Source organism: Vipera berus, assembly GCF_964194415.1.
Source record: "Vipera berus genome assembly, chromosome: 3".
NCBI lineage: Eukaryota > Metazoa > Chordata > Lepidosauria > Squamata > Viperidae > Vipera > Vipera berus.
In genome coordinates this window covers 186813176-186867629 of record NC_138204.1, presented here as the reverse complement: position 1 = coordinate 186867629, position 54454 = coordinate 186813176, and the positions used below count along the sequence as shown (strand labels likewise).

Below are 54454 nucleotides of genomic sequence, written 5' to 3'. Positions count from 1 at the left end.
TACAATTTCCAAGCTTCAGGTAACCAAAGTTTCCCTTATCTCGACTTCTTCCTTTTTCCATTTTCATAAAAAAATCTAATATTCTAAATACACATCTTATCTATTTGAGTATAGTCTTGTTCTGTTTTCTAAAAGTTATCTATTTTCCACCATATTAAACCATCTAATTAATAATACAGTATCCCCTTTAATAAGTCAAAACCATTTTATTTATTTGTTTGTTTGTTTGTTTGTTTGTTTTTGGGACTTATATGCCGCCCTATCTCCCGAAGGACTCAGGGCGGCTAACAACAATAAAACACAATAATACAAATGTTAAAAAAGATTAAACTAACAAGCCCCAATGATAAAATATTAAAAATATTCTACTTAAAAATCCCTATCGTCAGTCCAGGTCAGCCTGATAGAAGAGAAATGTTTTAAGGCCACGACGAAAGGACCAGAGATCCGGGGCCATCCGGAGCTCAAGGGGAAGTTGATTCCACAGGACCGGCACTCCCACAGAGAAGGCCCTCCCCCTGGGGGTCGCCAGCTGACATTGTCTAGCCGACAGCACCCTGAGGAGGCCCTCCCTGTGTGAACGCACCGGGCGATGGGAGGTCGTTCCTGGCAGCAGACGGTCCTGCAAATATCCCGGGCCTAAGCCATGTACCAAGAGCCTTGGTGGAGCAGTGGGCTAATGCCTCCTTAAGTAACACCAGCTGCCTGCAATTAGTGCAGGTTCGAGTCCCACCAGGCTCAAGGTTGACTCAGCCTTCCATCCTTCCGAGGTAGGTCAAATGAGGACCCAGATTGTTGGGGGCAATAAGCTGACTTTGTAATAATGCCGCTGGGGGGGGCAAAAGCCCTAATAAGCAGGCATATACATAGAATGAAGGCTACTGCTAAGCTTGTAAGCCGCCCTGAGTCTTTGGAGAAGGGCGGGATATAAATGGAATTAAAATAAAATAAATAAATAAATAAATGTAGGGCTTTATAGGTAAGAACCAGCATGTTAAATCTCACCCGGAGGACAACCGGTAACCAATGTAGCTCATGCAGGAGAAGTGTAATATGGGAGTATTGGGATGCTCCCATCACAACCCGCGCAGCCGCATTCTGCACCAGCTGGAGCCTCCGGGTGGTCTTCAAGGGCAGCCCCATGTAGAGAGCATTGCAGTAATCTATACGGGAGGTAACGAGTGCATAAGTGACCATACGTAGAGCATCTTGGTCCAGATAGGGGCGCAACTGGTGCATCAGGCGAACCTGGGCAAATGCCCCCCTGGCCACAACTCCTATATGATCTTCAAAACTGAGTCATATATCCAGGAGGATGCCTAAGTTGCGCGCCCTATCAACGGGAGGTAACACCTCTCCTCCCATAACCAAAGACGGAACCTCTTGGACTAAACGAGATGCTGGTACGTAGAGCCACTCAGTCTTGGCTGGGTTGAGCTGGAGCCTGTTCTTCCCCATCCAGATTCGTACCCCTTTCTGGCAGTGGGACATCACGTCGAGAGCATCACTGGGTCGGTTCGGGGTGGAGATAAAAAGCTGGGTATCATCAGCATATTGATGATACCTCACCCCGAAACCACGGATGATCTCACCCAGTGGCTTCATATAGATGTTGAACAGGAGGGGAGAGAGGACCGACCCCTGGGGCACCCCACAATTAAGGGGCCTCGGGGTTGACCTCTGCCCTCCTGCCAACACCGTCTGCAAACGGCCCGAGAGGTAGGAGGAGAACCACCATGAAACAGTGCCTCCCACTCCCAACCCCCCAAGACATCGCAGCAAGATACCATGGTCGATGGTATCAAAAGCCGCTGAGAGATCTAATAGGACCAGGACAGAGGAATAACCCCTATCCCAGGCCCGCCAGAGATCATCCACCAGCGCGACCAATGCCGTCTCCGTGCTGTACCCGGGCCTGAAACCCGATTGGTACGGATCCAGATACTCAGTTTCCTCCAGGACCAAAGGGAGCTGCCGTGCCACCATGCTCTCAACAACCTTCGCAAGAAAGCGAAGGTTGGAGACAGGACGAAAGTTATTTAAAATAGCTGGATCCAAGGCAGGTTTCTTGAGGAGGGGCCTCACCACCGCCTCCTTCAAGGTGGCAGGGAAGCACCCCTCACTCAAGGAAGCATTAATAACTGCCAGGAGCCAGCCTCGTGTCACCTCCCGAGCTACATAAACCAGCCAGGAGGGGCACGGGTCCAACAAACATGTGGCGGCACTTAAACTCCCCATGATCCTGTCCACTTCATCCAGAGTCACAGGATCAAGCTCCTCCCAAATATTATCGGCCAAACCCATCACTTCCCCCTCGTCAGATACTGCCCAGTCAGAGTCCAGACCAGCCCGAATCATTTTGTCCAATGAGTACAATAGGGATGTCCTTACAGAAAGAATGCAAAGTGCTTTGTCTGTTCAGGCACTTCAGGCCATTGTGAAATGTTCAATATATAAGTAGAGTAATTGGTACAATTGTTCTCCCATGCCTCCAAAGATGTTTCCTTTGCAAGCACAGAATTCAGTGCTACCTGTGCCAAGTCTTGTTTGTGTGCTTTTAGTGAGCTACTATTCTGTGACATAATTGGCAAACCAAAGATGATGCAGTAGATGGATTAAGGATTTTTCATAATAGTAATAGTAATTTTTATTATCTTTGAATGTAAGCTGAAAGGTATGGTCAGGGGTTAAAGCAGACATCCTTATTCTGAGACCTTCCAGATGTGTTGATGACAATACCAATACATCTTCATACTACATCTTCTATACCACAATTTGCATCATTCCCAGCACAGAGAGACTAGCTTATAAAAAGAATTGGGGAAATGGGGGTTAAAATCTCAGCCATGAAACTCTCTGTGACTTTGAGCCAGTAATTCTAAACTAGCTCAGAAAAAAGCTTCTGAGATAAATAGGCCTGAAGTAAGAAGAATGGTTTGCGTGCACTTCTGATCTCCTTGGAGGAGAGGATGGATGTCATTTTTAAAAGTCCAACCTTTTCTCTGTGTGTAGTTTACAAAGTAATGTCACCCGCTTGGCAAATTGCTTGTGCTTTTATGTGCTTATGTATTTTAACAAAGAATACAGAGAAGTTCAGAAAATGGTCCCTTTATTCATCTGAACAGGTTCTATGAACTGAAAACAAGTTTTTATTTTTACTTCTTTTTTTGTGCTGCTGAAATTGAACAGCTGCATTAAAGGCCACAAGGTAGGTGGAGTGGAGATTTATCGCTACAGCAGTTTTTATACAGCCGATCCAAATAGATTTCACAAAGCAATGACCCTACCGAAACAGTAAATACTATTTACATATCCTCAAAGATTTCCAGGGCTATGGATTTCCTCATAGGAGAAGCATAGCATGTAATGGCAGGTATTTTAGTAGATTTTGTCAAACAAGTTTCAGGATATTATTGAATCCACAGCTCCATCTAGAGACTGCAAAATAGCTTGAGTGTTGTTCTGGCCTGCATTTTAAAAGATTGTTTGAATAAATAATAAATAACAGAGAATAGCTGATTCAGTTTCATTGGAATTCTAGGAATGCTACCAAGGGCTTCTTCCTTTACTCAAAGCAAGATAAAACATCCCATTATGAAATGCTAAGTAAACATCTAAAAATGATTAGTAGAAAATAATACTTTGAAAATATAAGTAAGCCAAGTGATGATTATATTAAGAACAGCTCACAGTGATACTATTTGATTATTTATGTAAGAATAAACAAGTTTCCACTTCTGACAGATGACTTCATTTGATTTGTAAAGTAAATTTTAATGGGGGATTGATTCTTCAACATCTACATAAATGACCTAGATGAGAGGATTGAAGAGCACTCATCAAATTTGCAGATGACACAAAGCTGGGAGGAATAGCTAACGCTTTGGAAGATACTTTCAAAATTCAGAAAAATATTGACAGACCTGACCATTGGGCCCTATCCAACAAGATGCAGTTCAGTAGTGTGAAGATCCTTCACATAGGCAAGAAAAACCAGATGCACAAGCACAGGATAGGCAGTACTTGGCTCAACAGTAGTGTCTGTGAGAGGGCTTTAGGTGGCCGGGTGGACCACCACTTAAGTATGAGTCAGCAGTTCTGCAGCTGTCAAAAAAACCAATGTAATCCTAGGCTGCATCAAGAGAAAGAGAGTATCAAGATTACAAAAAAGTGATAGTACCACTCTATACTGCACTAGTGAGGCCACAATAGGAATATTGTGTCCAGTTCTGATCATGATATAAAAAAGAACCCAAGACCTTGGAAAGATTGCAGAGAAAAACAACAAAGATGATAAGGGGTCTGGAGACTAAGGAGGAATTTCCTAACAGAATGATTAATCAGTAGAACAACTTGTCTCCTGGAGTTGTGGCTACTCCCAACACTGGAGGTTTTTAAGAGATTGGACAACCAATCTCTTGGTTGTCCAAATGGTATAGGGTTTCTTGCCTGAGTTGGGGGGTGGACTAGAAATTGTCCAAGGTCCCTTCCAACTCTGTTTTTCTATTATAAGGGCTCCCTTGGACAAGGGGTTGGATTAAATCACCTCCAAGATCCCTTCCAGTTCTATGTTTCTATTATACAATAAGGTCTAAAATTAGATCCAAGTTTATTCATACTTAAATCAGGCCCATTGATTACAGTGGCATAAGCAAATTCTCAGTTTAACAGAGCAATTTAGCATATTTTGGGTATAATGGACAAATTGTATACATAAACTGTCCATAAACTGCATACAAAAAATAATTTCCAAAAGCAAGAGAAGAGTAAGCTTAGGATTGCTGCTGCTACTTCTTAAAGCAGGGGTGTCAAACTCAATTTCATTGAGGGCCGCATCAGCATTGTGGTTGCCCTCAGGGGGCCAGGTGGGTGTGCCCTGGGTGGGTGTGGCTAGAGTGCATATGGCCTACTGGGTGGGCATGGCCAACTCTGCATCGTTCGCATCAAGGATACTTATGGGGGCCTGGGCAGGAGTGGGACAGATCTGAGGGTGTCTGGCAGAAGGAGGATCTCTGGGCCAGGGCCAAGGCAGTGGGGGCTGTTCCCTCACTGTTTCCAGGATGGCTTTGCGGGCCGCATGAAACCACTTCGCGGGCCGGATCCGGCCCCCGGGCCTTGTGTTTGACATGTCTGTCTTAAAGGATGGGTATGAATGTTTATATATTTTGTAAAATGGGGTTGGGCTGAGAAAGCGGCTTTCATGCCTAAAGTGGGTTTAGAATTTGCAGTCTCTCAAGTTTCTAGCATTAACCACTAGACCAGTTTCTGGTTCTAATGACTGCTGGCTTGGGGTGATGACATTTGTAGTCTGGGTCATTTGAAGAGCAACATATTGAGAAAGATTGTAATTGACAATTACTACCATTATTTCTTAACAGAAGTGCAATCACATCCTCTAGAAAAGGGAAGAATTTTCACACACATCTCTGCTCTTTGTGAACCTTTTTATTGTATTTATTTAAAAGGAGAGAGAAAAAAATATCGAGTAGCCAGTTTAAGATAATGTGTTTCACAACACATATTGATGAAAATATTTCCATTGTCATAATACTAGCAGATTTGAGAACTATGTATTAATCCAATTAATTTTTTAAAATACAGAATCTGTATTTGACAAAGGCTTGTTTCAAAAGTTTCATCTGAATCCACGTGAAGGAACAGATTCAGGGAGGACCTCAGCAAGGAGGAGCTACTGTTTCAAAAAGAGGCCGTCTTGTACCAAAGTAGTTCAGATAGCTTTGGCTGAGATAATCCTGAACATTTTGGTCCACAAACTGAGGATTCTCCTAGTTTCAAAACCTCCTATGAAAACAGAATGTGTTTTGTGGTAAGATGAATGTTTGGCTAAGTCCAACTGGTTCATTAGTAGTGAATTTTCTTGGACTATCGAATCCCGAGTGCCGCATAACAGAGTGAGCGCCTGTTACTCGTCCCAGCTTCTGCCAACCTAGCAGTTCGAAAGCACGTAAAAATGCAAGTAGAAAAATAGGGACCACTCTGGTGGGAAGGTAACAGTGTTCCGTGCGCCTTTGGCGTCTAGTCATGCCGGCCACATGACCATGGAGACGTCCTCGGACAAGCACTGGCTCTTCGGCTTTGAAACGGAGATGAGCACCGGCCCCTAGAGTCGGAAACGACTAGCACACATGTGCGGGGGAACCTTTACCTTTACCTTTACCTATGAGTCATAGCAATAATGACTCATGCCGTCATCAGCTCCTACGGTAGTTAAAATACCTATAATTCAATCTACATGGAATTATTCTTGAAGATCACTTGTAAACTACAGTTGGCATAGGATGAAACAAAAAGCTAAGGAAAATAGGACAAGAAAATCCTGCTGATGATGTTACCTAGTCTGGTAATGAAACATTCAGAAAATAAATTGAAATAAGCTTGGAGAACAAACCACAGCTAAAACAGAATGACATTTCCTATCTGCTGAATGGTAGGTAATATAGCAGAGACACCCTTATGCTGTGGGAGCTGCACTGGTTACCTGTTGGCTTCTGGGGAAAATTCAAGGTGCTGTTATCACATATTGCAAAAAGCCCTGTATGATTGTTCTCATTATCTTCAGGATCATCCATCTTAGGTAGATTCTGTTTCCCTAACACTTGAAGCCTACGAAGCATGCTGTAATTTCCACACTCTGGATAGTTAAGGATGGAGAAGTCGAGTAGATGACCTTCTCAATCACAGAGCCTTAAATGGGGACAGCTTGCCTTATGAAGTCAGAGTAGGACCTTCTTATCATTCAAAATATTATTTAAACATTATTTTCTACAGGATCTTTAGAGGGGAAAGTCCAACATAAAATCGACAGCAGGGATTGATTGATATCAGTGTTGCTGATTTTGTTTTTGTGTTGATTTAGTTGGTGTATTGGTTATAATTATAACTACAAGCCATCTAAAGTAGGTTGATTTAAAATGTTTAAATGAACAACTTACATAAACATTAAAGGCTTTTTCTCTTACAATTATGAAATCACTATTGATTTCAATTTTTATGTGTATATCCATTATATTAGTAACAGTATTTATAAGACACTTCTCTTTTTATAAAACCAGATTGTGCCAGATGGATAATCAAGAATCATATTATCTGAAAACTGCATGCCAGAGTCACAGTCAGTATTTTGGCATCAGTATTAAGAAAGCTGTATAGTCAGCAGATTCTTTAGAAGCTATCAAAATCACAGCTATTTAAGGCTCACTAACTGAGGCTAGGAAAAATGTTTTTCAAGAAAAGTATTATAAAACTCCAGTTGTACTGGAAATTTCAATGTCATGTATGTATGTGACGGTCAATATGATAAGTCATCAGGCTTAGAATTTTTCCTGCTTTTATAGATTTGATGTTATCACTAATTATTGGTTAAATTGAAATTAAATATTTTATCCCATCATCTTTGATAATAGAAATATTGGTTTAACTGCATTTATCAAGGGACCAGTAGTTTATAGTGTCTTTCCCCTCACTACCAGTATATGTATTAAATGCACAGAAGGAATTAAATTTTTGCCCTACACTCCAAAAACCTTTATGTAATGTGTGTATATTATCACCTTTGCATACAGAAAAAAATATTCTTTCTCGAAAAAAATTTTTTTGAATTCTAATCTAAAAACTTGCAAAATTTTCCATTTCAAGAATTAAATTTAGGTGGGATAATATCGTGATCTAATAGAACCATATGATCTCCTCTACTAAAGTAAAAAGATGTTAGAACTCCTGTGTGATATATCTGGATAATCCTTAGACCTTAAGTACAGTACATCTACCAAATTATTTAATGACCAATGTTATTTCTTGTTTTATGATTAGACAGTAAATCAGAGACCCTATACACCTAGCAGATGTTGAATTTCCACAAAGATACACAATAATACAGGTCCTGCATATATATTTCCTTTGTGGAATATGTTTCTTGTAAAAAAGCAATGTCAGATTTTAAATTGCACAATTTAATACTTATTAAATATTTAAATCTTTTATATTCCAGGAAAGTAATAGTAATGTCATCTTAAATTAAAATTCAAAAGGGAGAGGGGTTAGGAAAACAACCTGCATATGAAGAGTCTAATTTCAGGGATAAAAAAATGGCTGAGGTACATAATAATTTTGGAACTTGTCTACTACTATTTTGAGAAATTTTAAAAAAATTCTTCATATGATTTGTTTCCCAGATTAAAAAAAAGATAGTTGAAAGAAGATACATAAGCACCATATAAATTATTGTATTTATTTAAATATTTAAAGAGAACAGTACTATCCAAATCAAAAAAATGAAGAAATAGAGCGACTAAGGTTCATTTAAAAACCACAATCATAACATATTAATTTTTTTCTGCTTGATAAGATACTGCAATATCTTGTCTGCCATCAATAAAATATACATGAATCCAGCACACAATTACTTGAATTTAATTCATTTGATTTACTAAATTATGATCTCCTATTTTTAAAGAGGCTGATAAACTCAATTATCACTTGCTGGTAACTCAGCTAAAAAATTCATTCTATTTTTTCCCCTTTTATAAAATCAAATTAATCTTACATAAAAATCAGTAAAGGTTTGGTGCTACCAAGTTTGAGTAAACTAAATCATGCTCAATATTTTAGACTGCACAATGCATCATAGTTTCCCTGGATGCACTAGATCGCATGCCTTTATCGCCTTTTATACTCAGTGATTAAGGGGGTCTTGATATAACATGAATATTCTAGATTTGTTTTAAGTGCATGTAGGATAAGACAGAAGTGGTGGACTCTAAGTGTTCTAATGACTTATGCAGGCAGGGAAAACATTTTTTTTATAAAACCAACCATGGTATAACATTGTTCAGAATCGCTAATTCCCAATCCATTAAATGTGGAATAGGAGAATCAATTACTCCAGCTCTTAGATGAGCAGTGGACTCTCATCCCTGAGACTTATCAGGATTATAAACAACCTGAAAGCCAAACAATCCAAAACTTTTTTCTGAACTGCCCCAGGACCAACCAATTTCAGGGCATACCAATCATCTAAACACAGGTGGTAATGGATCTATGACACCCTTCCTTTTCTGATGATCTCTCCCAGAACAACAAAACTGGAAGGATCTTAAAAGGTTATCTATTCACTACAAGATCTGCTAGATCTTCGCCCACCTCTGCTGAAGAACTTCTCTGGAAAAAGAACTCATCACTTCATATGACAGCTTGTTCTACAGTCTCTGTGACTGTACATGACAGCTCATATAGTCAGAATGGTCCTCCTGTCATCTACCTTGAACCCATTCTTCTACTTTTAATCCACTTATTTTGGTCCTGTCCTCTGCATAGAGAATGCATCCTCTCTCTCTTTCAACAGAGGTCCACTTTCATCATTATCTCAGTTTTTAAGGTACAAAATCATCATTTCTGCTTTCTACTCTGAACAAGCCATTGGCATTGTAAAAGAACCACAGAAAACAAAGAACTCAGTGCAAAATTGCTACAAGATTTCTCTAGTCAACCTAAATACCATGGGTTTTAATAATTTCATTTGGAAAAATATTTGTAAACGAGATTCCAAAACCAAGCCAATTTTAATTCTCTTTCAAACCATTGCAACATTCACTATTGCAGCAATAGGTTTTGCAACTTATACATGTTCTGGGCATTAAAAAAGTATCAGCTAAGAAGAATAACATTAATTAAAATTCAGTGTTGCTTGTTATCTGGTTTCTTTAGCATAAAAATGGTATGTCTGGAGATACAACTGAAGGAGAAAGACTATACTTGAGAATGCTGGCTTTTTTAAAAAAAAACAAAAGAATATATACAAGACTATATAAAATATGTACACATATTCTACCAGTGACCAATTTGGGTCAAAATTCCATACAGCTACACTCTGTATAAAATATAAGCACTATTCCATCAAGTCCTTCCATGATATTCCCGTAGTATTCCCTTGAACCCAGTGAGAAATTGCTGTTAAGATGCCCATGCTGCCAGTTGCTGCATATCTTCATCATCTTCCACCCTCTTCTTTGAAGATGCTATAACAAAAGATAATAATTTTTCAGCATACTAGAACAACAAAGATATAGTTTTGTGGTCTCTGGAAAGAATATTTGGATTAGAGGCATTGTGGCTAAAAATTAAGACATATTTTACAAGACACATCTTGTAAAAGGATGACTTCAGTAAAACTATTCAATAAGAATTCTTGCATAGCTTTACATCACATCAGAAGATTTGAATCCAGATGACCAAATCCAAGTTCAGCTTTGGCTACTGCCAAATTATTACTCTGTGTACAATGTATTTTTTCAAAATTATTCCAATTACTATTAGTGGTTCTCACTTCCAGTAATTGGAACTGAGAAGGCCATCACTAAGCAAGGAAGGAACATCATGTGATTGCACCGACTTATGATAGCAATTCTGGTTGCCATTTTTAGGCAAATCCCAGGCAGTAGCAGCATTCTGTAGTCAAGTGATCACCAAACTTTCTGCCAGCTTCCTCACTGACTTTGCTTGCTGAAAGCTGTGAATGAAGTTTGCAAATGATCATTACATGACACAGGATGCTGTGATGTCATAATTGTGAGCTGGTTGTCAAGTATCCAAATTGGCACCACTTGACCATGGGGACACTGCAACAACCAAAACTATGAAGACCAGTCATAAGTACTCCTCATTCACATCAAGAACTTATATCACTCTTAGATGTTAAGACAGCTACTATTATATTCAGATATGTTAAATTTCTGTGATTTTTCCTTTTCTCCTTAATATTCTCATATCCTACTTTCATAACAGACTAATTAATATAAGAAACCAATTTACCAGGATGAGAAGGCAATGGGGTAGCTGGGACACTTGGTAAATGAACATTTTTCATCTTATTATTGAGTTCCTCTTCCTCCAGTTCTTCTAATTCTGCCAAAAGTTCATCCTGAAATTTTAAAATTTGGCAGGTTATATTTCAATAAACAATGCCTAAAGTCAACAGAACCTCTAATTACAACAGTCTCACAATTGTAGCCAACCAAGTATAATTGCCTTTATAAACTTTATAAAAGAAACATTATAAGTTTATTTTAGATTTTCAGCATGCCAGGAACCTATACAAATGGATACTTTTAGGACAAACAAATTTTACTGGTGATCTGTAGAACAACAGGCAGAGCTGGTGGGCAGAGTTAAATGTGTCATCAGTTTAGAATCCTTGCATTGCCACAAGATATTCAAGTCCAGCCCACCTTGAATTCCATTGACCCTTATCTAGCACCAGTTTAGTAATGACCATTAATTGACCAGATTCTTGTACGAATAAATCTTCTACGATGCAATTTTACGAATGTACCTGATTTTTTGCACCTGACAAGAGATCAAACAAATATTTTAAGTAGCTAATGATTGATAAGAATAAAATAAAATAACATAAAAATATTAAAATTATATTATGGTACTTGACTAAAAATATACTGCTCAAAAAAATAAAGGGAACACAAGACATCCTACAATTAAATACAGTACATTGTGTTGTTTAAGTGTTCCCTTTATTTTTTTGAGCAATATATATAGTTGAATACAAAAAAAGGCTACAAGTATTTTTTTAAAAAAGAGTTGCTCTACTTTGTGGTCATTCTATTACCCAAAAATGACTCGATGGCTTCAGTTTTTCTGGTTTTGTATAGAGAAGCTATTGCTACATACTCACAGTTGCTTCAGTTTAGCGGTAGAAAATGACTCAATTTAAATGATATTAATGAATTCCACTCCAAATAGCTCAATGTGTACTGAGCGTGCTTACTAAATGTGTTCATAATGAGGGCAAAAACAGAAAAGTGGGGAAAGAGGGATAGAACAAGACCTCTTGAAGTCTGCCAACTGTTATTCATCACAAGACACAAAGAAAAGGAGTCCATCTTGTATTCCACCTTTCATTATCTTCTTCATGGGCTAAAATAAGGAGCTTTTTCTATTTTCTGTCTTGAATCACAACCTATAGATGAGGTCCTCAAAACAGAAGAGCTGGTTTGCAAGTATGGTGAAAATGGGAATAGAGAAAAATACAGTAGCTTGACTGTAATCTTCCCTCCTTGCATGTGACACAGCTTCCCTGAATGCCATATGACAGTGGAGTGTTACTAGAAGAAGGCATGATTGACAAGCTAGAATAAAATTAGGAATGTACCACACATTGCTACTATCTATGTAGATTCCATCTGATATGTCAGAAATTCAATTATTTTGTCAGAAATTGGAATGTGTATTTGTATTGTTTTGACATAGCAATTTGCATTCTCTTATGAATACTTTATTCAGGACAGTCCAGTCTCTATTTTTCAACAAATATTTCTTCAATCATTTGAGAATTCAAGTGCATTTCAGGAAAAATGTTAAAGCACTTGGAAAAGAGCTAGACAACAATTATAGCAAATTTAAAATTAGCAGTAATATTAATGACAGGGCCTTTTTTTGTTCTTAGATGTCAAAACATACCTCATCAAAGTCATCACCAACTCTTCTTGTGAGAGCCTCTGTGATTTCTTGGGCAATATCTTGCTGCTCAGTGATATCTTGCATCATTTCATCAATTTTGTCCAAATCCCTAAGGATAGAAGGAAAGAAGGAATTCTTTAGTAATTTGTATATCATGCTTCAAGACAGGATGGCAGAGTGGATTCCAGTAAAATTATGAGGGTTTCATAAAAATCAATAATCATCAAAAAAGCAACAGCAAAATAGAAATTTAAATTTTGGGGGCGGTATTGAAGGTCTGGGGAAATAGTAAAGATATAATATTGTTATCTACTTTAATGAAGCACTTCAATAAAACAAAGTATATTTAATAAACTCACACTCTTTATAAACCATTATCTTGGCTTATTAGTGTATTTAAAGGACCATCAAAGACAAATTTAGCCTGTGATAAGGTGAAAGTTGCAGGAAAATGCCTTCAGGTATTCAACTTCCAAATTCCATAATGGCTTTAAATCCTATAAGAGCCTTTGAACTGCTTACAAAAAGTAGTGAATAGAATTATTAATTAAGCAAAACAGATATGTACATAAGGAGCAGTCCCAGTGAGTTTTCAAGCAGTTTGCATTTTGGAGATTTGGAAAACTCTAATTGGGAACTTAAACATGGGTGTCCTAGAGATGGATAAGCCAGAACATCATGAACCATTTCTGGCTTTGTGGATTAACGTATGGAAAGTCACTGTACTATTTTTGGCATGGCTGAACTGGTAAGGTTCATAGAAGGACCAAACATTCAGAAGATTTCTGGAAGATTCTATTTTTCCAGAGTGTGTACCTTCCAGATGTACAAACTTCAATGCCCACAATTTTAAGGAATTACCATTGTAGCAGAAGAATTCTGGAATTTGAATTCCATTCAACTTCAGGTATTCAGTTTAGAGAAGGGCAATATAACATGCAGAAATTTCAGTTGCAGAAATATGTACAACTTGTTGTGACCAGGCCACATTAAACTTACCTGCTGCTGGGTAGGTAAATCCCAGAAAAGAATTCAATTTTAGATTAATGTGTAACAGTAAAATCCTAGCAACTTTATCTATATCCGAAGACAAACCTTAGCATCATATACAAGAATGGAACATCTTGATTTTTATGCAAAAAAGAAACCCACCAAATAGGTGTAAATGTAAGAGTTAAGGTGTATTTTCTGTGGGGTTTGACAATATTTTTGACTTACATGTTTTCATGTACTTTTTTCATGGCCTGAGCAGCATAGCCCATATTCTTGAACACTTCTGTATTTGTGTGGGAATTTTCAAGAGCCTCACGCTGGAATTCAATAGTGGAAAGAGTCCCATCAATTTGGCTCAACTGTTTTTCATACCTCTTTTTTCTTTTCAGTGCCTGCAGTGCAGCTGGTGAAGTAAGAACAGGGAAAATATCTGATAAGTCAAAGCAAAAAATACCTATATGGCTGCTTTAGATCTTAACATCAAATCAGAGACAGATTGCCACATTTACTGAGCAAGCAAATTCAGTGAAGCTAAATAAACAGAGAGGTGGGACATCTATCAGGATACCCAACTGGAGGACACCTAGGTTAAGGAAAACTATATTAAATTCCAAACCATCTTCCCAGTTTATACCATAGGAAAATAATTTGATGATTTAAAGCAGCTTAATTGTTCTTCCTTCTGAAGGGTACCGTATATTCACTTTTTTTCCATTTAACAATAAAATTACTGCTATAAATCAGCAATGTCTTTGGCTGTACATGATAAAGGTTAAGAGATGTGGTCTCCACCACATATTTTAGAATAGAGATCCAACAATCTCTTGCCATTGGCTATAGTGGCACAAGGCATCAGGTTACTTTTAAAACAAATAGAGGGTAGGAAGAATCCAAGATCACTTTGGATAGCCATAAATTTATCGCTAAATATAAATATAATTTTATAAACATAAATTTAATAAATAAATAAATTTCCTTATTGGAGCTGAATGCAATGTTCTTAATCAACATAGCAAATTTAGTGACAGGCCGGGGGGGGCGCAAATTAAAAGAAAAGGGTTGTTCTGTGATAATGGCCATTTATCGATACTGAGGCATATAGAGACCGGAAGAAGAAATAACATAGAAGCAGTTTGTAACAAAGACTGAGATATAGAGAAGCAGCTAGCTAAAGGCTGAAAATATCTTGGATGTGTATTAGAAGCACAATTTCTCTATGGAACATCTTCTCTTTGCTACAAGGTGATTTTGATTTTTTTTCTCCATCCTATAAAAGTCATCACTGAACTCTTCCTCCAAAAGAAGCCAAACTCTTGCATCCTTGAACATCTCATTTTGAGGGGAATGTTTGGAATATACTAGTTGGAAAAGTACAACAACGTATGACAAAGACTGGTGTGCAGAAATATTGCTTCCATTCACATTTAAAAACTGGAAAGATGAGTCAGATGTGACTATAGCCATCACTCAAAAAAAAAAGGAAGAAGAATCAAGGGAACTCTCAAGTTTATAGGACCCAAAGTATGAGAATTTGAAGCTTCAAGCATTTTTTTACTTCTATTAGACCAGGTAGACAACTACCACATATCCTAAGGTCATGTCACATTTTTCAAAAGAATTACAGTACTTAACTTGTGACCTCAAAATATTTAAAAATAAAAGTTTTAGTAGACTACTTTAACTTGAACACATCCGTAGTTCTTAGGATAGACATTTCCTGATCTCACATATGAGCTCCCAGCTATCCAATCAAAACTGAATAGTCAAAGTTATGTGACAGTAAGATGGGGAGCCTATAAATTTAATAAATAAATAACTTATCTGCAATAGTGGCAAATATCTGTATAAATAAATACGAAACAAATTCCTAATCATCAAACCGCATGAGATTTTGGTAATTTTGTCACAAAACTGGAAATAAATTATTAGCCATAATTTGGTTGGAAATTGTAATTGGACACAAGTATCATCTTGTGAGAAATACTGCCACTATATCCAATATGGATATATTGCTTTTATGCAATACTGTCCCCAAGGTTTCCAAAGTTTAATACCAGTCAATGAACAAATTAGCACTGTAAAGTCAAAAACTGAACTATTTAATTCAGAGTCACCACAAGTATGATCTGACAGCAGTGGAGACAGACTTTAAGGCAATGATTCTCAACTTCAACAACTTTCGAACGTGTGGACTTCAACTCCCATCTGATAGTTGCTGATATTGAAACACTAGTCTAAGGATTTTGATAATAACACTACTTTCTTTATACTGAAAATGTGCATGTCTTGTTTATTGGACTGGCAAATAAACCAAGTTCTAACCCCTAGATTTGACAGTACTGGAAATAAACTTACATCAGAGAAACTCTGAGACTGGTAAAAGAAGATCCCCACTCCAAACAGTCAGAAAAAGTAGAAAGCCAGATAAGGAGAATCAGAGACTAATCTGAAATAAACATAATGCCACAGGTCATAATTCTACATAATTTTGTTTTAAAACCATGCCATGATTTGTGGAAATCAGAAAATCTTTAATTTATATAAAGATTATAAAATGTATAAGATCATGATTTACATTATAAAATTTTAAGATTCTCTCTCTCTCTCGTGTGTGTGTGTGTGTGTGTGTGTGTGTGTGTGTGTACATACATACATACTTTCTGACATGCATTTTTTTCCTTAAAAATGAGTTTCAAGCAAGCACAGGATTTATTATAGAGATTATAATTATAGACATTTTGGGATTCTTGTCCAGTTAGGAGCTAAAGAAAATGAGATCAATAGTTTTTTCTCACAAATAATTGCATACATTAAAACCTACCATTATAACCATAATCAATGCTTTGATCATGACATAATAGAAGGCAGACGGTCAGGAAAGATACATAAAAATTTAGAAAACAATTCAGAATTTCATTAATTTCTGCAAACATCACAAAACCTCCTAAATCCCCATAATATTTATTTACTGTTATTTGTGAAGGATTATAGGCTGCTTTAACTGCAAATACTCTAAATAATGAACATTTTGAATTTATGGGATTTTTTTTAAAAAAAAACCAAATATAATAAAAGAAAAGCTAATAATCATAATAGCCTTCACCCAGATCACAGTGAAAATATTATTTTCCACAATAAAATCCATAGTGCAGAGTGAGAACCTACCCTATGTCAAATCTCTAGGAAATAGCCCACTAATCAGCCATTCTGGGAGGGCTGCCAAGAAACAACTGGTTTTCCAGAGAGAAAGAACAAAAAGCTCCTTTACATAAACAGACCTGGGGTTCTCTAGTTTCCACTAACATTTGCAAGTTTGAATTGCATTTATTTTGTGCTTTCTTAAAACTTAACTAGATAGAATATTGAACAACAATTGATGAACAGTTTTTAATTCTACTTGTGAAAATAGAAACAAGTGAAAATTAAGCTACCGTATATACTTGAGTATAAGCCGACTCGAGTATAAGCCGAGACCCCCAATTTCACCCCCAAAAACTGGGAAAAGTTGTTGACTCGAGTATAAGCCGATCCGCTGTTCTGCAAGCCTCCGCCGCCGGCAGAGGCTGGATCCACGCTCTGCAAGCCTCTGCCGCCAGCAGAGGCTCGATCCGCCATTTTGCAAGCCTGAATACACAGGAATACCCTGTGTGGCCGCGGCTCTCGGGGAAGCCCTGGCTGTCCGCTTCCTCGCTCCACGCTGCCATTCGGGGCCCGCGCGTTCCCCGGGCAAATCGCGGCGCCCAGCAGGCGAGGAAACACGCCCGCTCTAGTCGCCCCCCCTTCCCTCAGGAGACGCAAAGCAAGTGACCGCCCGGAGCTTACCGAGGACTTGCGCGCGGCCGAGGCTTCGGTGCTTCCAGGATCGCGCGCACCTCTCCCAAGCCACCGCCGTCCGGAGACCTGCCGAAGTTTGGGGAGGTGCGCGCGCACCTCCCCAAACCTCCCCAAACGTCGGCAGGTCTCCGTTCCTCCGCGCAGACCTGCCGACGTTTGGGGAGGTTTGGGCGCCTCCCCAAACCTCCCCAAACGTCGGCAGGTCTCCGTTCCTCCTGCCGACGTTTGGGGAGGTTTGGGCACCTCCCCAAACCTCCCCAGGTCTCCGTTCCTCCTGCCGACGTTTGGGGAGGTTTGGGCGCCTCCCCAAACCTCCCCAGGTCTCCGTTCCTCCTGCCGACGTTTGGGGAGGTTTGGGCACCTCCCCAAACCTCCCCAGGTCTCCGTTCCTCCGCGCAGACCTGCCGATGTTTGGGGAGGTTTGGGCGCCTCCCCAAACCTCCCCAGGTCTCCGTTCCTCCGCGCAGACCTGCCGACGTTTGGGAAGGTTTGGGCGCCTCCCCAAACGTCGGCAGGTCTGCGCGAGGTTTGGGGAGGTGCCCAAACCTTCCCAAACGTCGGCAGGTCTGCGCGGAGGAACGGAGACCTGGGGAGGTTTGGGGAGGCGCCCAAACCTCCCCAAACGTCGGCAGGTCTGCGCGGAGGGACGGAGACCTGGGGAGGTTTGGGGAGGTGCCCAAACCTCCCCAAACGTCGGCAGGTCTGCGCGGAGGAACGGAGACCTGGGGAGGTTTGGGGAGGTGCCCAATCCTCCCCAAACGTCGGCAGGAGGAACGGAGACCTGGGGAGGTTTGGGGAGGCGCCCAAACCTCCCCAAACGTCGGCAGGTCTGCGCGGAGGAACGGAGACCTGGGGAGGTTTGGGGAGGTGCCCAATCCTCCCCAAACGTCGGCAGGAGGAACGGAGACCTGGGGAGGTTTGGGGAGGCGCCCAAACCTCCCCAAACGTCGGCAGGTCTGCGCGGAGGAACGGAGACCTGGGGAGGTTTGGGGAGGTGCCCAAACCTCCCCAAACGTCGGCAGGAGGAACGGAGACCTGCCGACGTTTGGGGAGGCGCCCAAACCTCCCCAAACGTCGGCAGGTCTCCGTTCCTCCGCGCCCTGCCTGCCTGCTTCTTTCCGCTGCGGAAAGAAGCAGGCAGGCAGGGTGCGGAGGAACGGAGACCTGCCGTTTGGGGAGGTTTGGGGAGGTGCGCGCGCACCTCCCCAAACCTCCCCAAACTTCGGCAGGTCTCGGACGGCGGTGGCTTGGGAGAGGTGCGCGCGATCCCGGAAGCACCAAAGCCTCGGCCGCGCACAAGTCCTCGGTAAGTTTTTTTGTTGACTGGAGTATAAGCCGAAGTGGAATTTTTCAGCCCAAAAAGTGGGCTGAAAAATTCGGCTTATACTCAAGTATATACGGTATATCTTGAAAGGAGATTCTGGAATTTTGTAGTTTATAAAATAAAAAGGCCTTGTGTCCTGTTCCTGCCAATCAATGTTTCCATAAGCAAGTACACACAGAACTTCTTTAATCATTTAAACACTAAATATCTAATTGAATTTGAAAAGTGGTAGATGGGCTATAGTCCACATCTATGAAAATATTTATTCCCAATTACAACCATTCAGTGACCATTCAAAGTTATGACGCCACCAAATAAAGTGACATATTATTGGTGTTTGCACATACAACTGTCGCACCATCTCTGTAGTCACATGGTCACAATTCAGATTCTGTGTTGCTAACTAAAGTTGTCCTTTCTCAAAAAGCAGAAAACAAAAGATTCCTGTTAATATTTACCATTTTTGCCCTGAGTGACAAATGATAGAAAGGATGGGGGAGTTTATCAAAGCTAAATCTTGTACCACTATTATTATGATCCAAAACTGAATCTCCCATATCATAAGCAAACAAGAATCAGCAGTTAATAAGACTTCTATGTAGCACCAAAAATCCTATTTAGGCATCTTCATCTTAGATTGCAATTAGACTTTATACATCAAAGATATAAATGAGGAGGGAAGTTATTCCTTTATAATAAGAATTCAGTAAAGTATTTTCTCTGTTCACATGTTTAAAGTCTGCAGATTGACTGAAAAAAATGGCTTTCTCTCAAGACTAGGAGAAAAGTAACATATTTTGCTACATAGCTTTCTGGTCTACTTAGCAATCTCTGTTTGTGAACATGCAGCCAGGCTTATTCTGTGGTAACTTGAAACTCCTCTGCTGTTATTCAACTTCAGTAACAAGTCATGGCAATGTCATCATACACTTGGATGCTAATCATCATCAAGAGGTTTGCAACACATTCACTCACTGCTATCTTGCTATTACCACTGGAGTATTTTCCTGAAGTTTTACCAAAAGAAATTTACTATCCCTCTTTGGAACAAAATTGTTGATAATATTCATGAGAAACACAATAATTATCCTATTAGAGCACATTTTACTGGATTTCAAAAGCATCTAAATTCTACAGATATTCAAATCTTTGGAAGTATGAACAGTTATCAGAATATATTAAGGCTTTGTCCATTTTGTCCACAACTTCTGCCTGTTTGATACAAATGGAAATTTAACTGAATGTGGCGGCAGGATTCTCAGACTGCAGGTTGGCAATGGCAACTGTGGCTGGGCCTGGGGTGGAATGGCTGTGGCATCCTCGGGCATAGGTGTAGCCTAGCCAAAGGGCAAAAATGCAGAGAGATAGGTGTGGTGGTGGGGGATTTGGAAGCAGTCCTTTACTGTGGCTTAGGGCCGGAAGGGACCAGGCCTGGAATGGCTTGATTGAGGTGGGTATTTACTTAACAATCCACAAATCTAACTTAAAATGGCAATAAAGACTGCTGAAATTGCAGTTGTTAAATGATGCAGCCGTGTAATATCTCACTTTATCATCGCACGGCTTAGTGATGGAAATTCTGATCCCAACTGTGGTTGTAATTCAAGGATTACTTGAATTTTGGGTTTTCCCACGTTCTTCTATTTACTGATGCATTAGTTTCAGTAGACAAAAAAGAAAAAAAAATACATAGAATGAAATGAAATGTTGGGGAGAACATAAAGCTTTTGCCCTGGATCTGTCTGAGACTTAAGATCTGTGGTGGGATTCAGCCAGTTTGCACCACTTCGGCAGAACCGGTAGCTAATTTTTTGTTGCCCAGGCCCAGAATGGACTTCTGGAAGTGGTTGTTCACATATATGAATCCCACCACTGCTTAAGACGCTATATTTCATTTTCCACATGTTTATCTCATGCTATACAACTTAAGTTTAAGAATGGTCACATAACACAGAGATACATCTAGGCAATTCCAAATAATTGAATAAGCATTACAATCACATTCACCAAATGCTGTAACAAAGTTACCCCCTGCATTTCTGTAGTTAAAGGGTAAAGGTAAAGGTTCCCCCGCACATGCGTGCTAGTCGTTTCCAACTCTAGGGGCCGGTGCTCATCTCCGTTTCAAAGCCGAAGAGCCAGCGCTTGTCTGAGGACGTCTCTGTGGTCATGTGGCCGGCATGACTAGACACCAAAGGCGCACGGAACGCTGTTACCTTCCCACCGTAGTGGTCCCTATTTTTCTACTTGCATTTTTACGTGCTTTCGAACTGCTAGGTTGGCAGAAGCTGGGACGAGTAACAGGCGCTCACTCTGCTACGCGGCACTCGGGATTCGACCCGCCAAACTGCCGACCTTCTGATCGACAAGCTCAGCGTCCTAACCCACTGAGCCACCGCGTCCCTTTCTGTAGTTACGTGTGTGTATATATAGCAACATATTCAATGCTCTCTGAAATAGTAACTGGGGGAGTATTATACAAATGCTGTGGGACAAAATTTACAGAACCCAAAATACCTTGTTATTTGTGTGGCAACTATGAAATGGAATTATAGGTGGTTAGTTTTTATGCCTCCCAGAATAATGTCACATTGTGTGCTCTTTCTGGCCCCTTTTCATCAGATACCAGTAACTTCCCTATCTACAACTTGCATACAATGCTAGATTTCCTTTATCTACTTCCCAAAAAGAAAAACATAAAAACTGAACAAAAACCTGGGAGATTTAGTATCCTTTACTTGACCAACAAAGTAGATTCTTTTTTTGATTTATGGTTGAAGCAAAACCCAAGTACTGTAGCAATACAGTACTTTTTAATATAATTGTACACATAAATAGACTAACACAAGTAAACATTGCTTTTCTTGAGCGTACATTTGCCCACTCAGTCTTTCCTTTATAACATAATCTACGAGTAATAATAACAATCTTGTCTTCAAATTGCAGCACTCTCTCAAACATTTAACATTTTCATGGGCCTGTAATCAATGTCTGGGTTCAACATTACATTAAATATGTAATGAATCTGGGACCTGTTTAACTCAGATACTGTGATTTTAAAACTATGGTTCATGAATTAATACAAAGTGTAACTTAGCTACTATAAAGCACCATGAGGCAGCATATAGGTTCAGTGCTATAGCTATTGCTACTGTAGCTTATTCAATAAAATAATGAAACAAATGATGGTTAAATGCAATCTATATGAATTCAACTAATGAACCACACTTAATAATAAACCTTTATTGTCAAAGTACAACATGTGTACATTGAGATTAGCTGAGCCTCCCCCCCCCATGCTCTCCCCCCCCCAACACACAGTGACAACAAACCCTCCATCCTACCACACCATGTGAACCAACTACACCACACACCGGCCTCCCAAGTCAATTCTGCATAAGTTCACAAAGATTATGTCCCATTTAAAAGCCTAACAGCCCACGGATAAAAGCTATTTTTCAGCCTGTTGGTACGGCTGGCTATATTCCTATATCTCCTACTGGATGGATAGATGATATTATTATTATTATTATTATTATTATTATTATTATTATTATTATTATTATTATTATTATTATTATTATTATTATTATTATTATTATTATTATTATTGTTGTTGTTGTTGTTGTTGTTGTTTTGTTGTTGTTGTTGTTGTTATTATTATTATTATTATTATTATTATTATTATTATTATTATTATTATTTAATATTATTATTATTATCTTATGGCTAGGAAATCTAGACTTTTTTGTGCATTTTTAGTCACTCCAAAGCCCCAATTTGCCTTTGCCAGCTGGTATGTCATATGCACTTATACATCCATGCTGAGCAATATCATTCCAGACATGTCATCTGCCAGATTGTTTACCAATACTTTCAAGATCTGGTGAAAAGCATTATAAATAACTTGTTCATTTTGAGGACTATGCATATAATGGTCAAGCAGGACACATCCAGTGAAGAGCAAATATAAGCAGAATCATTTATCATCTTCTTAACCAACTTATACAACCAATTCTTTCAACTAATAATTCTCAAGCTTCCATTAGGATTCTTATCAAAACTACAAGAATCTTTGTAAAACTCTTTAATAAAAAAAACTGCAAGAATCTGCTATATCAGAAGTATAGCTGGATATATAACAGAGTTGGAAGGAAACTTGGAGGTCATCCAGTTAAACTCCCTGCTCAAGCAGGAGACCCTACCATTTCTGACAAATGGCTATCCAATCTCTTCTTAAAAACCTCCAGTAATAAAGCACCCAAAATCTCTGGAGACAAGCCATTCCACTGGTTGTTCTCACTGTCAGGAAATTCCTCCTTAGTTCAGGGTTGGTTCTCTCCTTGATTAGTTACATCCATTGCTTCTTTTCCTGCTTTCAGGTGCTCTGATGTTATATTATCCATTATTTAGGACAGGATTTTCCAAAGTGGCCAATATCAATCCACAAAGGTTGATGGGATTATCCATTATTGTTATTATGGTTTGTTGCACGGTCAACCAGATGTTCAAACTGGTTTTGGTATTTTTGTCCACCTACTGAGTCCTTCGCAAAGACCTGGAATAGGAGATGTGGATGTTTGATGTTGTAAAAAGTATTGTCGAACATGCAAGCTGTTCTAAGTAAAGCTGCCTTTTGCAATTGACTGATGTTTTGTTGTTGTTGTTGTTCACACTATTAGTAAAGTAGTATTTATTATTTTTTTAAAAAGAGTCAACACATTTAAAAAATGGTCTAGCCCTCCCCCCCATCTCTGTGAGATATTGGAAATAAGTTATGTAAAGGGGGTTGGCACTTTGTCTGCACCATATATTTAGAACTGAACAGAATGGAACCAAATTTGGTGTGGAGAGAAAATCAGCAAAACACAGCTCTAGGTCTAGGACTTTGGAAAAAGATAAAATAATCCTGAAAAATCCCCCCCCCCATAAATTCCTATGGGAGACACAAGTGGGCTGTGACTGAGAAACATGGTCACTGCATCATTGTAAGCCCTCCCCATTCTTCCTTCCAGGTCATGTGACTAAGTAAAGTTTATATATACAGTATTGCACCCAGTGCTTTCCAGTATATACACAGAAATGTATACAGATATAACACAAGGTGATAACTGAAAAACACATATACAGATACATTATTTTGTTACACAGACAGCTGACAAGCCAATGCTGGTAAAGGTGCCTGAAAGAAACAATGCTCTGCACACTTTTCCCACCTTTCTTTAAAACAAAACAAAACACTGCTATAGCCTTATCATGGATTTCTCATCTTTTATGGCAGGAAACCTTTAGATTTTGGTGATAATGGTTGAAGCAGGTTTTAGAGCTCAAAAAAAAAAGGGATTCAAAAGGAATGGAGGAAACTGGGAAGTCTTGAATCCAAGACTTTGCTCTCTTGCCCTGCCCAATCCCAGAAGATTCTCTTAAAGAGTTTTTAAAGTCATGCTTTTCTGATCTAGGACACAAACCACCACGAGATGTGCAAGGAATATCTTAGATTTCTTACTACACAATAAGAATTTGCCCTCCATCCTTGGAGGGCAAATAATTTATTTTGTCAATGAAGATACCATCTATCTCACTGTCAAAGCGACTCTGGGCAGTGTATAGTTAAAAACCAACCCACCCTCTATGTTAAAACTAAATTGACTACCATTTTGTAACATACAGTGTCACATAGTTTGTGCTTTCAGTTGGGATAAAATGTAATCTAAAATCAGAACTCTACACAGTGGTGGGATTCAGCCAGTTCGCACCACTTCGGCAGAACTGGTAGCTAATTTTTTGTTGCCCAGGCCCAGAATGGACTTCCGGAAGCGGCATCCACACAGAGAACCAGTTGTTCACACATTTGAATCCCACCACTGACTCTGCAGCTGCTTTTTCTGTGCTTGCAAATCCATTCTAGCTAGCCAAAAAAATAGTTTCAGGAACTGTGTTCTAAATTTATATAATTGCATATTAGCTACCTTCAGTATAACAAAAACATTGATTCCACTTCAATGAGAAGCTGAACAAATCATTTTTATTAAAAATTGTACACTTACAACCATTTGTTTAATGACTGTTTTGAAGTCACAACATCACTGAAAAAAAGTGATGACTTATGACCATTTTTCACACTTACAACTGCTGCAGCATCCCTATACTGCCCTGGGGACCATAATATTACACCTTTAGACTTTAGTAGCACGATGTAAAACACAATGACTTGATTTCAAAACATATCTATTTCACGTTTTTTCCCCTGATTACACCTAACCACAATACAAATATACCCTGATTTTTTTTATTTCCTGCCCCAATGACTCTGCTGTCAGCTCCCAAGTGAGATGGCCCAACATCATCCTTATTCATACTAGTGTTAAATCAGTGCTTTTCTCCCAATTCCAACATTTATTTATTTTATTTATTTATTTAGATTTATATACCGCCTTTTCCCGAAGGACTCAGGGCGGTTTACAGGGTATTTAAAAGACATTGTCTTCAAGCTTTTTAAAATGTTAGGTTTTGCAACTCTTTACTTTAAAAGAATACCACATTACATCACATTACAAAAAAAGAGATTGAAACTTTGGAAAAAGTGCAAAGAAGAGCAACTAAGATGATTAAAGGCCTGGAGATTAAAACATATGAAGAACGGTTGCAGGAATTGGGTATGCCAGTCTAGAGAAAGGAAAGACTAGTAGGGACATGATAGCAGTATTCCAGTACTTCAGAGGCTGCCACAAGGAGGAGGGGGTCAATTTATTTTTCAAATCACCAGAAGGCAGAACAAGAAAAAATGGATAGAAACTAATCAAGGAGAAAAGCAACCTGGAATTAAGGAGAAACTTCCTAACAGTGAGAACAATTAACCAGTGGAACAGCTTGCTGTCAGAAGTTGTGGGTGCTTCATCACTAGAGGTTTTTAAAAAGAGATTAGACAGCCACTTGTCTGAAATGTTATAAGATCTCTGGTGTGAGCAGGGGGCTGGACTAGAAGACCTCCAAGGTCCCTTCCAGCTCTATTCTGATTGAAAGATTAATAAAAGGGGCAGGGGTCAAAACATTTGATTCAGTATGGCAGGTATGTAAATGTTACACATGCACTTTTTTACATTCATCCATGTACATCACAGGTATTCAATCTTGTGGTGGCAGTTGCCATCTTGATTTTTTTGATATATCTCACTCCCACATATGCCTTGTCTTGGAGTTATTTAACTCCAGTGATTTGAAACAGAAAAGGGAAGTGTCATGATGTATTTACTTATATATATTTATATAAATTTGCTTATTAAAATTATATAGCTAAATATATATATTTACTTCTCACAGAAGTGACATTTTAAGCATGCATGTAAAATTTCACACCTGAATCCTAAAAACCACTTTGTTTATACCAGGGGTCTTCAAACTTGGCCCTTTTATGACTTGTGAACTTCAACTCCTAGAATTCCTCAGCCAGTATGCCTGGCTGAGGAATTCTGGGAGTTGAAGTCCACAAGTCATAAAAGGGCCAAGTTTGAAGACCCCTGGTTTATACCATGAATAAATGTTATTTAGAAAGAACGTTGGAATACCTGAAAGGCCAGGCTAGGGACAGCTTGTCAGTTGGAAATTTATCTATGTGGACACTAGGAGTAAAAAACAACTCAATGACATATAATCAATTCAAAAATAAGTCCTACTCAGTAAGTTGGATTTCTTAAGGCACAACTATCCTTACATAAGGATTCTTAACAAAGACAATATTAGCAATGCCCTAAAAAAGATCAAAACAGTAGATTAGTAGATAACCTTAAAAGTTTTATTCAAAAAGCAAGGCATTATTCTGAATACCATTACACAAAGAGAAAATTTCTATTGCTTAAGTCTACTTATTTATTGAACCATCCACAATCAAAACTTCCTAGCAGGTATTAAGTTCACATACAAAGCAATCTGGAAAGAAATACCAGCAGAAGCATTCAAAATAGTTCAGGGAAAAGCTGGTGAAGTCTTGTGGAAGTTTCTATTCCTGGGAAATAAATTTATGATGGAAGAGTACAAGATTTCTGGCAATAAAGTCCTCAGGGTAGCATTTAAAAGCAGGAACCCATCTGAAGGCTAAAATCTTTAAATGTAGGGCTGATGATTACCTTAAAAATTAAGCACAATGGAATATTTTAAATGTAGGAAGGGGGCACACAAGATCATTAAGCTCAGTGTTTACATTTATTTCACTGAGGCTTATTTCTCCTATAGCTGTGGTGGTGAATCTATGGCATGCGTGAGCCCTCTCTGTGGCCACACACGCCATTGCCCCAGTCCTAGGCCATCAGCTGGGTTTTATAAAACCTTTTCGCTTTACGCCTCCGCCGCCATATGCAAAAAAAAAACCGTTCAATCAATTTCAATTTGTCGCAGGAAAAAAAAATCTGCAAAGTTGGAATTGATAGATTGAACTTTTTAGTCCCACCCAGTCTGCCATTACCACAGCAGCCATGCCCACCCAATGTGCCACGCCTACCCAATTGGCCACACACACCCAATGGGCCACATCCACCCGGCCTCCAACGATACATAAGTGGGTTTTGGGTTGCAGTTTGGGCACTCGGTCTCTAAAAGGTTTGCCATCACTGTCCTATAGGATGTGAAAACAAGAAAGGAAACATCTTACATAGGAAAGAAAGCATTTTCATCCTGGGTAGACCCACACATTATGATTGTCAAAGGGAGGCTGAGCTTCAAATATAGCAAGGGCCAAATCCGAACTCACCGACCCACAAACGACAATCTCCAGCGCTCAAATTATAACTCTGTTCAGTCAAACATTTAAAATTAAGCAGAAGCAATGCAACGCAAGTGCCAGAATTTAAAAAAGACAGCGACCAACCTCCGTGTATAAAAAGAAATCACTATACCAGGGGTAGGCAACCTCGGCTCTTTTATGACTCATGGACTTCAACTCCCAGAATTCCTGAGTCAGCATAGCTGACTCAGGAATTCTGGGAGTTGAAGTCCATGAGTCATAAAAGAGCCGAGGTTGCCTACCCCTGCAACTATACCGAATAGAAAAAGTCTCTCACGTACTTAAGGAAAAAGTGCCCGAGGTCAGATTTTGCAATACAAAGTCGCTTTCTGCCCTTCCCCATAACCAACCCAATAACGATACTTTTTTTTTAAAGTCGTGGACAACTGCCTAAAACCAGGAGTTTAACCGTGTGACAAGGCTTTGTACTCGGCTCACGCTTGGGGAGGGGGGACGGGGGGGTGTCGATTCCGAAAGTCCCAACATCTCAGCGATGTACTCTTTTATCACCTTGACTTCAGATTCAGGCCTGTTTCTGGAGAAAACCCACCTCGCTTGTCTCGGGTGCCGTGTTTCTTAGCCAGGGCCAGTTCCTTGGCGACCCTGGCTTCCAGGTATTCCTGCTTCTTGGTCAGCATTTCTTCCGTCTCCCGCAGCCGCGCCAGAGCCTCCTGCGGCGAGGGCCCGCCTTTCCCTTTCCCCTTGGAGTAGCCAGAGCCCCCGCCGCCCTTGAAAAACTTCTGGATCTTGCTCATGTTCGCTCCGTCGTATCGGTCCGCCTCTGAAGGGAAGTCGGCCCGAACACCCCCCAACTCCTTCGGGGTTTTCTGTTTTGTTTTGTTTTGTTTTCCCCGAGAACTAACGAGCGACGGCCAACTCTATCCGCATTCCCTAATCCGGTCCGGTCGCGCAAGCGGAGAAACGCCTCAAAGGAAGGAAGCTGGCGCGGCTCTCGAGACCGACGGCCGAGTCACGTGACCCACGCGCACCTGCGACAGGTGCTGCGAGCGGGGAACGCGTCTCGAATGGCATCCGCCACCGCGGAAACCCTCAATGGCTCGCTTGGGAAGGAAGCCGCGAGCCCAATAAAAAGGAGAAATGGTGGATTGGTAATGTGGAAAATCTTGGACTTGCTCCCCGTTCCCCTCCCCCTCCCCCTCCGGAACATGCCGTCCCGAGCTGTAACAAAACTCCCGTTCCTGAAGTTTGGATAAATAAGTCAGGTATTTCCGGCGTAGGTGCAAAGCAAGTTATTCCAGAGCTAAGCAATATTTAGAGAGTTTGCTGTTAAGTCACAGAAATTGCATTCCTGTTTCAAACTCCATTTAGTATTGTTGCATTTTTACGTCGAAACATTGAACGTGGGGTAAAAGTCGAACGCACATTATAACTAAAAAATAAAACTTGATTGCCATTGGGATAAAAGAGGCTAAAGCGTTCAGCGTCAGGCTTCAGTGAAATACTAACTGAAAAGTAAAGATTTACGATGGACGTAACTTTCTTCACTCAATGCAGTATTGTGTTCAGCCGAAAGTTGACTAGTACATAATATAGTGGAACTCTTCCCACTTTTTACAAACTATATTTTGTCAAGGCTTTGTTGCTGGCTCATATTAAATTGTGATCAACCTCAATCCCAGATTCTCCCTAGCGTTTGCTATTAACAAACCAGTTATCTGCTTATTAACGGAAAAAACAAAAAAAACCATGCACTTTTCCTAAATGATTCTAAATGTCCGTTAAATTTTATTTTTTTAGCTCATATAATAGAAGCAATCCGTAGGGCCAGGGGTAGGCAACCTCGGCTCTTTTATGACTCGTGGACTTCAACTCCCAGAATTCCTGAGCCAGCCAAGCTGGCTCAGGAATTCTGGGAGTTGAAGTCCACGAGTCATAAAAGAGCCGAGGTTGCCTACCCCTGCGTAGGTCAATGGATTCTTGTTGAATCACAAATTCATTTCATAGTTGTGTCAGAAGTGAATGAAAGACTTCTACGAAATCCTAAACTGAAGTCTAGAATGGAGAAACCGAAAAATCTCCAGAAGGAAACGTAAAATTACTTCGCAGTTGTTGCTGGGATAACGACAGAGCTTATTCCTGAGTCACAAGCTCCACCCCTCTGTGATGTCAGAGACGAGCCCGCCTCCCATTAGGATTCAAGCAACAGGGAAGGGAATAGGCGAGAAGGGGGAGGAGGGGGAATAAAGATCACAGTGTTCCCGGAAGAAAGTGGCGGCCTGCACATGCGCTGTTGCGAAAGATGGCGGAATTGGAAATCGGGCAGCATTGCTGGGTTGAAGAGTGTAAACAGCTCGGTAAGAGCGTTTTGTTAGGAGGTTCAGGATCTAGACGCAGGGGTCTTCAAACTTGGCCCTTTTATGACTTGTGGACTTCAACTCCCAGAATTCCTCAGCCAGCTGGCTGAGGAATTCTGGGAGTTGAAGTCCACAAGTCATAAAAGGGCCAAGTTTGAAGACCCCTGAGGAAAAGAGTGATCGGCCGGGGTCTGACCCAAATAAGTATTTCAAGGGCTCGCAACTTTTACCGCGAAACATTTGTGCCTCTTGAGTTGGCTGGCTGTCACCGTGGGAATTTCAGCATCAAACGATTCCCGCACTTGGCTTGGTGCTTCTACCTTTCCCACGAGCGCTATTCGAGCGCAAACCAGGGTGCAGGCAAGAGCGGACGATCGAAAAGACGAGGGTAAATACTGAGGCTCTATGGATCTGCCTGCCTGCCTGCCGGTTAAATGCAGCTGAAGGGCGCTTGTGGTTATGAATGTAGTAAAAAGCAGATTTCCTTTTTTTTTAATAAAAAAACGTAAAGGTGTGACCACACGTTGTATGACTTGATGTCATTTATACTTAAATGTTTTAAAAAGTTCTTAAGAACGGAAGAATTGACGTGTGGGTAAAATGTAGCATTAAGGAAGAAAGTGAACTCTGCCTATCAGAGATGTACTCACAGGTCTACCATTAAAATCCCACTTTGCTTCCCTCTTTAGCTTAATTAGCGATTCGAAAAATCCATGTTTTCCAACTATTTCTAGCTATTACTCTGATCTACTGAAATCATCCCAAAGTCATTCAAAAACAAAGCACTTGTGTGCCAGAGGTTTTATGAAAATTGGACAAAAAGAGAAGTTTTATTCCCACTTATATATTTGACATTATAATCCTGCCTTTCTGCAAAATGTTCCACACATAGTTTACATTTATCATAATATATTGTTCTTTAGTATTATTTTAAACTGTTATTTTGTTTCAATATGCATTTTTATATTATTGAAAATTCTCTTGGTGTCTTATTAGATGCATAACCCTCACGTCCTTCAAGAAAACTATACAGCACTCCCCACTACAACCCTGTGAGACAGGGACTATACAGCTACTGAACTATTCCTGTAACTGAAAAAGATAAAATTATGAAACGAAAAGTCATATTTTTTACCATGACTCTTATTAAACAGTTCAAGACAGAAACATTAATTACCTTTTTTCTTATTTGAAAGCTCTAAAGAAAAAGGCACAATCCAATGCAGTTAAATTAGTAAATTGTATTTCAATAAGGATAGCACAAGTCACTGTATTCTATGACTTTGTTTTATTACTGGAATGTTTTCAACCTGATTTACAAATATATGTATACTGCTCAGAATTTATGACTGAAATGTCTTTAAATCCAAAAAATTAAAACATACTTAGTTAATTCTGCAGGTTTAGCTTATAAATTGGCCAGTAATGTGTTCAAATGGAGTAGAGCTTCCAACCTACATTTTATCAGTATAATAATTATACCTATCAAACTATGAATATAATTATATTTCTTTTATATTAGATTTCCTCCCTTTTGTTTGTGATGGCTGCTCAGGAGTTTTCTGGTAATTATATTAATTATTAAGGTATAGTCTAGCAATATAAACTATTTAGAGATTTGGGACAGAGTTGTAAAGAAGGCTAGAGAAAATAATATGGAAATGAGAAAAGAAATAATAAATATTACATGGTAATTCTTTCATTTTAAGCTGACTAAGAAAGATTAAGAAACTCATAACATCCTATATTACACATATTGATGGCATTTTTTTTCTTTCTGTAAAACTATTTTTAAGTATTCAACACAGAAGTCGATCTGCTCATGGTTGTTCTGAGGTAAGCTAATAAGTCATAATTTGTTGCAAGTTACATTTATGAATATTTTACCTAATAAGAGAAATTCATATTTTTTACATTTGTTTGGAATATTTTTACAAGCAAAACTTTCTTATCCAGGTTCTCTTATTCCCAAATTATGCCTACAAAAAAGCTCTTTTAGGTTACATAGTTTAGAAGGGCTGACCAAGTGAGAACATTATTGTGAGTTTGTGAACACAGCTTGAAATCTTTTTGTTCATTGCAGCAATTGAAAACAGTTTTCAGCTAAGCCTCAAAATATTTTTCTGCTGCTCCATGGCTAATCCTATCTTTGGGGAAGAATGAATAGGTTGGGGGTAGACTATTAGCTGGCTACCTTTGTTCTTATTATACTTTCCTGTTGACCAATTGAGGGAGTTCGGGCTAGCAATTTGGGTACACAGAGCATCATAAGGAGACCAATTGTCTGATTGAGGGAACTGGTCCAAAAAGTAAGACTGTAAAACCAAAGACCTCAAGTAAATAGCAATAGCAGGCTTATATATCAACCCAGTGCTTTACAGCACTCTCTGAATAGTTTATAGTCAGCATATTGCTCCCCAATAATCTAGTTCCTCCTTTTACTGACCTTGGAAGGATGGAAGGCTGAGTTAATCTTGAACCCCAACGGGATCGAACTTCAGACTATGGCAGAGTGCATTTGCAGTACTGCATTCAAATGACTGTGCCACCAGGGTTTGCAAAATATGGTTTGCAAGAGTTCTATTTTTGCTATGCAATCTTCTTATGGCTTGTGTCTACCCTGCAAAGAGCTATTAAGTCAAGTTGTATTCCAGGTTTGTAGGACAAGTATGCAAAGTATTTTGTTGCCTCTTTTATCCAGGAGTTCACAGGAAGAGAAGAAGCATTTAAGCAAAGGATTAACTGTTATAGTTTGGCATTATATCTACATTGAACTAGCTACTTCCTCTCAGTTTTTTGCCACAAAGTAGTTTAAATAGTGTACATTTAGTTTAAACTATGAGCTTTAATCATCTCGATGTGTAATTTGATCTTTGAAATAAATAAGAATTTACACCATATTTTTTTAAAATTCACTTAGGCAAATCTAAAAAACAAAAATATGAAACTGGATTATCACAAATCATTTTCATGCACGTATAAAGGTTGTGATGGAAGAGAACTTGTACCCGTCTTATGTGCTTACTGTGAAAAACACTTTTGCTTAAGGTGAGCAAAGGCAAAAGATTTAAACAAATCTCATCCTATTGATCTGTAAAATACCTACTGAATATTTGGCAGTCTATTATTTCCAGGCACCGTCATCAGTCAGATCATGAGTGTGAGAAACTGGAAATCCCTCAAGCTCGTATGACTGTCACTCAGCAACTGGTTAAAGATATTGTAGGTAAGTGCAGAAGGATTTTTTAAAATATTGTTTCCTCTATAATAGTGTTCAGAACTCCATGTTAAAATAGAACACATATCCAGTGATCCATGCCCTTTAGCTGAATAAATCCTGCTTTAAAGAATTGCAGAGATTAAGCTGCACTCTGTAACCTCAGTTAATTATAATGGGAATTTGAAGTCTTCTGAACCGAATGGCATAGTGTAGCAAAACAATACTCCACAATTCATGCTACAGTGTTTACTTTTTCCCCAAGTATGCCTAGAATTATAATCCCCATATGGTATTTACAATATAAACAAGGATGACATTAGAGGCTGGAATTTGTTTTGCAGCATGACAATTTCCCACTTACATAAAAAACTAAAAAATGAAAAGAAACACATGGGTTGCTCAGCCTGGCATGCAGCAAGACAGATAATCTCGGCATTTGGGTGTCCATAGACATCATGCTCCTTGTCTTTGCTACGTATTGAAATCTGCAAGAATAGATCTCAGTGTAAGTTTTTTCAGTAACAATAGTGCTGTTCCACAGTATTTTATATTAAAATGATTACACGATACCATAGAAATTTCTTTTCTCATACTAAGGAATTACAAGAATCTCTTCTTTTAGATTTCAGTGCTGTCACTTCTCAGTCACACATTTTGAATAATAACAGCTGTCCGGATTTGATGATCAGGGAAGATACTACATCTTAAATAACATTTAGAAAAAGGAGGGGCAGGAAATTCAACCCAGTGAATTATATTTTTAGATTCTAAAAAAGAAGCCACTATGATTAAAAAATGCAGAGGAGCCAAGAATCCTGAAACAGCTGCAAAAGTGGCCCTGATGAAACTGAAAATGCACGCATGTGGAGAGAAGTCTGTTCCACAGGTAAATCATGCTTATGGAATAGACAAATACATTTCTGAAAAACTGCAGTCTTTATTTCTCTAACACTTTTTTCTAATCCTACAATTAAACTTGTTTCAAGGATGGTAGGGGATACTGTTGTTTATATGTAAGATGTGGATTTAATGAAGTGAAGGGGGAAGGGGGAATTTGTCTTAAAACTGTAGTTCTGGGGTGAGAAATTTCAGAACTGGTAGAGAAATGCAAAAGTTTCTTTTAGAGCTGGGGTCCCCAACCCCCGGTCTGTGGACCAGCACTGGGCCGCGGCATGCCAGAAACCGGTCCGCACAAACAAGCAAAGCCCCACCTGCGGGATGCAGGCAGTACATGAAACCACACCCTTTGGTCCACAGAAAAACCTCTCTCCACGGAACCGGTCCTTGGTGCTCAAAAGGTTGGGGACCTCTGTTTTAGAGCAATAAAGTAAATGGAAAATGTGACTAGGAAGTATTATTTTAACCATGCAACTTGGCTTTTTCTCTTATAGGCAGACAGAATCTATTTCCAAGTATTTTTACCCAAAGGAAGTAAAAACAAAAGTATACCCATGTACTTTTGCAGCAAATGGAGCATTGGCAAAGTGATAGATTCTGCAGCCCGCTTAGCAAGCCTTAAAAATGACAACAACCAAACCACAGCCAAGGTAAATCAATTGAAGCAATATTGTGGGAATTCCTTATATTTGGATTTAAGAGTGATTAACTTCTTCCTCTCCCAATTTTCAGAAATTAAGACTTTGCCACACAGCATCTGGAGAAGCCCTGCCTTTGGATCACATAGTAGAATCGTGGATAAACTCTAAAGAATTGCCGCTATATAATGGTGGAAATGTAATCCTGGAATATCTTGATAATGATGTTGAATTTTTAGCAGCTGCAGATTCTTATCTATAGTAATCATGGAAAATATTTCTTTTGTAATTATTGTATCAGATTGAACACAAGAGAAAAATGTATGTTTTGTTAGCTCTGTGGTACAAGAGTGATTTTTCCTGAGAAACAGGAATTCAGTTTAAAAAGGAATCTGTATTTAGTCTGTTATTTTCCTAAGTGGGCAAATACATTTGTCATACATGCCGTCCCATGTACTGAAAATTGAGTTCAGATTAAGTTACTCAACTGAAGAGACTACCTGTGGTGCTTAATCTGTGCGTCTGTGCTGCTGCATATAATAACCTACATGTAGATTATTATAAACTTAGTATCCAAATAAAGCAGGTGATTATCTGCTTACTGTTTTCTGAACCACTTAAAATAAATGAAGTTGAAATAAAACCCCAAAAGAGGATGGGGTTTATTAAATGGAGTAGAAGAGCATGCTACTTTATGTCACAAAAAATTTGCCTATTTGCTGTTGCTTGCTACAAATGGTCCTGAAAAAGAGATTTGGGAAGCTGTTCGAAGTTATAGATGGGCTACTATATAAATGTTTTAAATCAATATTTTTTATCAAATAACAATAGTTATGGACTAAAAAATTCCCAGCAAGAATGGAAATGCATGATAGTTTTGGTTAAAAAGAGTACTTCAATAAGTATTGCTCACCCTAGTCCTGTGATCCAGTTAATGGAGAGTGACTCATATATACAATTTCCATAGTGGTAGTGCTTTTATTACAAAAACAATTTATAGAAACCGCATTCTTCAGTAACTGTTTCAGCCAAAAGAAAAAGTTTTATTTGCAAAAATTCTTCAAATATATCTACTGAAGATTCTGACGATGCATTACATAAAGTCAGTCATAGATGCTCTTTTGGAATTTTTACATTTATTTTGAAAACCACTCTAGGATAGACTTGCATATTCATTTTGATTTGAGCTGGATTTGGGATCAATTAAATGGTTCAAATGTCAATAGAACATTATTTATTTATTTATTTATTTATTTGTTTTTATAAACCGCCCTTCTCCCGAGGGACTCGGGGCGGTGTACAGAATAAGGTAGGTATACAGATTGAACAATAGTGAAAAAACAATAGTAAAAACAAACTGGGACCCCAATTAGAGCTATCAGGCCAGGCCGGACTGCTGGAACAGGTAAGTTTTTAAGTCGCACCGGAAGGTGCGGAGGTCGGGGGCCATCCGGATTTCGGTTGGCAAGCTGTTCCAGAGGGCTGGCGCACCCACTGAGAATGCCCTCCCCCTGGGGGCCACCAGCCGACATTCCTTGAGTGGTGGCACCCTGAGGAGGCCCTCTCTGTGGGAGCGCACAGGACGGTGGGGTGCTGACATTGGCAGAAGGTGCTCCCGTAGGTAGTCCGGACCCACCCACTTTTGTTGACAGGGTGATGTCTCTGCTTTTTAGTGTGCTGTCTAGATTTGTCATGGCTTTCCTCCCCAGGAGCGTCTTTTAATTTCTTGGCTGCAGTCTCCATCTGCGGTGATCTTGGAGCCCAGAAAAATAGAATCTGTCACTACCTCCATTTCTTCCCCATCTATTTGCCAGGAATTGAGAGGACCGGATGCCATGATCTTGGTTTTCTTAATGTTTAGTTTCAACCCAACTTTTGCACTCTCCTTCTTCACTCGCAACAAGAGGCTCTTTACTAGTTCCTCTTCACTTTCTGCCATTAGAGTGGTATCTGCATATGTTGGCTAATCTAGTACACAATATAAATATTTCAATGTTTCTCAAAGTGGGAAAACAAGTGAATCACAGTATTGATGGTTGGACATATACTTGCATGTTCAAAATATCTTTAAACATTAAAATACTAATGCTCGTGGGCAGTTTGAAAAGACACCGTGGTGAAATACAGTGACAAGAAAGATTAACTACTTTGGGTTATATATTTATTAAATATAAGACTGGGGAAGGAAATCATGGCAAATATGTCTAGCGGCTCCTTTTTTAGGGCGAGACAATGCCCAATACTATTTTTTCGTAACATTCTATTGCAATATTTTTTTTACAAAGAATAGCGTTCCTCTCCTTCTGACCGCCCAGCGATCCACTCCAATTTCGGAACAGAATTAAGCAATTAAAGGCGCAAATTGATAAAAAGAAAACAGACCTATGTATCTAAACTGCTTTTAGTTTTCGCTTCGTATTTGCAAGCAAAACACAAATTATCTACTTGCCTATTTGGTTTGCCCGATTCAGGCTGATATGCACGTGCGAATTCGAAACGTAAACATGCCCGAATTGGTTCAGCTGAGCCCTCGGCCAAACACGCGTAGGAAGAAAGGTTCATTTTCCCGGAAAAGCCCTGTAGAATTTCGCCGCGCCCTCACGAACAGCCGAACTCTCGGCAACCAATAGAAGCACGATTCTTCGCATGAGCCAGGCCTCGCTCTTTCAGACTTGCACCGCCCGGAACGATCAGACAATTTGCAATGGCAGCGCAGGAGCAGAGAAGACGGGTTAAGTCTTTACAGCGCTTGCGTAGTGGGTTCTGCTGAGGCGGTGCTTTGTCAACTGGCTTGGCCAGTACCGGTAGCTGCTGCAAAAAATTGGCCTCCTAACGGTAAGTCCCGGGCTAGCGAGATTGCCTGTTCTAAGCGGTGATCTGATTTAATCGTAGGATTTCTTTGTTCTTTCTCCCAACCATTTCTATTGCTTTGACACAGCAGCTCGTAGGGTTCGAGAGTCGAGTGCATTCCAACACGTTGACAACTCCCGTATCACGGTTTCATGTATGTTAAGGTCGAACCTTGAATCACAGAAAATCCGACGCTGGATTTAATGGAAGCAGGAAAACATGTTTTTTCGGACATACCCATTAAATAAGCAAGTCCAGAATTTTTAAAAAAGCATAACTGCAGCCTATTTTGTGAAGCAGTATGCTGTTGTGTATTCTTGTTTAAACAGCAGCCAAACAAAACAGGAAGTGACAATGCTATGCAGGTTGCGTACCCCCCTTTTTTCATTCTCAAAAACTACAAACGTCCTTGTTAAATGCTGGAAACTGCGATTTAGCATAGATGCCCCACCACTTCTTGTCTAAATGTCCCCTGAAGGCCTGGCTGCATTTATTTGGAAATAGGCACTGGGAAAGGACTGTTTGATGTGCCACTTCTGCTTTGAAGAAAATGTACAGATAGGCTAGATCAGGCAGTCAGACAGTAAATGACATTCAAGGGCACAAACGACCATCCTCAGCCAGGAATAATCTCTCCGAGACCATTTCTTCTGCTTTAAGAGAAGATCAAGAAGTATTGAAAGAAGAGAACCATTACATCAGTTCCACCCTCTTGCTGACCTTAATGTTGGCAGTGAGATGTGGAAGATAGCTCAGGGGAAGGGGAAGATCTAAATGGTCAGACATGGTTAGTATTTGGATGAGAGACCACCAGGAGATTCCAAGGCTTTATGCTAAAATGGGAAATGCAGAAAATGTCATTCTGAAAAAAGGAAATGGCAAGCTGTTTTATATTGTTGCCTATGCCCCTTGACCACCTTGCCACTCCCATCCTGTCGCACCATGCCATCCCCTCATTTCCTGGTGACTTTCCTCTGCATGGAAGAGCAGGATGGCATATCTCAGGGCCACTAGGATCTGTGTAAGTTAGAAAAGGAGGATAAAGTCAGAAAGGGGTCATGAAAACATCTCTGTGAACATGGCTGGAGGAAGAATATGCCTCCTGACATAGTGGGAACCATCTCTGCTTGAAGATAGGAAAAAGAGTGCTCCTGTGAAGCTAAGGTGAAAAAGCTCCATTTTCTCAGAGATGCTCTTTTGCCATTTGGTGTTTTGTAGTTATAATTAAGGAACATGTAGGCATGTATTCCATAGCGCAATAGAAGCTTGAAGCAGAAAGACTCTGCTTCACATATTCTGATGCACATAGGGAGTCTACTGAGTGCTAGGAAAGGGTTAGACCAATGCTTCCCTTTGGCTGCTATCAAGGTTCACCTGCTGGCAAAGGATAAGGAAGAACCTGCAAAGATAAAGTAATAAGGTGCCTTCAGATAAGCAGATTGGATCTAACAGCAGCAGAATTGTGTTCTGGATTTAACAGAGGCAGAATTGTGTTCTCTGTAGGTGCTGTCTCAAAGGATGCTGAAAAGATGATTTATACATTCCCCATTTCAGAAAATGTTCATGCTATTTCCATCCTACACTGAATTCACATTGCTTGGCCAGAAAAAAACAACAGCTGGATATAATTGAGTTGTGTTAGCTAACACAAGTTAATCAAAATCTAATATTTGAGTGGGATTTGTTTGATTTTTGGAAAGTAACAGAATTCAGCAATGGGTTCAACTCCTTCATTCCTTCACTATGTTCCTAGTTGGCCTTCCATGTGTATAGATAAATTTGCTTTTCTTCAGTCAAAAGCATAGCTCTGTATAGCTTTATAATAATTAAGCTATACAATAAGTTGCATTTTCTCTTTGTTGTTAATTTGCTTACTGATTTTAGTCATTGAGTTCTCCCTAGATTTGAGGATGGTTTCCCCCCCACTTTTTGGCATAAATCATCCACCATTATTTATTTATTAAATTTATATGCTGCCAATCTCACTATCAAGCGACTCTGGGCAGATTTCTGTCCCAAAATTAGATTCAAATCCTGTTTGTAAAAAATGCAATTAATTGTATCTCCTTAAACCATGGTGGTGAAGCTATGGCATGCATGCCAGAGGCAACACTCAGAGCCCTCTCTGTGGGCACACACGCCATGCCCTGGAGATGGCAACTGTCTCTCTTCAACCAGCCACCTGCTAACTCGCCAAGGTCCCACGTGGCCGGATGCATCCTGGCACGGCTGGTTTCCCTCCCCCCCATCCCATCCCTCCTGGCCTCGCATGCTCTCCTTTTCCCAGGCACGACCCACTGCATCGCCTCCTCAGCTCTCGGCCGGCCATCCATCAGAGGCGGCTTCTTTGAACTTCTGGCGATGGGTTGTGGAGCCCCAGAGTGCGCCAGTTGAGGGGCTGGCAGACTATGGCTACAGATGGACACCGTCGGCCCCCATGGGCTTGCTGGCCTCTGTGTGCAGGGGCCGATGGTGTCAGGCAGCAGCCACCCCGGCCCTTGCCTTGCCCCACGGCAATGGCACCCCCACCCTGCCTTGCCTCACCTTGCAGGACGAGCCTCCTGCCTACTGCCCCATCTACCAGAGACCCCCTGGATCTCCCCCAACCCTGCCCACTCCCCACAGGTGTCCCTCCCCATGAGCAACATTGAGGTGACCACGCCCACCTTGGCCACACCCACCAATCTGCCATGACCACCACAGCCATGGCCACCCAGTGGGCCATGGCCACCTGGCACCCGGCGGTAAATAAATGGGTTTTGGGTTGCAATTTGGGTACTCGGTCTCTAAAAGGTTCGCCATCACTGCCCTAAACTATCTGTTCTGAGTAAGTATCCCCTGTGTTGGATCATAAAAAAATGGAAGACTGGACAAAGATATTTTTATGCATATGTTAAAGAGTATTTATGTAATTCTTCCAGACTTGTAACTTTAAGCATAAATAGAAAAGCATTTCATATTCAGTAGGATTTACTTTCAAGCAAATACATGTATATGTTTGATCCCAAAATTCTGGAACAAAATGCTTAAAAGCAAACAAAATCCCTAAGCTTTTCAATAAAAGAAACTCTAAGGAAGATACTAGGAAACCAATGTTAATCTTTTTTTTGTATATCATCTATAGTATGTGGGTATAAAATCTGAACAAGAGAAATCCAGAGTATGAAGTTAATCAAACAAAGATTCTGGAAATATTTTTTTTCTCTGCATCAGTACTGTATGGTATTTTACAAGTTAAAAGTAACTGAAATATGACATTCTAGGTAGATAAAGATGGCTGATCCTTGGGAAGAATGCATGAACTATGCAATAGCTTTAGCAAGAAAAGCTGGACAGGTATGAATAATTTACTTTCTATTGGGATCAGAGAAACATTTTAAAATATCATCCTCAAAAATGGTTTAAATGTTCAAGTACTGATTTTAAATTTAGTCTTTGTAGCTTGGAAATTGTGGCTTGTCACCAATAATTGTACTAACATATTTCAGTACTGCTGTAAGAACTACAAAAATGGGGAGATTTCTGCCAGCTAGGCCCTAAGCTGCCATCTCTGCTTAACAATATTAACTTTTCTGAGAAGTTGTATGTACTCAAGAACATGACTTGAATTTCTGTCTATTAACTAAGCTATACAAAGAAATGAGGGTTTTACAGAGCAAACAAGAAACCACATATATTTTAAAATATAAAAATAAGTATAAGATTTAGAAATCCTAAATCATGGTCAATTTATAAAAACAACCAATTCATCTATAAAATTGTGTACTTCCTATAGTGCCCTCATATATGTTAGTTATGCATGGCACTTGAACACAATCTGAAAAGGGTTCATTTTCTACATTTTTATTCATTATAAATTTTGTATCTTGTAAAATAAGAATTGAATCTGAGTCTTTCAGTATAATTTTCCTTGCTGCTTCTACGCCTTGCCCCAACAGACAAGTTTTAACTTAAGTCTTACTGATAATTAAGAATATTATTTATCGTCCTGTTTTCAAAATAATCATATAAAGATTTCCTGTACAGATAATCCGGGAGGCATTGACAGAGGATATAACTGTCATGATTAAAAGTTCTCCAGCAGATCTAGTCACAGTCACTGATCAAAAAGTGGAAACTATGATTATATCTTCTATAAAAGAAAAATATCCATCACACAGGTACAGCATGTTTTATGATGTTAATTGCAAAAGAGAATGTCTCTAAAATACAAGTCTGATCTCAGCAAAGGTACCCATGTGTAGGATCTTGGAGTTACCATCAATTAACTCACTGAGTTTGGTAATAATGTGAGATGGCTGCATAAAAGGTAAATGCAATTTGGGCCACGTTAATAGAAGCAATAATTGAATAAATAGATTCCAAATTAGGGAAAGATATAATTCAACTATGTGCTGCATTGGTCTGAGTCCATGCTGAATCTGGAGATTCCATTTAAGAAAGATTCAGAGAAAATCTTGCAAAGCGTGGCAGTAATAATAACTGAGTGGCTATAAATCAAGTGTTACAAGGGAAGAATAAGGAAACTGGATATCAGGTGGTCTTTGGCTTAGAACAAGATGCTTAGCAGAGTTACCAAAAAGTTACTTAACTTGACATGACCACTGCACTGCCCCCATGGTAATGATAACCAATCTCAGGGATGCTGCAGTGCCCCCACCTATCTTCCATCCCACCAAGTCCCCATAGGCCTTGGACTGCTTCTGCTCCCTGTGAGTTCCTATAGGGCCTTGGACTGCTTCCCACCCCACATTACCCAGCAAGTAACTTACCTTTTGAAGATCTCCAGAACTCCATACCTCACATTGGGGAAGGAGGGCAGGTCACTCCATGGCTCAGCATCCCTGGGTTCATGCGACTGCATGCCAGAAGTGGCTGCCGTTTTCTGAGCAGCCTCAAGGAGTTGTGACTGCTCCAATATGGCATCCTCTTCAGGAATGTTCATTGATTTAGCAATGGAAAGTTTGGTCCCAATTGCTATCATCACTCAAGGACTGCCTATATTGTTTCTCAAATTACATTGACTAGGAATTATTGGCTATTGTGATCTTAATACATCTGGAGGATATTAAACTGAGAAAAGCTGTGCCAGACTATATACTTCTAAGTACAGTAGTCTTAACTACATGGACCAATTACTCAGTTGTTCAGCAAATAACTTTGTAATGATTCAAAAATGAACTGATTTTTTTTAAAAAAATTAAAATGATCTAAAAGTAGTTTACTGGAGCAGTTACAGCCTTTGAAGATGTAATGTTACTTTATTATACATGTATATTAAATATGAATTTATAATCTGTTTGTCTTTGTATATTATTGATCATTCTAGCTTTATTGGAGAAGAATCCGTTGCAGCTGGTGCAGGAAGTATTTTGACTGATAATCCCACATGGATTATTGACCCCATAGATGGAACAACTAATTTTGTGCATAGGTAATTTTTCCAGCTATTACTACATGGTCTGGATAAGTAGTATTTAAACGCCTTGTTTCTTGGCTATTAGAAGACGATCTTTGGTTCTATTGTGATGTGAAAATGTTAGAACATGTTTTTCAGTATTTTCTTTAGGGGTGTCTAGAATAATTTTATCCAAATTTTACTTTTGTAATTTATAGTTGTTGCTTCTGTCATCATCTTACAAATGCAATATATTTCTCTTTTTGATCTTCAAGGTTTCCCTTTGTAGCCGTTTCAATTGGCTTTGTAGTAAAGAAACAGGTAATCAAATTTCTCATTATAGTTTAACTTCTAGCAGGAAAAAATGTTTTCATTGCAACCTCTTCCTATATTGTAAAGTTGGACCGTTAAAGATTTATAGGTGTTACCTTTCTCTTATTACAGATGGAATTTGGAATTGTGTATAGCTGTGTAGAAGACAAGATGTATACTGGCCGAAAAGGAAAAGGAGCCTTTTGCAATGGACAAAAACTCCAAGTGTCAAAACAACAAGGTGAAGCTTTGTCATCTCTGGTTTCTGTGCATTAGAGTGGGAATTCATTCCACAGAGCTCCATAAGTTTGAGAAAGCAGAGGACTGCATCAGCCTATTTCACACCAATTATGCAATGATTACTGTATCCTGTTTAACAGGTCTCTCTACCTTTATACTTTGGAATTCCTTTGCCCTGTTATTCTTTGAGGGTTTTTTTCCCTTGTGTCCTTTGCCAAGTGTCAGGACCCACCCCAAACCACATCTTAGGAAGACCAAATTCTTGGAGTCAAATCTATTCCAAAAAGAATCTTTACTATGACATGCTTGGTTGTAGGAAACGAGACAGGACTTAATATTATTCCACGAAGTAAACCCTTATAAAGAGTTCCCGGTTTAACCCCCCCTTAACCCCATTTGGTCAGTCCCCCATCCTTTATCTCGTATCATCCCTCTCGTGGGAAAAAGGAACTTAGGACCCTTCATGTTTATTGCTCTCTTCCGTGACAAAAGCCAGATGCTAGCCCCCCCTTTTGTTTCCCCAGTTCAAAAGGCTTCTCCTTTCCTTTGAAATGCCTAATATCGGTTCAATACACATCTATTCTCTTCGGGAGATGGCAGAATCCGTGGAATAATGTTTGAAACATTCCATTTATGAATATGATATAAATGGATTCTGACACCAAGGAACTTTTTTTTTCCATATTTAAGCCTTGGAAGCATTGTCTCTCTCAGCCCATCTCACTTCACAAGGCGATTGTTGTGAGGAAAATAGGGGAAAGGTGTGCTGGATATGTTTTGCAGCCTTCAGTGATTTGTAAAGTAATAAAGGTGGGATACAAATAAATAACTAGAATAAAATAATAAAATGACCCACACGGTCTTTGCTTGTTTCCACTTCTGCATCCCCTTGTTGCTGATATCAGCCTGAAGTTGAGAAAGGTTCTTTCACCTTTTCTCATCATTCTATAGTACAAGGTCTGTTCTTTGAGGTTTCTTTTTTTAACTGGCTTTGCTGTACCTTTGACCTTTTCCACTGCCTTTCACTTTTCAAATTTCTTTTTATTCTAAAATTGTACGGTCACCACAGCCCTTTCTGCTATTGGCTTTCTTCCTAAATCTTTTTCTTCCAAGAATTAGTTTGGTGTAATGTAAAGGTGGAAACCACAAGGCTTGAGCTCTAGGCGCAAAAGCTGGCTGTATGACTTTAGTCAATCCCTCTCTCAGCCCTCACAAGATGGTTTTTGCGGGGGGGGGGAAATAGGAGGAGGAAGGAGTATTAGGTATGTTCACTGCCTTTAGTTATATGTTTACAAAAGGTCAGGATAAAAATAGAATAATGATGTCTTCCAGAAATCACACAGGCTTTTTTTGTTCTTATATTGCATTGCAAAATTGCCTTGAGGGATGTAAATACCTAAATGTATTTCCATAATTTACATTGCAAATAGTTGAGAACAGGGATGAGCTCATCTGATGGCAGTCAGCCAGAAAAGTATATGAAAAGTGAAATGTTTCTATTTGTTCTATAACTGCTCCACTTGGTGCAAAAATGTTAATCAAATGCCCTTGGGAACGGAGCTTACTCTGAATGTGTTGTCTTAGACTTAGCACATTGTTACTATTGCTTCTATATACTAACTGGCAATAGGAGTGCTGTTCAAGCAATCTGCTTGATACCTCCATGCCATTTCAGACAATTTGGCTGCTTTTTTAATTTTTTGATGCATCAGCGAGTTGTTCTGTGATTGTTTGCCATTTTTTTAAAAAACGAAATTTTCATTTTAAAAAAAGGTGGATTTATGGGAAACAGTACAGAGCATATCTGACTTTGGCAGTCAACAGGAGAATCGACTTGGAGAGTATCATATATTGGAATAAAAAGCAACCTTTATTGTTCATGTAATATCTGTAGAATACCCAGTCTCAATTGTCAGGGCTAGAGGATTGCTCAGAACTTTGTGGGACATAATTACTTGTATTCTTTAACAAAGGTTTATGCAGTATGTCTGTAGTTCGTTTTCTTTTTCATATTCAGGTCATACATGTCTAAGTAAGCATTAAGTGAGCCTAGGGGCAGACACTGCCTTTTTCCTCACCCTTCTAGGCATTAGATACAAAATAAGTAACAATGTACTTCAAACAATGCTTTATATTAAAGTTGTTGATTTTGCCTTTTTAACAGCACTGATCAAATGTAAATTAACGGATGCAATTTTGTTTTATTTTGCAGATATTACAAAAGCACTCTTAGTATCAGAATTGGGGTCCAACCGTGATCCAGAAGTTATAAAAACAGTTCTTTCTAATATGCAAAGGCTTCTTAGCATTCCTATTCATGGGTACAGTATCTTGCTTAATTTTAATTTATTTCCATTTTTATACAATTTGAAATATCAGTACAATGCAGATATATCCAAGAAGATGAGAATGTCCCCATTATTCTCTCAGTCCAAGCAAGGACTCAAATTAGAACTCTGTTTCAGTACATTGTCCCAGATGGTATAAGCAGAAAACAGGCTCTGTATAGTAAAGTAAAAAGAATGTTGATTGAAAACCTCACCCTACTCTTTATGACCAAGGAACCATGTGACTTTGTACACTAAGTATGAGTGTCAGTGCTGGAGGAAGAAAAAAAAGAATTTAGGCTAGGAGTGAAGAAGAATGGAAGTTAATCATTTTTGTAGAGGTGTGCCTGTTTGTGGCAATGCAAGAGTTTATTTGCCAGTTTTGAGATTTGTGTGCCAAATGTCACTGATTTCCAAATGCACTAACAAATTATCGCTTATGCATTATCTTTATTAAAGAATCTGTACACTGTCATAAAAATACATAATGTGCAAAGTCTCTGAAGGCAAAAGAAATAGTATGAAAAGGAAAATGTTAATATTAACGTTGCTAAGGCGTTGGAAAGGAAGATAGTTTCAATTCAACAGGAGCAGTCTGTTTAAAAATAGTTTAATCTTGACCTATCTATCCTGGTAGTGTGTTTAAATTTTCAACCCCAGCTGCCCAGAGTTACCCTGAGGTAAGATAGGTGGCCTATAAATTGTATAAATAAATTTTTGAATGCCATCAGTTCAGAGGTAATAGCTAGAAACAAGACCCAAGTCCACTGAATAATGGAAAGAGATGTTTGGATGTTTGCACTTAATTTTCAACATCCAGAAGAGTTTGTTTCCTATCTCACTATGATGTATTGTCAGAATTCTAGCTGATTGAAAAAGGCAAATATTGAATAATTAAGATAGGATAATGTAAGGTAAAGGTAAAGGTTCCACATGCGTGCTAGTCGTTTCCAACTCTAGGGGCCGGTGCTCATCTCCATTTCAAAGCCGAAGAGCCAGCGTTTGTCCGAGGACATCTCCGTGGTCACGTGGCCGGCATGACTAGACGCCAAAGGCGCACGGAACACTGTTACCTTCCCACCGTAGTGGTCCCTATTTTTCTACTTGCATTTTTACGTGCTTTCGAACTGCTAGGTTGGCAGACGCTGGGACAAGTAACAGGCACTCACTATTACGCGGCACTCGGGATTCGACCTGCCAAACTGCCGACCATCTGATCGACAAGCTCAGCGTCCTAACCCACTGAGCCACCGCATCCCTTAGGATGATGTAGTAGTGTGCTATTATGAAGAGTAATATCCTGATATTGGCTATGTCCAGATTTCGGCATACGCACTTTATTCTACTGAGTTTCACTCAGTTTCCCAATTCAGAGTTTGCTTCTGTGCTTCAGCATCCCAAATGATTAGTCATTAACTTAAATGTCTAAATAATAGGTTGCAGTAATTCTGTTACCTGTTTTAGGATTAGAGCAGTAGGGACAGCAGCTATTAATATGTGCCTGGTGGCCACAGGAGGAGCGGATGCCTATTATGAGATGGGGATTCACTGCTGGGACATGGCAGGAGCTGGAATTATCATTCTTGAAGCAGGGGGAGTGCTGCTCGACATTTCAGGTAAAATATGTTGAAAACAAAGTAAAGCCAGTTTTGTACAATTAACAGTTCATGATCGTTGAAAAACTTGAGCAGTTAAGTATTTTTCACTCAGGAATACAAACCTGAGAATTTCCTTATAGAAAGGGTGGAAATAACAAAACATTCAGGATATACATCATCATGCAAATGTTGCAACTTCCATATTTGTGTCAAATATCAGCAACTAGGTACATAAGAACAGCATTTGCATGACGACATCACCAAGGTTTGATGCAATGCTGCTAATTTCTACTGTGTTATATGTACCCTGCTGGGACTCATAAAATAAGAACAATCCTGATTTATATTTTTCCTTTGTAACATGAAACTCTGAGTTCAAAATACTAAATGACCCACCGCTGCTTTGCTAAGGGGCAAAACAAAATGGAATTAAGAAATTGTATGCATAGTAATACATCTTCCGCAGCAAGGAAGCTATGCCACATGAATATGGCTACTGTGTGATTGAAATGTAAGACTTTTCCGCTTTTAATTCATAAACTTAGTTCTCAGCTTGGTGTTGCTAACATTTCATTCAAGACTGAAAATTTATTTGATCATCATTTGTTCTGTACTGCAGGATTTTGTACATGAAGTTGTTCCTTGTCTTGATTAATTGGACTAGTTCAGAGAATTATTATGGTATAGTAGAAAGTGCTGGACAAGGATCAGGGAGCCCTACTTAACATTTGGAGAGCCAAATTAATTGACTGTCAGCCATGGAGGTTCACTGCATTACTTTGGACCAGGATACTTGTTGGGGGGAAAAGACATGAGTGCTGCTTTGAATTGCAACAACAACAAAAAAAACACAGGCAAATATAGTTTGGGATAGTAAAATTTAATTCTTGAAATAATATTCAGTTTGCATCTCTGCTGATATAGGGCACTGTATCTGTGAATTAGTAGAAATAAGCCAGATATATAAACGTGTGTTCAATACATGTGTGTATTTGTTTTTCTAGGAGGACCATTTGATTTGATGTCAAGAAGGATCATTGCTGCAAATTGTCAAGCAATAGCACAGCGGATAGCAAAAGAGATTCAGATCATTCCTCTGCAAAGGGATGATGCAGTGAATTAAATATCCTATCACATGGCTTGTATTCTAAAAATAACTTTTCTTTCAAGCTCATCCATTGTACCTCAGTAAATAGAGGCTTAGTTATCCATCTTGATATATCAAAACCTGCTGCTGAAATCCTTCCCTTCTCCAATGTTTTAAACATTTCTTTTATTATTTATCTTGTGTGCGGCACATATTTAAATGTCATGCTTTCTTGTGTCTGGCAAGAAAATAAATGGGATATAGTGCAAAAAAGAATGAAGTAATTCATCTATATAATTAACAGTTCAGTACAAGTTTGACTGTGTGTATAGTTCCATGTGACATTTTTTTTCTCCTTATAAGGGAAAAGAATAAAATCTCTAGCCAAACGTTTTAAGAGAGATAATTTCATTTAAAACAGAAATGAGTTTTTAAAAGAATTTGTTGCCACAAAATGTAGAAGAATGGACTTGTTTTATAATCTGCATCTGTCATACAAGGATTGGGGAACCTTTAATGGCAAGGCAGACCAAAGGTAGAAAGATGCGCCAATACTCTTTCCTCTTTCCCCTTGCAATTGCCCTGATCAGGCTGTTTTTTCCCCCCTCCAAACAGCCTGATTTCCCTGCTTAGTTATGGATGCACTGTTTTATATATCTGTGGAACAACATGCTAGGAAAATTCACTGCTTGAAAAAATCTTCCCTGCTGATGTTTCCTATTTATAAGAGAAAGAATACCTTCTGCTAACTTTCCTTTTACATATTTTATTCATAGTTTATAGTTTCCATAAACTGTGCAATACTAATTATTGAGTAATTAATGTGGTATATATTGAACACAATGCCAGAACAGAAGGTATGACCGAACTAAAACTAAAAAACCTATTTAGATTTAAGTAGAATAGTACAATGGTAGCTTATATCAGATTAAGCTACTGTGAGTATATTTTGGTCTCTTAGAATGGCAACAAACAAATAAGTGTTTTTTAATATTGAACTCTTTTTGAATTAGGCATTTTTGTTTTGTTTGGATATGTGAATATATGTGTGGTTTAATTTATTTCCAGTTTTCATAAACTGGATGATTTGAAGTACATATTTAATCCAGTGTTGGATTCATTCTTAGAAATACTAGGTAAATAAACTATCTTTCAGGTGCAGCAGATTGCCTTGCAATGTACTTAAAATGGATAATTCAATATATTGTATAACCCTCCATGTACAGTATCAGTCACATAATAAATAGACCCATAAAATTGTGATCTATTTATTTATCTTTAAGGTCCCATAAGATATTTGTTGTATTTTCTAATAGGCTAATAGCTAATTCAGGGATTACTCTGTAAGAGTGTTTGAAGTACAGTTGAGTGTTTTACTGTAAATCACTTTATAAGTGCTATATCCACTAGTAGAGAAAAAAATAAAATTGAAGATGTGAAGAAGCTTTACAAAACTTTATGTCATCTAGAAAGTTGGAATCATATATTGATAGTTGTCATGTGCTTATCAAATCCAATCATAACTTTGACACAGGTAATTTACATGACAGAGACGAATTCTGATATACTGGTGACATATTTCCAAACTGGTGATAAATCATAAATGTAAGATTTAAACCTATTTTATGCCAGAAGTTAGCAATGGAATGTGAACAAACATCAACCATCCAGAATGTCCTGATGTCCCCAAAATTAAGTGAAAATGTTTTAAAACTCCCAAATGGCCCAAATCTCCCATGTTTAGAATTGTTGGGGGTGCCTTTCTTACAAGTTCATACAATGTTATCTAACCATGAAAATGTTCCTGACTTTTTCCATGCGTATTTTTTATCTTCTTTTGTTTTAGGTTAGAAAATTATTATGTTAGTCCTCTCAGTTTAGCTATACCGATGCAAGCTTCTGGCATATTGGAAGAATTATTTGTTCTAAAGCAGTGATAAGTATCCAAATAATTTTCACTGATAAGTTTTGTTTTCCCAGCTCATTTCCTTTCTAATTGTTTGCATTTAGCCTTATTGTAGAAATAAACTGTTCTTTGCCTAATCCTCATTTCCTGTTGATTTTACTTGCGTATCAATCTCTGGAACTGGCTTAACTCTGGGTATCTTATAATCCATTTTTGTGAATTGTGTGGAAACAAGGTTTGGCAAGGAACAAGCCAAATAGGAATCCCTGGACTTCTATTTATATTGTTAAATGTAAAATGTTTTTAAAATGTGAGGTCATGATTTGCTTAAAATAAAGATCAGTTTTATTAATTATAAATTGTCTCTTTGAATGTTTTTTCTCCTTCCTATTCTTTTCAGAAATCTACAAGCCCCAGCTTCTTTCTAGCAATCCATCAATATTTTTTAAAAAGTTCATTACAATAGTTTTCTTAAACTGTTCCTGAAACTGTCCCATCTTCTAAATATAATTGCTGGAAACAGTACTACCATTACGCAATATACACCATTGCCTTTTTTTTAAAAAAAGTCAAGTATTAGTTTACACACCATGCTTTTTTTTTACAAAATGGCAAGACAAGAATGAGGAAGAAAAAAGGAAGAGATGGATAGCCCTCCTTATTTTCATTTTAAAAATGTTTTCTTTAATTTATTAAATTGGTTCCCTAAAATGCATGAGACTGGACCAGTTACTCCTACTTAGGTCAGCCAATAGAGGGACCCATTTCACTCATTTCAAATACTTGTCTTTCCTTTCCTGATGAACTAATACAGTTGTCCTATTTATAATACATTGAAGTATGTCTTCTGTTTTTCAGTTTGCTATTCTTCTGTCTTGCTTACAAAGTTGATATTTTATGATTTCTGATAAACTAAACTGAAATATCTGCCACTTTTGGTAGGCTGTGACTGGATGTGAGGGGGCTGTAACTACCGATAATAGAACAATTATAAAGTAGATAGAGCAAGATCTTCTTTCCTAGTTTTCTGAGATCTAAACTTTTCCCACACTTTGGGGATTTACACAACAATCTATATTTTTCATGGCACAAAATTATGGGAAATCATGCAACCAATTATGAGGCAATTGGTAGAGAGGATTCTGGGGGTCACAAAAAGGTTTCTGCCTTTGTAGTATAAACAATAGTGATTTGGTCCCAAAAGTTTCCTAAACCCCATATAGATTCTCAAATCCAAAATGGAGAACTTACTGTCAAGTTTGATTTAAAAAAACTAAAAATTGTGTGTGTCACTGATCTATTGAGTAAAGTTTTTGTGCAAGAGCCTTGGTGGAACAGTGGGCTAATGCCTCCTTAAGTAACACCAGCTGCCTGCAATTAGTGCAGGTTCGAGTCCCACCAGGCTCAAGGTTGACTCAGCCTTCCATCCTTCCGAGGTAGGTAAAATGAGGACCCAGATTTTTGGGGGCAATAAGCTGACTTTGTAATAATGCCGCTTGGGGGGGAGGAAGCCCTAATAAGCAGGCATATACATAGAATGAAGGCTATTGCTAAGCACATTGATTTGTGCTTTAGATTGTAAGCCGTCCTGAGTCTTCGGAGAAGGGCGGGATATAAATGGGATTTTTTAAAAAAAATCACTGAAGCATGGTTTCTCATGCTGATTTTTCCATTCTATTTCTACTTTAGTATCATACCTGAATCAGCAGTGCAATGAAACTTCAAAGACTAATGTGATTCTAAGTTATGGTAACAGTGTCTTAATTTTCAGCTCAAAAACACAAGTTTTACTTTATTCTGTATTGGTTTGATTTCAGAAGAATATCAGAATCAGTTCAGCAACTATGATCATTGAGAAAATAGTAACCTATGATAAGTAACACTGTGATTAAGATGTTGGACTTATTTCTCTTCAAATGTATTTCAGTATGGAATTCTTTATTTATTTCTGCACACAAGCACCATAGTTAACACTGACATCACTTGAAGAATAAAAAGCAAGAAAATGTAACCTGGGAATGAAATGTCTTATACTCTTTTGTAAACCCTGGTACAAATGACACCATTCAAGATGTATTCCTGGAAGAGAAGAAGATGCTAGTAGGAATTTCATGTACTTGGAGTATGATTAACATCCATTTAGATCAATCTTTCATCTGCTTCCCATCACAAGTAATCCCAGAGTAGACTACAATAAAGCAAAATGATAAACCAAAAAAAATAAAAAAACTGGAAGTAAAACTGTATCATATTGGCAGGGATTGTGCTGATACTACAAAATAAGAAGCAGATACTAAGCCAGGTCTCCATTGCAGGACACCACATTGGGAGAAATAATACTAAGAGGACAAAACTATGAAATTGGGAATTAGTTATTTATTTAAAATGTTTATGCAGCTGCTCGCTGGCTCTTCGGCTTTGAAACGGAGATGAGCACCGGCCCCTAGAGTTAGAAACGACTAGCACGCATGTGCGGGGGAACCTTTACCTTAACTTTACCTTTTACATCTTATATCAAACTCTGGGTGGCTCCCAATCACCAATTAAAACAACATTGAAGGAAACAATAGAGTATGCATATCAATTAAAACCATCAACGTCAAAAACCTGGCACCAAAGTTAAGCTTTCACATATAGTCCCTTGCTAAATCCTCTCTTGCACCTTACTTTACTCAAGCATTTGGGGGAAAGCCAGCTTTTTGTAAGGCTTGGAGGTTAGAGGCCTGTTGAATTTCAAGGGAAAAGGCATTCCATAGGCTGTGGATTACTACGGAAAAGTCAAACTTACTAGATCCCATAAAATGACAATGTTTAAGGTAAGGGAGTAGGAGCATGCCCAATCTATCTGATCTGGTAGGAGAGGTAGATGTCCTTAAGAAAAGGCAGTCCAGCAGATAACCTGGCCTTGTGTCAGGTAGGGCTTTAAAGGTAATAACCAGCACCCTGAATTGCACCTAGAATGAAACTGGGAGCCAGTGCAGCTTGCACAATAGAGGTGTTTCATAGATAAACTTAGGGACGCCCATCACTGCACATGTTGCTATATTCTGGACAAGCTGTAGCTTCTGGATGGTCTTCAAGGGCAGGCCCATGCAAAGCACATTGCAGTAATCCAAAAAGTGCACTTTTGGAAGGACAAAGCTTTTTTCTTTTAAACTTTGCAAATCCTATTTTACAGTTTACACTATAGCTTTCAAGGGCTTCTATCTTGAAATAACAGAAAACCAAGGTGCTGATTTTCAGTAATAATGATCAGAAAAACTCTAGGGTCTTCCAAAAGGAGTTTGGAGCTGTATGTAATGTTGGGGACAAGCTTTTTTCCACATTGCATTATATACGGTTGCATAGCCTGCTGATTTCTATGTTCTTTAGTGGCTATCTGCTTATACAAAAAGGTATACGGGTAGTCCATGACTTTCAACCATTCGCTTAGCAACTGTTCAAAGTTACAATGGCACTGAGAAAAATGACTCATGACCAGTCCTCACAACCAGGGCAGTCTCCCCATGGCCGCATGATCAGAATTCAGGCGCTTGGCAACCAGCATGTATTTACGATGATTGCAGCATCCCAGGGTCACCTGATTGCCATTTGTGACTTTCCCAGCCAGTTTCCGAAAAGTGAAATCAAAGAGGGAAGCCAAATTCATTTAATAACCACATGATTCATTCAACAATTACAGTGATTTGCTTAACAACCTTAGCAAAAAAAAAGTTGTACAATCGGGTGCAACTCACTTAACAAAGCCTTGCTTAACAGAGTAAATTCTGATCCTAGTTGTGATCATAAGTCTAGGACTACCTGTATTTCTCCTCCTCTAAACTAGCAAGTTATTCTTGAGAACTTTTAGGTAGAATAGATGACTTCAAATATAAGAGTGACTTTGAGGTTACAGTTTGAAGAAAATGCTCCTTATCTCTCTTTCCCAGACTTTTCATTTTTTCAATTCTAAAAATAGTTGAGTCTAGTTCATAAAATGAAAAAGAAGCAAAAAGCATTAAAGGATTGAGTTCACACAAGCCATGATTTACAGCTCGCAGTGCCCGAGTTCAGCACTGAACAACTTCTGCAAGTGTAGCCTATGAAACCTCAAATCTCCCTGGTAGCCAAAACAGATGCTAAGCCTTTGGAACTGGATTAAAATAAGGCAGCCTAACATCAACTACTCAGTTTTACTTTCATCAGATTGGCAGGTGCTAGAGATACAGCCAAGGATGTCAGTGAGGGTGACGTTGGAATTCCCTGAGACT

General features: G+C 38.9%; 3 protein-coding genes across 6 annotated transcripts; 2 read left to right on the top strand and 1 right to left on the bottom strand.

Annotated features, from left to right (window-relative positions):
• Positions 1–5667: 5667 nt before the first annotated feature.
• On the bottom strand, positions 5668–28491 carry CHMP4C (charged multivesicular body protein 4C). The gene is made up of 6 exons (XM_081325166.1): positions 27967–28491; positions 13708–13885; positions 12490–12598; positions 10828–10936; positions 6179–10034; positions 5668–5883 (listed from the first exon to the last, which is right to left on the bottom strand). Exons 1-5 carry the CDS (start codon positions 28169–28171, stop codon positions 9970–9972), a joined length of 666 nt encoding a protein of 221 aa, XP_081181292.1. The 5' UTR covers positions 28172–28491; the 3' UTR covers positions 5668–5883; positions 6179–9969.
• Positions 28492–29593: 1102 nt separating this feature from the next.
• On the top strand, positions 29594–34873 carry ZFAND1 (zinc finger AN1-type containing 1). 3 transcript variants are annotated; one of them, XM_081325162.1, is made up of 8 exons: positions 29594–29731; positions 31254–31296; positions 31528–31567; positions 32652–32779; positions 32866–32957; positions 33716–33837; positions 34343–34498; positions 34581–34873. In XM_081325162.1, exons 1-8 carry the CDS (start codon positions 29677–29679, stop codon positions 34746–34748), a joined length of 804 nt encoding a protein of 267 aa, XP_081181288.1. In that variant the 5' UTR covers positions 29594–29676; the 3' UTR covers positions 34749–34873. The 3 variants fall into 3 exon arrangements, with proteins under 3 accessions (XP_081181288.1, XP_081181290.1, XP_081181289.1); XM_081325163.1 differs by lacking the exon at positions 29594–29731 and adding an exon at positions 29910–30119; XM_081325164.1 differs by lacking the exon at positions 31254–31296 and having other exon boundaries at positions 29657–29731.
• Positions 34874–36496: 1623 nt separating this feature from the next.
• IMPA1 (inositol monophosphatase 1) lies at positions 36497–50557 on the top strand. 2 transcript variants are annotated; one of them, XM_081325160.1, is made up of 9 exons: positions 36497–37321; positions 40600–40672; positions 41363–41496; positions 42666–42770; positions 43010–43055; positions 43179–43287; positions 45499–45607; positions 47078–47229; positions 48216–50557. In XM_081325160.1, the coding sequence occupies exons 2-9, from the start codon at positions 40610–40612 to the stop codon at positions 48332–48334; spliced, it is 837 nt and encodes a 278-aa protein (XP_081181286.1). In that variant the 5' UTR covers positions 36497–37321; positions 40600–40609; the 3' UTR covers positions 48335–50557. The 2 variants fall into 2 exon arrangements, with proteins under 2 accessions (XP_081181286.1, XP_081181287.1); XM_081325161.1 differs by lacking the exon at positions 40600–40672 and having other exon boundaries at positions 37226–37321.
• The last annotated feature ends 3897 nt before the right edge of the window (positions 50558–54454 follow it).

Coding starts and splice junctions, on each gene's coding strand:
- IMPA1 (XM_081325160.1), top strand. CDS start 40,610: ATGGCTGATCCTTGGGAAGAATGCATGAACTATGCAATAGCTTTAGCA. Junction 42,771..43,009: donor ACAACTAATTTTGTGCATAG/GTAATTTTTCCA, acceptor TTGATCTTCAAG/GTTTCCCTTTGTAGCCGTTT. Junction 47,230..48,215: donor AGTGCTGCTCGACATTTCAG/GTAAAATATGTT, acceptor TTGTTTTTCTAG/GAGGACCATTTGATTTGATG.
- ZFAND1 (XM_081325162.1), top strand. CDS start 29,677: ATGGCGGAATTGGAAATCGGGCAGCATTGCTGGGTTGAAGAGTGTAAA. Junction 29,732..31,253: donor TGAAGAGTGTAAACAGCTCG/GTAAGAGCGTTT, acceptor CTTTTATATTAG/ATTTCCTCCCTTTTGTTTGT. Junction 34,499..34,580: donor ACAACCAAACCACAGCCAAG/GTAAATCAATTG, acceptor CCCAATTTTCAG/AAATTAAGACTTTGCCACAC.
- CHMP4C (XM_081325166.1), bottom strand. CDS start 28,171: ATGAGCAAGATCCAGAAGTTTTTCAAGGGCGGCGGGGGCTCTGGCTAC. Junction 12,599..13,707: donor AAAAAAGTACATGAAAACAT/GTAAGTCAAAAA, acceptor TTCTATCCTTAG/GGATTTGGACAAAATTGATG. Junction 10,035..10,827: donor CCCATTGCCTTCTCATCCTG/GTAAATTGGTTT, acceptor CTTTTGTTATAG/CATCTTCAAAGAAGAGGGTG.